This window comes from Diadema antillarum, unplaced genomic scaffold, assembly GCF_040938485.1.
Source record: "Diadema antillarum isolate AM-2024a unplaced genomic scaffold, OU_Dant_1.0 seq00000312_RagTag, whole genome shotgun sequence".
In the NCBI taxonomy this organism is placed as follows: domain Eukaryota; kingdom Metazoa; phylum Echinodermata; class Echinoidea; order Diadematoida; family Diadematidae; genus Diadema; species Diadema antillarum.
In genome coordinates this window covers 226,731-287,678 of record NW_027271332.1, presented here as the reverse complement: position 1 = coordinate 287,678, position 60,948 = coordinate 226,731, and the positions used below count along the sequence as shown (strand labels likewise).

Sequence of the window (60,948 nt, the reverse complement as noted above, 5' to 3'; positions counted from 1 at the left end):
GAAAGAAAGAAGAATGAAATATATACAGAAAGGTGTATACATATATAATTATATATATATATATATATATATATATATATATAAAGGGTCTTTTTTGCGATGAAGCAAAAGTCTGGTTACGCACACAACCTGCAAGCGTACACCACCTAATCAGCGACATAAAATGACGTTCTGGAATTCGGAAGATTCGTTTGCACGATGTACTGTGGACGATAAAACAAATATGGCAATGTGGATGCTACTAAGGAAATAGTTTTGCAAGTATATTGTGTCCTCTCATAAGGAAGAACATGAATGATGATACACATATATATCACTTCAACAGAAGCAATCAAAAGGGGAAAAAACACCAATTACTACCAAGTTCAATCTTTATAGATTTAGGCATCCTTGCTTATCATAGTACACTTTAATATCACAATCCCCATGCTATCCCGCATCAACCTTTTTTTATGTCCTTTGTTTACCATATTCATGACAATTTTACACGTTTGCCAAGTTATCACCACCTCTCTCTCTCTCTCTCTCTCTCTCTCTCTCTCATCCCCTCCCCTCTCCCGCCGACTTGGTCATATTCTATTCTTCCATCGCCCAGGAGGGACACATGGCGCTATCTTCACTATATTCGGGATTTTCCAGCCGTCTACTCTTTCGTCATCATCTCCAGATCTTCTTTGCTTGGCTCGTCACGGATCGGTGATACCGCGGGCTTTATCAAAAACGTCAGCCTCTGAAAAGCAAAGGGAAAAACAAACAAACAAACAAACAAATAATAAGACAAACAAATCAACAAATATTCGTAATCAGTAAATATCATGTTAAATGAATTTGTATCCAGTTGTTCAGTGATTGAGATTGAAATATTTCAGCATAAAAAATAGAAGAAAAAAAAAACAAGGCTAAGAAAAGGTCAACCTATTACAGATAGGTCAGTCCCACAGAATGTAACAGTGAGGATTATCGTACCGTTTGGTACAGTAATAGCTGTACATATTCGTACCTAACCCCTTTTACCATCAGCAGACTTTAAGAAAAGAAGCCTTTGGTCCGGATTTTGTGCTGAATAATCAGGAAATCAGCATCCTTATCATAGTATCGAACGATCAGTGTATAAATCATAGGACCTATTAGGTCAATAATAGTAATGTTATACCTACATTTGTATATCCCTCATCGTTGCAAGCAGACATGTTACTTATTTTTACACTTCTGGCTAGGTATGAAAACAAGGTAGATAAGCCGCATATAAAAAGAAAAAAAAATCTTCACAGTCGTTATGAATGTGCTTAGAACCTATGATTAGTATATGTATGGTTTCTCTTTTGTCTTTTTTAAAGCATTTGGCGGAAAAACAAGGGAAATTGTAATAAACAGGAAATCAGCTTACTTTAGTATCGAACGATCAATATCTACGCCTCAGCGCCCATTGGGTCAAATAGACATGTTGTCACCTTCACCTTCGCTATCCTGTGAATTGATCAATGTCTTTAATACTCAGAAGAATCCAACAGAGACATACATACTCGGGCAGGTTCTATAGCATGCAGCTGGTAGCTGCTGATTCAAACTGATGGAATTCTAACGTTAAAGGGATGGTACAGTATTGGTGGAGATGAGAATTGGGCTTTTAAGTTTTTGCAAGATACCAAGAAAACACTTATGAAATAGTACAGAGCATACCATTTTAAGAGGAATCTAAAGTTTATTTGATGAAAATCGGGTTTGCAATGACTGAAACATCCAAAAACAAAATAAAACAAAGCGATTGTAATAAAGTGTGGGTCCCACACTTTATTAGAATCGCTCTGTTTTTGGATATCTCAACCATTTCAAAACCAATTTTCATCGAATGAATGTTGAATTCCTCATGGAATTACATGCTCTTTCATATTTCATGAGAGGTTTCTCATTATCTCACCAAAAAATGTTAGAAAGCTGAAATTAGGTCTCAACCAAGACTAAACAATCCCTTTAAGTTGTCTCTATTGAAACAGCTTGACAAGCTGTCCTACTAGTACATCGCCGTAAATAAGCACTTTATTTACGTCGAGGTAGGACTGTCGGGCGGAAGCTCGGTGGTCTCGTGGATAAGTCGTCTGTCAGGTGATCACGAGATCGTATGTTCGAATCCTGCTCGAGTAAGTATGTCCAGGGATCTTTTATCAGGACTACTACTGAAACACTGATCAATGCAGCGCGTATTTACGTCGATGTACGACAATCTGTCAGTCAATTGCAATTATCATTATTAAAAACATCCTTGTCCTTTTCACGATGCACAACTTATTCTCGACACACTCCTGCAAGTCGTTATTTCTGTTGTACTACTCATCTCTTCTATTGTCCTGTTGTAGCGTCAGTCATGTCTATTTAGTGGGCTTCAGAACGAATGTTTGGACTGATGTATACCGAGCCCTCCATTCGGTTTGTGCTACCAAACTTCATATTTCTCCTTCTTTGATTTGTTCTATTTTGTTGTGTGTGTGTGTTTTTTTTTTTTTTTTTTGTTACTGTTTTAAAGACAAAGTCACATTACAAGTTACATTAACAGAGAACATGTACCTCTTTTATTGTCCCATCAGCACGGAGTATTTTGTACAGCATAACGATCGGTATCCCAAGCATCGAGGAGAGGGCGAGGCAGAAGCCGAAAGCTTCGGCGTACGGCGGGTACTCGTAGTCGTCATATGTCATAGGGCTCCATGTCGTAATGCTGAAGATCCAAATGGCCTGATGAGGAGGAAAAATAATCGTTATAATAAGACTAGCTACCATAAAGGTAACAATTAAGACGATAATGGAGCTTAAGATGATGATAACTGGGCTTCCAAACTCTGTAGATGAAATGAAAAGAACACAAACGTAGGCACAGCAAAAACATATTTTGACAACAAGACCCTGTTTTGATTAAAATAATAATTATGGGGGAAAATGCCACACTCCGCGTTTTAAATCTAATTTAGATAACAAAAACAAACATATCTTTAGTTAAAAAAACACATTTTTCTTACTCTTATGAGAATTTACATTATTTGTTGTAAAATATATCAGTTGGCACGACACTGATGATGAAAATGGTTATTTATATCAATTCATTTCGTGGTTATTCGATTATGTTGTTACCATTACTGTTACCGTTACAGTTACTCTTCTTTGAATCTTATTTTTGCCATGCATGCTGTCGTTTCTTAAACAGAGTTCATCCTCCTTGAACGCACACCTATCCACCCCCACACACAAAGTGCCGACAATATTGCCTACCAATGAGAGTCCAGGCAACGTGAACATCCAGCAGTACTTGAACCATGGTATAGGGCGAAATTGGACCATTTCTGTGATGTTGCGGTAAAACCTGTCTGCACCTGAATGTTATCAGAAAGAGATAGCATGTATAATTACTATTTTTTTTTTCAATTTCAATTTGATAAAGCAACCAGTAAATGTTTTATTCTTTTCCCCCTGCGATAAAGACTGGGAAAATAAAACTAGGCCCCATCTTGAAATCTGCATAGAATTAGAATTGGACTATTTGCCTAAAGAGCAGCACATTCTCAGACCTTTAAGAGAAAGTGTCAACATTACGTAAGAACATTTCCAAAGTAGTAGCTTATTCTTCACTAAACAGAATATTCGACAGCAATAATAGAACTGATTTTTCTCCTTTCGATATGCCAAACTCAACACCGTGTACGAGATGGTTTTAATGGTGCGCAGAGTATAATTTATATCGACAAAAAAAGAAGAAGCTAAAAGTTTCCATAGTATCGGACAAGATTTAAGATAGGTGTACATGTATAAAGTTTCACGTGTTTTCAAGACACAATGACACAGATCGCAACTACTATCTCGAAAAACAAGAAATATTAATGTCATCACCTTACAGGTTTCCCACTGACGAGCACGCAAATTTTTGTTTCCTATCGTGCACACACTAACACACACACACACACGAAACAGTGCTCTTAGCTCATATTTTTTTTTAAATAACTATAAGCAATTATGACTTTACTTATGGGACAGGGCTTGTTTAAATAAGTTTTTACCGCAAGCATGTTTTACATTAGCTATAATATTCATAATTTTACCCTTAATACAAACCAATACCAAGTTCAGAGGCAATGACATAATCACCTGAGCTGATTTGCTTGTGTGGCTGCGACGAATATGACTGCCTAGAATTATATTACTAACTGAATCTTTGTCCAATCTTAATGAAATTACTTTGACGACAAATGGAGCATAGAGTTGCTTTGTACTCAAGATTTTACTTCCTGTGCACATGTTTCCATCATAAATCTGTTCCCACGTCTATTAACCATATTAGAACAGTACCCAAACAACAATAACGCGGATAAGGTGCAGATAGCCCACAATTTTCACTTTCAGCTGGTTTATACGACACATACACACACACACACACACACACACACACGCACACACACACACACACACACACACACACACACACACACATACAGAGAGAGAGAGGGAGAGAGGGAGAGAAGGGAAGTAGCAATGGCATCTTACCATAGGTCCATCCTATTGCGACGGCTTCGAACAGAGCCAACCAAAGAAGCGCCATGCCACTAACGGCATAGGTATCAAATATCTGAAAGACGTACATCCCACCCTGTCAAGGGGAAAAAAAAAGAAAAGAAAATCAATCACAGACATGATGAGAGTGGGGATGAGATTGGTTCTACGGTCCATAAGTCCTAGAAGCATAGCAGTGACCTTACCATAGCGATACCGGTTATGGTGACAATTATCATGATAGAATGATTATCATTTCTATTATATAAGTTTTCCCACCCCATTTCACCAGATTTGCAACCCAGTTATTGAGCAGACTTTCAAATTCAAGCGATTTCCGTCAATGATGCATTCGAACGCTTCATTTCAATTCTTTGAGCATTTTTTGTATTTCGTTTAATATCGTTCCTTTTATTTTAGATTTCATCTAATTTATAGAGAAATTTATCTGATTTAATGATGCAAAGTTGGCATTCAATTTCACGTCAGCTTGATAGGCGTTTTATTTCATCCCAATTACCAATTTCAATTTCATTCATAAGCACACAACTTCACACTTATAACGTTCGAATTCAATCAGCATGTAACAAGTTTCATTATTCTATGTAATTCATATAGCATTTTACACGTTTAATCCACCTTTTTTCCACTGTTACATAATCAGATTGTATAGTTTCATTTTCAATTAAACGTTTCATTTAATCAGTTAATTTCAGTCGTATTTCATGTCTTTTATATCTATCTAATCTTTCCTCCTTATAACTTTAATCCCTGTAACAGTATGGTTATAACACCCACGGAATGGTCATTTCTCATAATTTCTAGGATAATGCCAACATCTATATTTACATTTTGGGCCCCGTCCCTTTATAGCCTTTGGACCTTCCCAGTGTCCATATTATAAGCTACAACAATAAGTCAGTTCGTAATTAGCTCATGTATACACATTGGTACAAATTTCTTTTTTCTCAGTTGATTAGGCACTTCACTCGTTTTCAAAGCGGCATAATGCATAAGCTTGCCCGATGTAACAATTTATGAAATTCATGTTCGAACAAAAAATTTTCAAACACGGCGAGGTCCGTACAGTCTTTTTTGAGCAACATTCATGTGGTTCATTAGTTCATTCCTTATGTTGATTTTTGTACTGGTATGATTTTAGTTGGTCAAGATAAACATATCCGTTCTCCGTATAATTCCATGCCTATGAATTCGGGAACCTACAGTTTTACAAGCGTTATAGCTTTTATATAGACCCCATCATATTTCTGATATTTACTTGTGACATCTTTATGTGATATGACCATGTACATTTGTGTTCAATATGTTTTTGGTGGGGTTGTTTTTCAATCAAAAGACATGTTTTTCTTTTTTACTGTCAATCATTTTGTAATCTCATCATTGAGAAAGTGGAAATGTGAAATAAATTTGAACTGAACTGAACTGAATTCGTCAATCGCTACTCAATTTTTTGAATGGTAATTCACAAACTTGCATTTGATTTCAAATTTGAAATACTGTTTTTTCTAGCGGGCATTTAATATTGAATAATACGCAATAAATGGTGGAAATCAATTTCAATTAAACACACTGGTCGCTAGACCTAAAAGATGTAAATCTCCTGAAACCCAGCAGAGTTCAGTTTAAAGCTGGATGTAAACAGGATCTTTATTGTCAAAGTTATCTTTCTTCCTTTGTCCTAATCTGTGATTCGCCTGTAAAGAACGCATCGTTCTACCGTTTTAATCGAGGTGGCTTAATGTGTGACGATTACAAAGCCCTAATGTGCCTCTTTATTACATATGATTAAAAGAACTTATGATAACATTAAGCTACTACATATCACTATGCCCTAGTCTTAGTTCGAATACACTTATTCAAAAACGACGCTCGCATATATATTTTATGTACGAAGAGACCCAACTCAGTAGCGGGGAAAATTGCAGCAGATCCATAGAAAGCGAACAGGTTGCAACCAGCTTGTTGTGAGCATTTTCGTGGTAGCTTAGTTATAGCTTTACCATGCATACTGCTGGAATTGCTAGTAGTGCAACAGGAGTGTCCATGTTTTTTTGTTTGTTTGTTTTTTTTTTAAAGAAATTTTGGTGTTGTTTGTTTGTTGTTGTTGTTGTTTTTTGCCTGAAAAAAAATAATGTCGATCCTGCCATGTGTGTAAATGTGTTGCATACCAAAGTGCAAACCGAAAGTGTGAATCATCTTCGGGGTCCATGGGGTTTTTACTGGAGGGCCCGAGAAGCTCTTGGATTCTAAGATGCTCTCTGGTGCTATCTCAGACTTATTAGAAGTTTTGACCACTGAGGTTAATATGAATGTTATTAATGAGCTGTAACCCGAGCACGAGTCCATGGTATTCCTTTTTGGCATAGTGCTTAAAATGCTACATGTTTTGGAAGGATGTTGGGCGAAATGTTTGGCTTTGGCTTGTTGCTGTGATTACTGAAACCCACATAGGACCGGGTTACCCCAGTACGACTTTACTCGCAAAACGTCCTAATGGACAACATTCTCGTCTGCGTATTCATGTAGAACGTTCTTTTTTTCTTCTTCTTCTTTTTTTTTTTGCCATTTTTTTTTTCTTCGTAGTATGAGCATTTTCGTAAGTGGAAAATATAATGATTCTGGGGTGTAACAGAACTTCTAAATCATGGCAAGCGATCTTAATAGAAGTATGATATGAAAAATGAAAAAAAGAACCGGTAGAAAGGCTGAAGATTGCATTGACTTTGTACCCTTGTCACCATGCTCAAGGCTAAGAGGTATGACGTCATGCACACGGCGATAACGAATAGCTCTCTGCGATAAGGCCGTCGTATCCAGTGAGGAAACAAATCGCTGATCGCTGTCACGAAACCCTCTGTGGTGACGAACTGACGAAAACGAAAAACAAAGAAACAAAGAAAAAAAACATTCACAATTTAAGCACTGACAAAACACATTCCGTTCATCTACAATAGTAGAAAGATTCTTTGGCTGTGTGCATGTGTGTTATGCCTGTATACGGACTGGACTATACATAGTTGAGCTTTACACTCATATACTATGTAATTAAACACCAACAAGACGTTTTCACTTGTGAATTAAATGTATGGATACCTACGAACAACGAACTATCCAATGCCTTTGTTCCTATCAGACACTTTTGTGTTACACCAATTGATGGTGAACAGCTTGAAAAGTCTCTATCAGTTAGCCCGATGTCTTTGACCACGCTGCTCAAGTTTCGGTCTTCATTGAGTTTTTCTTTTATGATGGTGTGACAATTTCAAAAAGTTCACACAAGATAGTTGTGTTTCATGATACTGGGGGGGGGGGGGGGGGGGGGAGGAAGTTGAATGATTGCCAGTGGCCCTCAATAACGCTGCAATCTGATGGTGAAGACTCATGTTTCCAGGTTAGCATGCCTGTACAATGACGGGGCAATCGTTAACGATTAACTGCACATTACTTGAATATGAGACCATTCTGAAGCAAATAATTTTCACACAACAATAGATATATAATATACTCTTAAATGAATCCCCCAGCATTCCCACTAATTCCCACTGATCAGTTACCAGCCATCCCCTATAAGGGGAGAGTGAGGGTGTTTCGGTAACAAAGTAACGTTCTCCTTTGCTATAAAACACAGTTCTAATAGTTTGTGACATCTCAAGTAGTTGAAGGGATCTTGACTTACTTGACTATCTAGTCCCACCATGAGGATCATGATAAAGAAGACCACTGCCCAGAAGGGAGCCAGGGGCATCAAGGCTATAGCACGAGGATATGCGATGAAGGCAAGGCCTGGTCCTGGAAGAAAAAACAAAAAAAAACAAAAAACTAGAAATGTCGCTATGGCGACTGGTATGCCTCCGCCAGAATGTATGGTTCTCGTAATAAGTCTGTAGTGTCTTGACAATGTGTGATGAGTTTCACATAATTGGTAAAATATTAAAATGTCAAGTTTGTCACAAATGTGTTGAATGGTCACTTTCCTCGAACTAGGTTTAATTAGATGGATGGTTATACCGCCTAGGGGTGCAGGCATTTAGGGATTTGAGGACTTTTACCTGACTTTTGATCCTTTTTTTTTGTAAGTCTATGCATTGAGTAACTTTCAAGGTATGTGAGAAAAAGTGTAATTTTACTATCAAATAGTAAAATGTTTGCATTTTAACTGGGCCTTTGATCCTGGACCTTTGACCCTATATGTCTAAAAGTCCCAAGAGAAGCACTGTCAGGTAGAACATGCATAGATATGTACTAAGTTTAATGATGATACACTGAGTCACTTTCAAGATATGGAGGAAGAATTTAAATTTAGCACTTTCACTTGAACTTTGACCTTTGGGCAAGAAACTTCCCAGAGAATCTTTATTGGGTTACACCTGTATCTATATCAAGTTTCAAGCAAAATACGGCAAGCATTGCATAATTGTGAGGGAAAAGTGAAATTATGAGGAGTTGACCTTGACCTTTGACCATGACCTTTGACCCATAACCCCCACATTCCCTAGATAATCACTGCTAGTCAGTACATGCATATGTACTAAGATACATGAAGACACCTTGAACCATTTCCAAGATATGGAGACAAAAGTTAAATCTTAACATTTTCACTTGACCTCTGACCTTTGACCTTCGACCTCATGACTCGAAACTCTCTCTGGAGAATATCTATATGGTATTACACGTATATACCAAGTTTCGAGAAAAAAACCCTCCAGGCATTGCTTAGATATGGGGGAAACAGTGACATTTTGAGCATTTGACCTTGACCTTTTGACCTTTAGCATGTGCTCCCAAAAGTTTATAGGCACAACTTCGTCCACTCTGACTCATGAATACATAAATATACATACCAAGTCTCATTAGGATACCTTAAACAGCCTTTTATTTGCGCTGTCCACAAAATTCATTACGGACGGACGGAAGGACGAACAACCAGAAAACATAATGGTACCACTAAATCACCTGGTCTTATCTTCTATCCGTTCTCCGTTTCTTTTTCACAAACACTGATTACTCGGGGCTTACAGCCAAACAAGCTAGCTTTCATGTAGGTCCCATCATACTTCTCTTTGTTCAACCCCATTTCGATTTTGAACAGTTATCATCACAATTACTGTGTTATCACCATGCATATTGTTTGCTTTCTGAACATTGTTTACAAGGTAAAAGAACTTGTATTATTATTTCTGTTGTAATGTTCATAAATGAGAAGTATGAAAATAAATGAATTGAATTGAATAATGCCTCCGGCGACACTTCGTGGCGGAGGCATAAAAAGGGGGGGGGGGGGTCGACGCACTATGCAAATCACATTCAAGTTTTCATCGGGCCATTAATTCCATATCTCCGTTTTCTGGTCATCAGATAGAAGTAAACCGCACCATGTCCATTAAGTGTTCTTTATTCAACACACCTGGGATGTTTATATGTATATATATATTTTTTTAATCGATTCCGCAAGGTCCCGTCACTATAGCGTATAAGCTAGCCAAAAGCCTATGTATTCGTATGTTTTTTTGTTCATCAAAATATTCATCAATTTCTGTACAAAATTTCCGCCAATGTTCACCAGTCTTTTAGTAGTGTTATCAAATAGAAAATCGATTTTCAGGACGTTTGAGTGTTTCCTAAAATATCAAATAGTGCTTGTTTGCTAGAAATTTTAAAGAGCGGACACTGGAACAAGGAAAGAAATTCACCACCAATAATTAAATGAATCAATGCACAGCAACCAATGCTATCAGTACAATGTTAAACAATTTGAAAGGACAAATCATTAAGTATAACACTAAATATATGTACAAATGATAATGTAGAGAGAGAAAAAAAAGAACTAAGCACACTGTGCAATTGTAAAAAAAAAGAAAGAATACAAACAAATATGGCGATGGAAAGGAGTGATCCACTAAAAGCAAACAGGAAGCAGATGTCACAACGAGTTATACATATATATATATATATATATATATATATATACATATATTTAATTCCACTTTATCAAGAGTGTACATTTTAGGTTCCATTAATACGATGATGATAATACTGTTAAAGAATCGTGACAATCGTTACTACAGTAGCATAAAAACCAACATGCTGGTAAAGGATCGTATTTCGCCTTGCACTCCATATACGCGCTCACCTTTAGACGCCACTTGATCTATGGGAACCCCTTGCTCGTGCGACATGTAGCCCAATACAGAGAAAATGGCGACTCCACCCAACAGGCTGGTGAAGGAGTTGGTTGCAGCCAGGATCATGCTATCCCTGTTGAAAGTCGACAGAGACAAAAAATGAAAGTGCGCCATCTTATTGATGTCTACCTTCTCTCAGCATTTGACATTGCTGCTGTTTTGCCTGATTATTCCTGTTAACTGTTGATTATGATATTCCTAATTTCAAGTATATAAGGAGAGTTTTTTTGTTTTTTATTGTTCCATATTCCACATTTCAACAAATACATAAAACATAGACATCACGATACAAAAGCCTGGATGAATTGTCACGTACAGCTTATAAGACAATAAAACATATGAAATATGAGGAATCTACATAGAAGCATTGCTTGTAGGGTGTAGATTCCCAGATGCGGATGTGAGATTATTTCTTACTTGGGTATGTAATTAAAGGAATGACAATTTCTGAATTGGAGAAATATAAACGCCAAAAAGTAAAAAGAAAAAGAAAAAAGAAAACAATGAAAACAATGTCCGCGGCACAGACTTCTTGAGTGTTGCGTGATCACCCGAGCGAGGTACAAGTCAGATGCAGTGTACAATAGCAGAGATACCAAATGTGTACAAAGGAAGTTCAGGAGATAATACAGAAATCACGAACGAGGCACATGTTACATAATCGATAATGTCAGTAATGTGAAGTATGAACAGAGAATATCGAGGAGGATTGAAGAATAGCTATAGATATGAATTCAGAAAAACTAGTTTAAGTTTAAGAGTCTTGAATTCCATTTTATCATTACTACGCAATTCATGCATTATCATGCGACTTCTGACTGGAAGGTTAGGAAAATAGCCCATGAGCACAACATAAATACATGTCCCGTGATTGATTAGGACAGTATGTCGAAGTCATACACACGGCTAATTTCTGTTGCCCTGCCTGTAACAATGTTGCGTAAACTGTTTGCGAGTTTCTCACACAAAGCGCACGAGATTTAATCGGTCTCATTCTTTAGCTTAAAGAGAAAATAATAAGATTGTGTAAAATGCAGATCAGATATTTTTGTATTATGGCTCCTCATACTGATATGTTTCAGTAACCCTTATATTGTAAAACATATACGAGTATTATACAAATTTGTATGCGAAGAATCACGATATCCCTGTGTTTATACCATGCATAAAATTATTATCAAAACACGTGTTTCGTGGTGTCACCGAATGTGAATCTTCTACAGTGTCGTGCAAAAATGTATATCCACCCAAGAGAAAACGTCTTTATCTTGTGCAGTGGCGAAATGTGATCAAAGTGAATAGAATGATATACAAGAAAGTACCTGTAAACGTTGTGGTGATATTTGTTGTAGCTTCCGAGTGAAATGCAAGCTCCAAGGCCAATGGCATATGAGTAGAATATCTGTGTGCCGCCATCCATCCACACCTATTGGGCCAGAGCAGGGGGGGGGGGGGGGGGAATTGGGAGCGAAAAGAAAGAAAAAAAAAAGATTACAGAAGACAATTGACACAATACATACCGAAGGTCGTGTAAAGAACATGAATATCATGATTTAGAATCAGAAGCCGGTGACTGGTGATGAATGCATGCCTTGCTTTGAATAATGGTCCCAAAGGTTTCATCCACAAATGCACTGCTGTTTACGTATAGGGAGCGGCGACATTTATGATCTATTCCAATATAGTTTGCTCTATGTTGCAAGTTTACTAGGCCATCTCCCTAACAATGCTCTACTTACAAAGACGGTCCCCTGCGTTCCCAATTACTATCACCTTTTTAAACTACGTTGGAAGGATTCCCTCTGCTAAGTGTACATTCCATTTGACAATGCTTTGTCATTCTCTTTTTACATTTACCTGATTGTTCACTGCATAACGTATATTGATGCAGAAAAATGATTCATGCATGCAATCATGCTGACACTTTAGGGCTTTTTACACTTGTGTTTCTTAACCCCGGACTTTCTCTGACCCAGGACTATCGTTAGTCCCGTACCAATTTTTTCAGCTTTTTACACTCGCCAATTAGTCCCGTACTATCTCTTGTCCGGGGCTAAGGAGAAAACTGACCTTTTTACACTCGTATTTCTTAGCCCCGGACTTTCCAAACCACATGAATATTCATAATTACGCTGTGTACTGTACACGTACACGCACGCACCGGCAACACGTGATTACCTCATTTCTGATTGGTCAGTGAGGGTCGGACTTCGTCTCCGTCGCTTAGCCCAGGATTATTTTTTCGTTCTGTTTACACTCACTTGCTTGGCACCGCAATTGCGGTGCTAACCCCTGCTATTTTGCAGGGCCAGATAGTACCGTACTATCGGTGGGGCTAGCCCACTTTGGCAAAAACGAGTGTAAACAGAAAGCGGGCTAAGGATAGTCCCGTACCAACGGTGGGGCTAAGGCCCCCCCTTAGCCCCACCGTTGGTCCGGGGCTAAGCAAAAATTTACAAGTGTAAAAAGCCCTTTCGTTCAATTTTGTCATTTCATTTCATTTCATTTCAATTTATTTTCATATTTCTCACATATATCACAATAAAGTATATAAATACGAAAATTATACAAAACATAATTTAGATGAGACTTCATCAGAATGTACAAAAGTTTGATTTGGTATAAACACGAGGTCTGTATGCATGCGAATTAAACTGTAGTCATCGAATGCGAAAAAATATGATGGGGCCTGCGTAAAAGCATTAGTTGTACAGCCGCAGGTCCCGTGAGTAATCAGATTAGGGGAAGTTTAAAGTACGGATGTTTTTTAAGACCAACTATATCTGAGGAAACCGATTTAAACAAACAAAACAAAAAATCAAATTAAATATATGTCACTAAATAAAAATACAGAAAACAGAAAACAGAAAGGTCACATGTTGCAGCAGTAAACAAAAACTGCAGAGATTCAAGGGGTGTGTTGCAGAGTATAGAAAATGGCGTAACTGTATGTCATAAATACATAAGTAGAAGGTGGAATAATGAGATTTGTCGTGAATGTAAACAATACCGAAAGCTCAGGAGTAACATTCCAGCTTGGGTCCTAAAACCAAGCATTCCGTGTGACCATAGTAACCGACAGCTGTCACGCGCGAGAATTTCGATAACCAAGTGGAACAATAGGTGTATGAACAGCGTAACAGGCAGACTGTTCAAATACAGTGTTCATGGTTAGGATCCCGCCGGACTAAGGTGGGATAGACAAGGGGTAACATGTAAAGAGCAACAAGAACTATACACTATGCATGCCGTACAATGTAGCTGCTAAGAAGATATTGCTTCAGTTTTCGTTTGAATGAGGTTACAGTGGTACAACTTACAAGTTCCATAGGGAGTTCGTTCCAATATTTGGGCCCAGCGAACATAATGGTTTTTTTTCGCGAAAATTTTTCGGGTACGTGGAAGGTGATATGCGTAACGTTGACGAGTTGGATAATCATGAACTGTATAATTTCTTGTAAACATTTGGGAAAATACGTCTGGTAATTGGCCAGTTGAAAATTGAAACATAAACAGGCCGACGTTGTAATAAAATAACTCGGGAATTTTCAAAATTTTATTACTAACAAAAAGTTCGTTCGTGTGGGATAAATATCCAGTGTGGTTAACAATTCTAACAGCGCGTTTTTGTTCAAGAAATAACGAATCGATAAGGTTTTTAGAAGCATTTCCCCACGCCAGAATCCCATAGTTGAGATAGGGAGATATCAAAGTTGAATATATGCTCTGTAGAATATTACTTGGAAAATAATAGCTAAGTTTGTTAAGAACCCCGTTATTTCTAGCAATAATTCTGCTTACATAATTAACATGGGTTCTCCAAGATAAATCACTATCGATATGAAGACCCAAAAATTTTGTACTGTTGACCTGTGACAGATCAATGTTGTTTATCTTGACAGAGAGAGGTAACACAGATAGCGAATTACTGAATAACATATACTGAGTTTTATCAATGTTTAAGGATAATAAAAATCCTAGATTGGACAGAAACAAGTTCGTTATTTATTATGTTTATAAGCGCATCAGGATTTTGATGAGAGAAGAACAAATTTGTATCATCTGCAAAACAAACGAAGGAGAGAATCTTAGAGGAGTTCTGGATATCATTAATATATAAAATAAAGAGAAGTGGGCCTAACAAGGAACCCTGTGGAACACCACAAGAAATCAGTTTTGGTTGGGAATCGCGACCGTGAATACTTACAAATTGTTTTCTATTCGTTAAATAATCAGTGAACCATTCTAGCGCCCTTCCCCGAATTCCGTAATGATTTAACTTATAAAGTAAAATGTCATGGTCTATTGTATCAAACGCCTTGGAGAAGTCAAGGAAAACACCGACAGTGTGAGAAACATCATCTATAGCATGAGCTATCTTATCAATAAACTTGAGTAATGCGTGAGTTGTACTATGTTTTTTCCGAAATCCAAATTGAGATTCAGTAAATATTTTTGCCTGAAGAAAAAAATTAAGGGTGCGTTTATACACAAGTCTTTCGAGTATCTTTGAAAACTAATAACTAATTGACTGGCTGATTAATCGGTTGAGTGACCAATATTGATCGATCGATTGATTGATTGAGAGAGTGAGTGAATTAGTGATTGTTGATTGTTGGTTAACTGGTCGTTGATTGATTTAATTGATTGATTGATTGATTGATTGGTTGATTGATTGATTGAGTGAGTGATAGATTGGTTGATTGGTTGATTGATTGGTTGATTGATTGGTTGGTTGGTTGGTTGGTTGACTGATAGGTTAATTAATTGATTGGTGGACTGATTGACTGATTGATTGATTGATGGATGGATTGATTGAGGTTAATATAACACTTCCGCAGAACAGACAACAAAAACAGACAGCAATACAAGTAACATGCACGCATATTATAGATAAAAGAAAGAATTACAACAACCGTTTTACATTCATAAAAATACGGATTGTTTTCCCCATTGGATGATTATCTGGTACCCTGCATGGAGCAAACTGCCATGGACAGGATTGCGAGTAGCTATTTGTTGGATACACAAATCCTGTTTTTAGTGGGATCACGTTCGTTATTCTTTCTCGACCTTGCAATGGGTGAACAAAGATCATCTCTTATCAGACGAGTTGAAGCATATATAAATGCATGACCCTGTTACATAACCTCGCTTTTGTTGACATAGACGTCAAGACATATTATGAACGTGATTTTAAGACTGAGTAACTGAAGGAGCACTTCAGGTGATTAATTGCAAGTGACTGAACTACAAAAAGAAATTTTAAACCAAATTTCCTATATAAACCCCAATGATAATCGTATTCCTTTTTTGTGAGTTCTTTTTTTGGTAAAAGAAATCACTTATGTAAATGTTTGGGTGTGGGTGCTACAAGCCCCCCCCCCCCCTCTCCAACTGTCCCCCTCCAATTTGTTATAAGTGCTCGACATCAGTTTCGCAATGGATGACCGTAGTTTTAGAAGTTCGAAACACTAGACAAGATGGCGCATTGGTAATGATGGAATATCAGCTCAATTTTGTGTTAAAGGTTTTCGTTCTCGAAAAGAGACTTAATAACTGTCATAGAGGAAAGTCACATCCTAGAGAGCTGGAAAGAAACTATATCTGCATGTTATTGTTTAAACAAAGGCGATGAAATAAAAAGAAGTACATCTACCGTTCTCGTGGCACTAGAATACTTTTCAAGTAGTAAGACTCGAATGACTAAAAAATCGACTGATTACTCCTTTGACATCGACAAATCTTCAATTTAATTCATTTAATTCAAGTGATTTTATTTCCACATAAAGTAATACAAAATGATAAACATAACGCTTACGTGAGTACATATCTTAAGTTTCAACAAAACATGGATATAATTATAATAATATCACTTCGTTTTTAGATAGATTAAGAAGTAAGCAATACAATTTAATTTTGTAACTCTATATGGAAAAGAAGAACTCACAAGAGAAACATAGCTTGTAAATTTTGTGAATTACTCTAGAATATTAGGGCATCTCAAGATCCGTCAAAGAATCCATGTAAGAAAATGTTGATATCATGACGTCAGGCCAAACACACAAACAAACAAAATCTTGACGTTATATAAAATGCTTTCGATTTAAAAAAAAAAATCCAAAAAGCAACTGTCATGTTTACATGCAGTGTCGATATCGAACATAAAAAAAGATAAACATATTTTCGTTGGGAAAAGTAAAATCCTTTCGCTTTACCTTTCCGTCTGTCAAGCGACGTAGGTCGGGTTTCACGTAGTACAATAAACCGTTCGCTGCTCCCGGCAGAGTGACCCCGCGAATTAACAAGGCAATGAGAACGATGTAGGGGAAGGTGGCAGTGAAATAGACCACCTTTGATGTGATGGAAATCAAAATGCAGAGATAATAATGATTAGAGACGCGTCGAGGGAATAAGTACATGTAAAACACCCTGAAAAGAGAAGAGTGTCTGAAATCCTTGCTTTTTTGTTAGCCTGAGACTAAGAGAAAGGGGGGGGGGGAATCCCTAATCATGGTCCAGTTCCACGTTGTTACTTTGCATATCTCAAGCAGGAACATATGCCTTTGTGGGACAACAAAGAGTTTCTGTTCGTAAAGTCCACTGTTTTGTTTGGAAAATATTATAAGCTGCAAGGTCTCAAACGTGCTACAGTATCTACGATATTATGTAAATGTGAATTGATGACAACAACAACAACAACAATTTTGTATTAAATTGAATTGAATTGAACATCAGCAAACATCACCAACAATAACAACAATTTAAGATTGAATACAAAATACTCAATGACTCAAAACAGAATTAATCAGAGCATTACTATATTTGCCGTACTCATAACTCCCAGAGACTTTTAAAAGAATGAATGATTCAGTAAAAGTTTTATGTAAGCATGGTGTTTTGTTCATGATCTCGACAGCAACAGTGTGACTTTAAGAAAGAAGTTGTGTGTACGTGTGCGTGCGTGTGTGCGTGTGTGTGTGCATGTGCATGTGCTTGAGTAATAGCGAAGTGTTTTCTAAAATCACTAAATGTCCAAAAGCATGTGAAACTTAGAAATGTCATAACTTTCTCATCTTTACACTATAATAATGAAACCTGATCCGTTTGTTAGATTTTACACTTTTTTTTAAGGTCAAAGTTAAATACTCACTTCGAGAAACAATTAAAAAATGCACACACAAACAAAAACACAACAATGTCAGTTGCATTTGGAAAGGATTTTACCGACTTTTTTTTCAGGTTTCTTTGTCTTTAGTATACTGCGACTCAACTGATTTCAATTCCTGGAAGATGCAGGACATGTTTTTACGGAGGATAATGATTGATTTTACCAGATAATCGTGATTTTGTTTTTGCTGTTATTCTTATTATGACTGCTCTTGGTTGCCAAGAAACACAGAATATTGATTAATATTCAGTTTTGTTTGCGACCCAGTTATATTTTTGTCTCTGGGTTTCAGATCCTATGTGTAAGACATATATCATTTACTGATTAGTAATTTCATGTTTGTTGTTGTTGGGGTTTTTTTTCTGGATGTTCACACTTTAATTCATGCTTCACATTACTTAATTCTATTCATGAATTTTGGCGCCTGATATGAGGTACATTGCACAGTTGTGTATGTAATACCACACACGGACTTCTCAGAGAAAGCGCTGGGTCATGGAGTCTCAGGGTAATGATGAAGTTAAAGTTTTGAAATTATTTTTATTTTTACTGCGTATCGAAGTTGGTTTGGGGTATGTTGATGATACCTGCTGGCATCATACACTTAATGTCTGACAGTGATTTCTCTTTTTTTGGGGGGGGGCGGAGGTTTTGGGCCATGGGATTGGGTTTGGGTGCAAAGAATACATTATCAATTAGTAGTGCAGTTAGAGGGGATATTTGTTGTTGTGAAGATGTACTCTGATAACACTTTTTTTGTGCACTGGATTTTTTTTTTTGGGGGGGGGGGGGGTGGAATGAATACCTATTTGCCACAATGATGTTTCTAGTTTGTATGTACAATAATCCACCTGGTGTACACGCTCAATTTGAAATTGCACTATTTCTTTTCTTTTATGTTCAACTACTCCCTGATGTGCTTCCCTAAGCTGGTTGGAGAGGCCCAAGGGTCAAAGTGATTTTGATTGCTTTTTTCCAACCCGGCTCCTTAGGGAAGCTCAACAGGGAAAGCCTGACACTTTGTTTCTTGTGTTTTACTTGTTTTAAGTTTGTTTCTCTGTTATCACTTGTATTGTTTTGCAAGTGCCGAATAAAGGATAATAATAATAATAATAATAATAATAACAATAATAATAATTACATTCATTATATAGTGTAGCATTGTACAGAAGCGGAGGTGGTTTTATTATTAACTAGGAGAGGTGTGCAAATCAAAACGTTGCAACATACAGTACATATATATATCAATATATATATCTTCACAACTTCACAGACGCACTCCCATTGTAGTACCTATACATAGAAGGTGTAAACACCAACCTTTCCTGTCCATTTGACCCCTTTCCAGATACAGAAGTAACAAAGAGTCCAAACCAGGAAAAGCGACAAGGCCAGGTGTGGGACGACACCTCCCATTTCATGCAGACCACTTGATATCTGAATGACTTTATTCCTGTGGGAGGAATGGATGAAGGATAATCGGTGTAATTTATGGTTGGACGGAAACACTTAAATAGCACGGAGACACACAAAACAAACACGCACACACACACACACACACACACAAGCGAACGGTAAGCAGATGAGCATTGACATACATTAAGTAATATTATGTGACCGTGCATCAAAAAGCCAACAACAAGGCAAGTGCCAAATTGTGTCTCTCCCATTCGCGTACAAAAAATTAATATTTTTCTAACTTCCAGAAGTTCATTGACCCGCCTATGACCTTTGACCTTGTGATGACCTTTAATTCCCCAAGGGACATCTCCCGTCCAAGTTTGGTCACAAACAGACTTAGGGATCAAAAGTTATGAGCCACAATCGAAACGTGCCATAAAAACTTAACATTGGGCCCTAAAAGTTTGTTGACCCTTTTCTGTGACCTTTGACCTTGTGATGACCTTCACCTCCCCAGGGACATCTACCATCCAAGTTTGGTCACAAACGGACAAAGAGATCAAAAGTTATGAACCATAATCAAAACGTGCTATAAAAACTTAACATTGGGCCCTAAAAGTTTGTTGACCCATTTCTGTGACCTTTGACCTTGTGATGACCTTCACCTCCCCAGGGACATCTACCATCCAAGTTTGGTCACAAACGGACAAAGAGATCAAAAGTTATGAACCATAATCAAAACGTGCTATAAAAACTTAACATTGGGCCCTAAAAGTTTGTTGACCCATTTCTGTGACCTTTGACCTTGTGATGACCTTCACCTCCCCAAGGGACATCTACCATCCAAGTTTGGTTACAAACGGACAAAGGGATCAAAAGTTATGAGCCATAATCAAAATGCGCCATAAAAGTTTGCTGACCCCTGTCTGTGACCTTTGACCTTGTGGTAACCTTCGACTTCCCAAGGGACATCTACCATCTAAGTTTGGTTACAAACAGACAGATACATCAAAAGTTACGAGCCATAAACAAAACGCGCCCTAAAAACTTAACATTGGGCCCTAAAGTTCATTGACCTCTGCCTGTGACCTTTGACCTTGAGGTGCCCTTCATGTTTGGTAAAATGTGTAACTTTTCATAACCACTCTTCCCTCCAAGTTTGATTGAAATTGAAATCCTCTGTAGAGAGTTATTCAAGTTTTTGTAGCGTTACGGACAGACGACGGACGGACGGACGGACGACGGACGGACAGACGCCGCCCACACCTCCGGTGGGCTCGACAAAAAGCAGCATGACCCAATTTTTACGTGAGAACTCTATGAGAAATGGGTAAACCTAGTCAATCTTAAGTTTTATATCTTCTGAAAAAACACTTCTTCCTCGACGTTAGTGCTAAAGTTTGGCATCATAAAGTTGGATTTTTTCCCCCCAAATAGAGATGACTTAGGCTGCGTTTATCAACTTTCCCCTGCTTGAACGGCTTTCGATAGCCCTTTCGATAGCCCTTTCGATAGCTCTTTCCATAGCCTTTTCCATAGCCCTTTCCAGAGCCCTTTCCAAAGCCCTAAATGCCTGTACTATTAATGTGCCGCTTGTTTTCTAAGAAGGGACGGCGAAAAGCAATTACCATCATAAAGACATATCTTCCTTTGAGAGTGACGAGTCATGATGCAATGCCGCATGAATCAATTGTCTTCCTATCTGTGAGGCAGCTCCAGTTTAGCACATACTTCAAATATTTCTGAGTGGCGGCATGAGACTTTGGCTGCGTTTATCAACTTTCCCCTGTCTAAACGGCTTTCGATAGCCCTTTCCAAAGCCCTTTAGAAACGGCTTTCAAAATAGTTGCGTTTATCAACTCTCTTCGCGAACACGATTTTTTAACTGGCCTGTCACTGCACAGCTGCATTGCGCTATTCGACCCGAGGAGAAGTACAAGTACTGAAGTACAAGACTACAAAGCCGTTTCAAAACAGCTTTGCGTTTATCAACTTCCAAAAGGCTTTTTACAAACAGGTTTCTGAAAACCTGTTTAGGGAACCTGTTTGGATAGCCACAAATTTTGGGGCTTTCGAAAAGGCTTTCCTAAAGGGCTTTCAAAACAGCTTTGCGTTTATCAACTCGTAAAAATTCCTTGAAAGCTGTTTGGATAACCTGTTTCTGCCGAGAAAAGGAGTTGATAAACGCACCCTTAGAGGTCTTTTGTCATATCTCAAAAACTCTTTATATAAATTCCCACTTTTAAATATAATTTTTAACAGATAATGTTACTGCATTCAAAGTTGGTATCTGTGATAAATACTATGTCCTTTATTAGTGTGATGATTTCCGATTAATCTGTAAATTCCTGCATTGTGGATATTATGCCGTTCCCAATCCATATTTTTTTCCCATTCGGTCATTGCACAGAGTACCGCTTGGTGAGATAAAGCCACTGAATAGACCCTGTGCCTCCACTCTCAGCAAACACTTTTGCAGAGGGTGCACTTAATATAATTTTTCATCATTAAGATGGGTTAGGAAAGTTCATTTGTATAGATTTACGTGTCATTCTAAAGATTTGAGTCTGTTCTGAAAGGATCTGCCTTTAACTATTAAAAAAAAAAATACGTCTGGCTGCTTTTTGTTGATTTTGTGATGGAGGGTCACATAATTAGGTCTACTTTCAGGAAAGCATCATGATTTTCGCTACGTACAAGAGCGGATGATTGGTCAAAACATGGGATATCGCCCAATCACATAGGACGAAATTCCTGAAAATACAGAAAGACGCAGTAGCATGCAAAAGATTTAACTCGTCTGTTCACACTATACAGTTGAAAACATAATAATTTAGTGGAGAATGCACGTATAGATTCAATTCAAGTGCATTATAGTTGGTTGCAGCCTCAAACACACATATGGAAAACAAACACACAGAATTGGCAATTCGCCATTGATGTCCACAAAACCCTCAAAGGGGAAACAAATGGGAGAGGAAGAAAAGAAGCTATATCCCCCCCCCCCTCTTCCCCAGGGGGAAAAAAAAAATCAGAGTTTAAACTGGTCATTGTATTATTTTATCTAATGTGTTTAGCAAATTCAATCGAGCAATAGCATGTAGGCCTATCCAGGGGATAAAGTGTTGTTTTACTCATTAATTTATCTTACCTCACATAGATTGTTGATCGATGATTTGGGGAAAGTGTTACAAAACAGACCTTCTCAAACTACAACAAACTCAGAACAGATATGCAAGACTGGTTCTAAATGTAGATTACTCAACTACCAAAGAAACTCTACAATTTATAGTCTTGGGCGGTAAAGTGTCGACAGTAGAATAAGCTTTTATCTCCCTTTTTTCCCTTTTTTTTCCTCTCTTTTTTTTTCCTCTTTTTTTTTTCCTTTCCTTTTCTCTGTTTTTCCTCTTCCCAATCATTTTGATGTCAGTTGACATCGGTTCGTTTATTGTGTTTTATATTGATGTTTTGTGTATTTTCTGAGGGTCCCATATCGTACAAGCTTTGCTTCTTAGTGGGACCCTCCACTTCCATCCTCATCCTTAGTTGACTTGCATTATACGCTTTATGTATTTAACAAATATGTAATCGCATCTACTTTTCATTTTCATAATTATCTTATGTACCTTTTCAAATTTTGTTCTGTATCACAAATATCCCGTGTATATGCAATGTACATAATTTCTTTGTTCATTTTGATGGAGGTGAAAATAAAGTTGAAAGTTGAAAAAGTTTATACCTTCTTGTATTGATACCAAAAGACTTACATGTGTAGCACCATTGTACTTGAATGATCTTGCCACAAAAAAAAAAAATCGTCCCAAATATTACGTCAACCGTCATTCTACTCTTAGTCTGTTTATTCTGTTTATTCCGAAGCTCAACACCGAATTAGAAAAAAAAAAGACGATCATTTTCTTTCATAGCACCCAGTATTTACAACAAACTCCCAACCTATATATTCGAACAGCGACAACTCTCATCTCCTGTAGACCCAAATACAATCGATTAACTTCTCAATGCAGATAGATTTATCGGAAATTCTATGGTTTATTATTTTATAATCTATACACCAACTGAAGGCAGAGCTGTTGAGTGTCACGTTGGTTACCTTTTCTTGTTATGTAATCCTGTTATGGGTTTAGTTTAATTGTTTCTGTTTGCTTAATTGTTTCTGTTTGTTTCTTTGTTTGTTTGGTTTTTTTTTTTTGTTTAGTTGGTTCTGTGTTTGATTTGGTATATTTTGGTTTTGTTGTAATTATGTTATCATATGTTATGTTACTATATCTCTATGCACTGTGCAAATAATAAGTTCCGATTTGTATATTGGATATACTATGTTAACAGGGCTTTTTCTTTTTTAAGCAGACCTTTGGCTCTGAAAAGACTACCCTGTTTTTAAATAAGACTGAACAAACAAATGAATAAACAAAAAACAAAACATCATTAAACGTGCCAATCATTGCTGTTCCCCATACCGTTAACTCGAGAACTCTGTCGCTAATAATCAGAACACTTGATTATACGCTCTTGGCATAAGCAATTCTCGAAAGTTGTGCTGGCTTTTTACTAACCAAAGTTCAGTACATGTAGAACCTATTTACTACATGGCCATCAGTTAACATTCCCTTTTTATGTTCACGAGTATAATGTCGATATACCCTTCGCCTCTTGCTTGGATACTATAAAACAATGTTATATATTCCGATCCACGATTAACTTACTCCCAGAACTCTTCCACCGGACTTTGGGCTTGGAATTCTTCGCAGGTGAAGTTCGTTCCGCTCATCATCTCCTGAACCACGATGATGCTGTCGTTGCTGAACAGCGTCTCGTTTACGCAAGTGATATTGGCCTAGAAATTAAAAAGTTATCACAGAGAAGAGAAAAGAAGACATTGTCAATTCCAGATACGGTTTGTGATTGACTGAACAGTAACGATTGGCTGAACGAAATAGCAATTTCAAACTGAAGGGGTGGGACTCTTATCACAATGCTCATACCAAAATCGCGAAATTCAAATCAAATGACTTTTTGCTTTGAAATCAGCCAACACGCCGAAATCTGGGGATGGTATACTGACCAAGCCAAACAGCTGTTTAGATGCAAGTTTTAAGAAGGGCCTCGACTTTGACTGGACTATTTGGAATGGCGTTTCAAACTGGTCTCGTATGCTTGATACATTGATGTGAATTATGTTACCATCTAAACCTTTCTGCTCCCCTTCCGTTTTTAACAACTACCGAGTACATGATGCCACTTGCAAAACTGAACCACGAGATCATACAAGTTCTCGCGGAAAGTTTGCAGCGGCTATAATGAACAACAGTTCAATGATCTCAGAATAACAATTTTTTTTTCAAAAAAGACATCCCTTATCGAGCAATTACGTTGTTAATTTGGAATGGGTGCCGTTTTGCCCTGTGCATAATACTTTCAAAAAAAGAAAGGATGTGGTGAAGTGGCGCCAAGTGAGGAAATACAAGAGCAGTTATGCCTTAATTTAGTCCATGGGCCAGGCCAGATGTTGGTACCACCTGAGGTGGCAAAACCTTTTTGGTGTCATTTTGTTTGTCTGGCATAGATATGCTTATCAAGCTATGATAGCATTTCCAAATGAGTAGCTTAGTCATAATAAATGAATTTTGAACCAATTTGGTCTCGTTGATATATCCCTATACTTCTGAATCGAAACTAACCGCTATACAAAGAAGAGCACTGTCTTCTATGTTCACAGGTGTTCTGTTGTAAACGCGGTGCACTCAGTCTTTATTCAAGGCAGCGAAGCGAATATCCAAAGGTTATGATGTCCACAGCGCTTAGTCTAATATTCAAGACGGCGAAGGGAATATCCAAAGCTTATAATACAGTGTATATCCCTTTCTCTAAAAACAACAACAACAAACAAGCAATTCCTAGTGAACTTTACCGTATTTTTCAATTATTTGTCATTTTCCGGTGAAAACGCGACGGTGAAAACGCTAATACCACGCCAATGTCGCTTTATTTCCATCCAACAATGAAAGATAATGCAAAAACAATGTACCGGTACACTACAATGCATTATGATAAATAATGTTGTAAATGGACAGAGGGGTTTTTGTTTAAAACTGATGTATTTGTTGAGAGGATAGTATAAAAACAGTACAGATAATCCCTTTTATTAGGAACTTTAGATATGATAACGGTACATTGTTCTGGATAAAGACTAAGCGCACCGCGTGACAGCTGTGGACATCATAACCTTTTGGATATTCCCTTCGCTGCCTTGAATAAAGACTAAGCGCACCGCGTTTACAACAGAACACCTGTGGACATACAGAAGACAGTGCTCTTCTTTGTTTAGCGGTTAGTTTCGATTCAGAAGTATAGGGATATAAAAACGAGACCAAATTGGTTAAAAATTCATTTATTATGACTAAGCTACTCATTTGGAAATGCTATCATAGCTTGATAAGCATATCTACGTCCGACAAACAAAATGACACCAAAAAGGTTTTGCCACCTCAGGTGGTACCAATAACCCATTTTTCGGGTCTTGGCCCATGGACTAATTTGGAATGGGTGCCGTTATGCCCTGTGCGTTTTTTTTTTCAAAAGACAAAAAAGAAAAAAAAAAAAAGATGTGATGAAATGGCGCCAAGTGAGAAAATACAAACAAGAGTCCCATGACTACGACTGACCTTGAAAAGAAGGCATCTCACTGAGCGGGGGACGTGGAGTATTTTTGGCTTCGTCAGGGTTCGTAAACAATTGCAATTACATTCGCATACAGTTTTCATTGTCGCATTAAACAGTTTTTTTTTGTTTTTTTTTTTTGTTTCGTGCTGCAAAGGCATTGTAAACATTATATTCAAAATGTCTTTCCGACAAGAAAAAACTGTTTGCAATAATGAAAACCGCTTACGAACTTGATTACAAATGGTTACGAACCCTGGCAAAACCTATAATTCGCTACGTCGGCAAACATTCGCCGCTCAGTGATAAGGCAGCCATCAGGGTTAACCAATGCTCACGTCATAATCAACGCAGAACTCCGTATTCCAGCTGTGTCCACAGTGCGCCCACGGTAGCACTCTGGTGAACGAGCTGTACAGGTAGTAAAGCGCCCACGCCAATATGACGATGTAGTAGGTGTTACACCAAAGAGCAATCATGGTGGTAGAAAGACCGATGCCTGCAGCAACCAATTGGTCGGATGGTGGATGGGAGAAGGAGGAAAGACATTGAAAACATACCCAAATATATATATAAACACAAAAATTGGCATCACATGGTAAGATGAACAGTGTTGTGAACATTCTTATATACTCTGTAATATATGGTGTTTGTTTGTTTGTTTGTTTGTTCATTTCCATCTGAGAAGATGGCTGGATAGCCCATATTCAGCTACGTTAAGCTGGTCTTCCGTGGGGTCCAGTTGGATGTGAGGTGGGACCACTTCACCGGGTTAACCATCCTGCTCTTTGCGATGAATGAATGAAGCGGGATCTTTTACGTGCATGAGTTGCGTACTACTCTCTCATACACGGGACCTCCATTTTATGTCCTATCCGAGGGACAGAGTGTTTTGCCTCTTGCTGGAGGGGACGGTAAGATTACACACAACATCGCTCATATCAGTCCAGACTCGGGTTCGAACCCGGACCCTTAGGATCTTGAGGCAGACGCGCTACCAACTGAACCAACTCACCGCCCTCTGTCAGGTCGCTCGCTCAGTGAAATCACCGTTTCACGGCGAATAAAGCATGAAATCTGGAGAGATTTATCCTCATGACCAATCAACTCATTGATCTCAGAGTAAGAGCCCTCTGAATTTTTCATTTTATTTTATTTTCATGATATAAATGCTGGATTTCATTTGCAGAAAATTTCGCATGCATACTGCCAGAATGCATCTGGTAGTATGAAAGGCAATTTACAAGTGGGGATTCATCAAGCGGAAGGAAAAGATGAGCGCTGGGATATCATATTCAAAAGTATACATACAGTACTTTTCACACCGCCGTTCCACAATATTCATGAAAAAAGACACGGCAGGTGTACTTATAACCATCTAAATAAGGTGTTTGGAAGAATTTTCTTAAAAGGGAAATTTCGTTCTGATTCTATGTTGCTTTGTATGAAAACAAACAAATCCGATAAGTAGATAAGTAATCGCATAGTATATATATTGTAAGCTTTCTTGGGAAAAGCCATTTAGAAACCATCGACCTTTATGAAACCACCCTGTTTTCTCCAAAAAACAGATTTGAATATGTTTTAACCTTTGTTTATCTTCTCAGTAATTCCATCTGTACTATTTTCTTTAATTTTTGTTTGTGTTTATCAAACAAATATGAAATACATAGGAACTTGAACATACAGTAAGTGAACAGTTTGGAAGAAACTCAGACGCACAAAGAAAATTACGAACTGTTCGATTTTAGAGAGTAAAGCAAGTTGGCAACTTTTCGTGACCTAACATGGTTGAAACAGTGTGTACAAAGAAATTCACCAATTTTCTCTTTGTCCTTTGAAAATGTTTCTTCAGACCCGTGTTTTGGTACAAGAGAATATACGTCTTTGCATGTTCTTTCCAACGGGTACTGAAATTTGATGCCCCCATGCACTCAGATAGCGCATGTCAGCTTGTCAAATGTTAGGTTTGTTGTATAAAGCAGGGGCCGCGGAAGCGGGGGGGGGGGGGGGGGCTGGGGGGCTACAGCCCCCCACATTTTTTGATCGTGAAAAAAAAGATAAGAAATAAAAAGAAAGAAAGGGGGAAAATCGGGGGAATAGTCACACTACCCGAAATTCTCACAAAAAGTGTGCTTCAGATCACTTTATCTTGATTTCAAAAACGCAAAAGCTCCGTAGAGTGGGAGGGGGCATCCCCCTCCCACACCCTCCCCTTCTACCTCTAGACTTTGTACATACACACACATGATGAACACGCGGAATAAGAGCTAAATGTCGTGATTTTGCCATTAACACTTTCCTGAAAAAAGTCCAAATTATTTCCATAAATATTTTTTTTTTGGGGGGGGGGGGGGTGGGGGAGCTAGAAAAATATCAAAGTATTGCACCAAAAGTTTGCACCAGATCGCTGAATGTCAGGTCTGAAAATGTAAAATCACCTTCGTGTGGGAGGAGAAATATCCCTTTTGTATCCTATATACACCCTCGTGAGCATTCCTTTTCTGTTTGATTGCTTAATAGACAACGTTCACGAAATTAATTGTAACAATAAATCAATACAAGAGGTTTATGCTACCACTTTATAGGCAAATTGTTCAATAATAATCCCCGTCAAAATATCCTGCTACCTTAAACAAGTGTGGCCGTTTCAAGTCGATAAAAGACGGAAAAACATGCAGCAAATTGCACCATTTACAACATCAAAATGCAAAAAGTTCTCCCCGTGGGAGGGGGGAACATCCCCCTCCCCCTCGCATCGTAACCACCGCCCTCCCATCCTCCCAAGATCACAAGATCATTATCCAGGCTACGCCAGTGCGTATAAGCGGGGGGGGGGGGGGGGGTTGGGTTAACCTTGATACCCCCCCCCCCCCCCCCGGCTGCGCAGCCCCCCCCCCCCCCCCCCCACTGAAAAACGTTCCGCGGCCCCTGCATAGGGTGAAGAGAAACTAAAACAATGCAACCAGACTGCTGAAGTTTCTACCAGAGGAAACAAGAAGTGCGATAATAATGGCTCTATTCCTTCCGCTGATGAGCTGTGTTCTATACAAGTCTGCAATCTGCGATCATGCCAAAGACGGTTCCATGACATTTGCTCCAGAGACAATTACTCCAGTGAAATATCTGCACGCTAAGCCAAACATAAATTCTACCCACGAGCATGACCCTAACCATTCCTTAATTTAATCCTTACATTAAACTAAACCCAAAACCTTATCACAACCATAACCCTAACCCGAAGTCCTTGGAGAAAATAAGACGGAGAAATTGTCGCAGGAGTAATGTTGAGTTATTGTCTTCAACGTGTGGAAGACAATCACTTGATGTATACATACATTACCCCAAGTCACCTTATATTTCACAAGGACGCGAGGTTAGTTGTTTCTCAGTTCAATCTGAGATACATCTTTGAACTGATCTTGTAAAAGCGGTTTTTGTTTATCAGGGAACTAAATTAGGGATATACTAAGGGAACATCATAATCATCGATATCGTTATTGTTTATGGTGGTTGTAGTCAATTTGGGTCATTAGGAATCAAGTGAGGGAATTGAGTAGTCTCTATTATCATATTTGAACACGTGGAAGATAACATCGAACAAGAAACAGTACTAATTTCTTAGATTTCGTTTTTGGAGTCTTTTTGGTCAAAACTGTGGTGTGCACATAATTTAAAAGAAATATCAATGGACATGACTGTATTAGTTAATTTACGGTAAAAATCTAGCATTTTGCTGGAACTTCATTGGAGACATGACTTACTAGATTAACAAGGAAAAGTAGAATTTACGCGGTGCGTAATATATGTCCCCGCCGGAAGTAGCATTTTGTAGCAAAATGTACAATACAGGTCACAAATCAAGGTCAAAGGTCAAAGAAATCAAAGGTCAAAATTCTGTGAAGAAGGTTTGAAGCCCTCACCTGCTGCCATCACATAAAGCAAACGGAATCGAAATCGGGTTAGAAATGACGAAGGAGTAGCATTTTGTAGCCATTGTACAATATAGGTCAAAAATCAAGGTCAAAGGTCAAAGAAGTCAAAGGTCAAAATTCCGTGTAGAAATTTTGAAGCCCTCACCTAGTGCCATCACATAAAACAAACGGAATCGAAATCGGGTTAGAAATGGCGAAGGAGTAGCATTTTGTAGCAAAATGTACAATACAGGTCAAAAATCAAGGTCAAAGGTCAAAGAAATCAAAGGTCGAAATTCTGTGAAGAAGTTTTGAAGCCCTTACCTATTGCCATCACATAAAGCAAACAGAATCAAAATCGGGTTAGAAATGGTGAAGGAGTAGCATTTTGTAGCCATTGTACAATATAGGTCAAAAATCAAGGTCAAAGGTCAAAGAAGTCAAAGGTCAAAATTCTGTGTAGAAGTTTTGAAGCCCTCACCAAGTGCCATCACATAAAGCAAACGGAATCGAAATCGGGTTAGAAATGGCGAAGGAGTAGCATTTTGTAGCAAAATGTACAATATAGGTCAAAGGTCAAGGTCAAAGGTCACAACTGAAATTCTGTGTAGAAGTTTCAAAGCTCCCACATAGTGCTATCATATAAAGCAAACATAATCAAAATTGGCTCATAAATGACAGAGAAGTAGCGAATTGAAGATTTTGATCACACACGGACGCACACACGGACGGACACACGGACGGACACACACACGGACACACACACGTACGGAGCCCGTTTCATAGTCCCCTGCTCGAACTCGTTCGGCGGGGACAACAAGTGTAATACATCCTTGGGGAACTTTCAGGTGTTCATATTGTGCAGTTTTGATCTCAGGAACAAAAAGACCCCCGAAGTGTCAATTCGCCTTTTTTTTATATATATTAGTCAACATTCTACGTTTCGTTGACGTACAGGGCATACTATATTTCTGTAATGCACTATGTGAATAAACTTTCCATTCTACCGATATTGCTCAATTTCATGTAAATAAAATGTATACCAACAAGAATATGATTATACATACATGTATATATATATATATATATATATATATATATATATATATATATTATACTGAATGCTATATTGTATATGCTATATATCATATACTTTATACTATACTATATTACTATATACTATTAATATGAAGGATAATTATCTCGAGTTCAAAAGTCAAATGGCTTCAGGTGGGTCTTATCCTTGTGCATACCTCACGTAACGGAAGAAAGCTATAACAATGGCTACAATAATAAAATGAATTGGCAATAATGTTGAAAATGCCGCACATTGCGTGGAATTTATCGAGGAAATCATGTACGCAGTCATGATCTCGTGATATAAGAGCTCGTAAAAACTGAGTAGTAATGATAAAATATTATAATAAAGATATCTCACAATTCCTTTATCAAAATTTATGGAACAATGAGTCAACGAACTGTGTTCCGTCAATAAGCCAATGGTGTTTACCTCTGCAGACCCATAATCAAACACAAAGTAAAAGAACACTCGGAGAGCAATAAACCTGAATAGTCCATAGGGTGCCTATCGAACGCCATGAATGTGTACGGACCTGCCTTTAAAGATGCAAAATTAAAATCGGTTCAAGATATGGATGACCACCATAATCTGTTCACTTGTTAGTCTTTTAATACCACAACGGACTAATCCCCTAACAATGTCAAAAATTTGTTCATAGTATAGACACAATTCCACATGCGGATAGCCTCCTTGGCAGAGGTAACAAATCATCTGAGGAAAAGATTTCACAGTATATAGCTGATGCTATAAACTACAGATTTATTTGGATGCAGAATACTCATACAAATTCCGAAGGAAATTCCGTACAACAGAAGCTTAACCTGTTGAACCCGAATACCACCATATATAGAGCCTACATGCACTAATGGAAATTTCCCTGATTCTGGTATTGTTCGTAGGGATGTATCTTATAATGTTATGCTATTTATATGTGCTCTTAATTCTTTTAATTTAAAGACAAAAGAAAATACAAAATTCTGAATGAAACCTAAATTCTCAACTGAAAATATGAGTGCACATTACGAGTTCGACACCAACGAATCATACAGCTCACGAGTCATACAGCAAACAAGGCCCATGAGACCGACACTAAGTCCTGTGTTGTAATGTCGAACTCGTGGGCTATTTTTACCTGTTGTCGAACTCATGGGCCTTATATGCCTAGTGTCGAACTCATGAGCTGTATGACTCATGGACTTTTTCCAATGTCAAACTCGCGGGCTGCATGACTCCTGGGTGTCGGTCTTGTGGGCTAACCCCGAAAATATAGCCCGGTTCACGTGTCCGTATAATGGAAATTCATTCACTGGTCTGAAATATAATCCTGCAATGTATAAACGTATGAATTACTAGTAATAGATGAAATTGTCACTGCGTTTAATACTTATATTCCATTAGTCAGAATAAAGTCGCACATTATAGACGAAATCCAAAACTCCGGTGGGTTTCAAATTTTTCATAAATACGTTTATAAAGATTTACAAATGAAACGACCACATTAAAAAGCACAACATGATATGAAAATACTTTCACTAAAATAATTTATGTGCGGAGAAAAATAATTATCTAAAAAGAATCACTTTATCTAAAATGGTATGCGTAATGCTTGGAGATCGAAATATACAATAAGCATCCGTAAAGAAATGTACATTTGTTAAATCAAGCATAACACTTCTGAAAAAAAAAATACGTAAGATAGTAGAAATTTTTGATTCACGTTTTTCCACTATTGGTCAAAAATTTTCTCACACGATCTCTTTGTGTCTTCAAAAATTTAATGATTACTCCTAGATGACCGTAACCAGCAATAATCTTGTTTTTCTCCCCTGTATGAGATCCTCAATATTGTTTACACTTTACCTTCTAAAAAAAAAAAAAACAGTTTGTGCCATGATGCTATTGACGGGTACCATAATATGAACATACCATGAATATCCAAAAATAATTCAAATCTAAAACAAAAAGCATAACAAGAGTTTCATGATTATAGACCCGTTTCACTTTTGCATACCATGTCTGAAATAAGAAAAAAAAATAACGAGTAATATTTTCTTTTAAAGAATGATATTTTGTCGAAGAATCAATTGTGTTTTTGCGAAAACATAGTACATCACATTCAATTATCTTTGACTGAAAGAGTATCTCTTGCCATCGATAAGTTCCAACATACTGCCGGTGTCTTCCTAAGGGTCTCCAATGCCTTCTAGACACGACATTTTTCTTTATAAGCTGAACTATATGTGGGAAGGCCTTGAAGAGGTTGAAAAAATATCTTTAATGGGAGGAAAATAATTTGGTTCTTTTTGTTTTTTAAACGATGAAGAATCTTCTTTGAGGCCAGTTGATTGTGGAGTGCCACAGCCAGGGAAGTATAAACATAGACTGGTACGTCTATCACATGATTTTCCCCATTCCTAAAATGTTGCAATCTCCTCAATGTAATTTACTGACGATTATAATATCTTTTTCTCTCATTCAATCCCAATACATTAGTTAAATGCCCTGGATGTAAACTAAAGAACTGCAAAGTTAAAGGCAAACAGATTATAGTGTTTAATGCACAGAAAATAGATGTGATCTCGATAAATGGCCACTTGTTATAGCTCTTGAAAATGAAATTCTAAAACAAGTTTAGGCCCCCTATTCATTCGAATTTTTCAGTTTAACAGTAGATAATTCGATTAAGTTCTCTTGGAAACAACACACAACTTGTATATGTCGTATAATTTCTAGAAAATGATAGGCGAATGGGCGTAATCAATGAAGTTTTGTTATCCTGTGTAATAAGTTATTGATGCTACTGTCAACATTAACTTTTCCGTACAAAAGTTTGCCGTATTGTGTAGGGTAGTTAACTTGCTTAAATAGAATATTTCTCTCCATTGAAAAAGGCATTTCGCAAAATAATATATGCAGCTCCTAATATTCTCAAGTTGTATGATGAGTTATTTTCAGAATATATATATATATATAATATATACATATATTTTTTTTTTCTTTAAGTCGTGGATTTGCATTGTAATCACTTGGGTCAATTCATCTAAGCTAACATGATAATACGCTTTCTTCAATTTTCTTTTTTGAATAATCATTTATGTTAAGCAAATCTTTTAGCAAAACGTTTATCAAAGTATTCATAGATAACCCTCTCGTCAAACAGATCAAAATCAACATTCATTGTCGTCTTGAATTATTCAATTCAATTCAATTCAATTCAATTTATTTCACATCTTTAAGAAAAAAACACACACAATGATAGACATACATATATGTATAAAATGTACAGAACAGAACACAGAAATATACACAAAACAAAGCATAAGCAGTACAAGGACAGTTACAATGAAGTATAAACGTAGTAAAAACAGTAAGATCTGCAGCAGATGTGTGGGAATGACAAAAGGCCATTGGCCTGTCAAAGGTCAAACCCTTGATGGACTGCATCTTACAAGTTTGCATTTTAAAAATTGTGTTTAAATCACAGAACATAAACGGAGACAAAAAGAGAGAACATTGCAAGAATAAGATAGAGAGAAGCAATGACAAGATTTACATGAACTAAACTCAAAAGACAAATACAAACAAGCTAATGAGCTACAACAATAACAAACAATATATGAACAAACAACAGGCAATCAATAAAACATAAAGATACCTCATAATATATTACGTATTATTTTTTCTCTAATAAATAAAATTTATACTTCCTTTTAAAATCACTTAAAGTGGAACACTGTTTGAACTTATCTAACATATTATTCCATAGTACAGGACCTTTATAAGAAATCACTGTTCTTGAGAATTTATATCTATAAAAAGGAATATACATTTTATGGGAATTTCTAGTAACATACATATTCACATCAAAATTATAAATGAAATAATCATTAAAGGCAGAAGGTAATAACTCTTTGGTGAAGGAATACATAAAAGAAGCAGTCTGAAATTCATTAATACTATAAATATCCAATAATTGCAACTTTAAAAATAACTCTTTAGTGTGTGCCAAATAATGTGTTTTAGTTATTGTACGTATTGCACGTTTTTGGAGTTTCAAAAGTTTCTGCGTTAAATACGTTGCACAATTACCCCATACAATATTACAATATGATAAATGTGATAAAATCATACTATTATATATATTCACTAAAATTTTCAGAGGCAATATATGCTTCAAATTATGCAGTACTCCAATTACTCTTGATATTTTAAAAGAAATATGATTAATATGATCTTTCCAACTTAAGCATTCATCAATAATAACACCCAAAAATTTAATACTTTTGACTCTCTCAATCTCAACATTATTAATCATAATATTGATTGAATTCGCATCAATACAACATCTTTTCCAGGTATTATAAAATCATGTTGACAAAATAACAGTAAAAAAAAACCGTTTTCTCAGTTTCTTGTTTTGCATACAGATATGAAAACATTTTTCATCATCTTAAATATAACCCACCAATAATCTGACTCGGATATGATCGTATTTTGCCCTTGGGTACCGAGAATGTACTGACCTCCCTTAAGATTGCACCTGTTCTATTCCTCCTCCGCCCCCCCCCCCCCCCCTCTCTCTCTCTCTCTCCCTCTCTCTCTCTTTCTCTCACTTTCTATTCGCTTCTACACTCTTTACTCTTCTTTACCGGGTGACCGCGCACATTGTGTCTTTCTTTTGTTGTCATTGTTCCGCGCTTGTATGTGTTTGTGCGTGTGTGTGCGTGTGTGCGTGAGTTATTTTGTTACAAGAGGAATGTCCAGTGGTTAGCACAAAAAAAAAAACAGAAAGAAAGAAAGAAAGAAAAGAGAAAGAAAAAAAATGGGATAGCCAAAAATTTTTGAGACCCCAGTCATTCATTGAAAGATTAGAAAGTATTCATCTTTGGCGGGGGATACATACAGCTGAAGACAATGCATGGAAGTGGGCATATGATTATTGCGATCCATTGTTCGGGGCCTCAGTTCCGAAAAAGGCATGACCAAAAGATCTTTCCTGGCTCAGCCCAAACACATTCTTCCGATAATCCATCCGTCTTGCTACAGCTATTAACATCCTACTTTCACCCTTAGAAGCTGTCATACAATGATTACACTGGGCAACGTACAAAGGGCCTGTCAGGTTTGGCATGTTACTATAATAACTCATGTATGATATACAATGTACCATTTTCCTCACCCCCTTCCTTCTTTTTCATTTTCTTTCTTTCTTTCTTACTGGGGCAGAGACGTGAAAAAGATGCTCACATCCGGCGGAGAGTATGAAATTTTTGCACAATTATGATAGAGGTATTTCGGGGCGCTGATTTAAAAAAAAATTACCGGATCCAAGAGTTCTGACCACTCGGTCGGCCGCCATCACAAAACATTTCACTTCAGTTCTGAATGATTTAGGTCACTGAAATTTGATACATGAATGCATGGTAATAATGAATTGAATAACAAATTAATCAAAGTTTCCTACTCTGCCGAATTATTAATGAATTGGAAATCCATCTTTTAAAGTGTTGGATTCACCATTTCAAAGAAGGTTGGAGGAGTGACAACGCTTAAAATGTTGTTTCGCCATTTTATTTTCATACATACATATATATATATATATGAATTATAGGCATATAACTATCATTTGAAGATGTCATAAAACGGTTACATATCGTTATTCCGAAGGTTTTTTTAGTCCGAAGGTTCATTATTCCTAAGGTTCGTTAATCCGAAAATGAAACAAAGCTCGTTATTACCAAGGTTCTTTACGGACCCTATTTCATTGAAGGATCAACGAACCTTCGGAATAACGAACCCTATTTTATTTTCGTATAAACGAGCCGAATGTACATACTACATGAATCTTTTGCAAATGTTTGAACAATATTATTTCATGACATGTATACTTTGTACTATGTCTTGATTTTTGTTGATTGGAAATAAACTATGATTGAATTGAATTGAAAAAACAAATTCGTATAAACCAGCCTTTATAATAGCGAACCCTATTTCATTTTCCGATTATCGAACCTTCGGAAAAACGCCTCAAATGTTAGGATTAACGAACCCTTTTTTTATTTTCGAATTAACGAACATCTAGGTATAGGGAATTTGTGTGTTTCGGATTAACGAACTTTCGAAATAACGAACCTTCGGATTAATGAACAGCGCCCTCGTAAAACAATGCTCTTTCGTTTTACCTTCACAATCAAGCAGACAATGCAAGAGATTCTTGACTGTATGCCCTTCGCCTTTCAAAGGCAATTATCGCTTGCTCAGGTGGTTGCTTCACAAAGTGTATTTTTAGAGTGCACAGAACAGATCAAGAAAACTAGTTATAGCATCATGATGTTCCGCCATTTGCAAATGGAAAGCAGCTAGCAAGTATATCGTATCACTTTTGAATGATATCACTATAGTTCCTCAAGGCAGACATTAAAGGGATCGTATAGTTTTGCTTGAGACTTAATTTCAGATTTCTAACATTTCTTTTTTTTTTGGTGAGATAATGAGAAACATCTTATGAAATATGAAAGAGCATGTAATTCCATGAGGAATTCAACGTCATTGATGAAAATTGGTTTTGAAATGGATGAAAATTTAATATCTAAAACAGAGCGATTATAACAAAGTGTGGGACCCACCTTTTATTACAATCGCTTTGTTTTACTTTGTGTGTGGATGTTTCAGTCATTCCAACCCGATTTTATCAAATAAACTTTGAATTCCTCTTAAAATGGTATGCTCTTTACTATTTCATAGGTATTTTCTTGGTATCTCGCAAAAAGTTAAAAGCCCAATTCTTATCTCCACCAATACTGTACCATCCCTTTAATTTTCGATTGATGCGGAATCGTTGATCATGCATATTGACCTCTTACCTTGAAAGAGAGGGCAGATTTTCCACGCTTTGATGCCACCGAGTGAGGTGTACTGTCCCAATGATGCCTCGAGGAAGAAGAGAGGTACTCCACCAAAGATCGCACAGATGAAGTACGGGATGAGAAAAGCTCCTGCGGGGGTGGGGGGTTGGGCGTGGCCGAGCAGGGGTGGTTGGGCGAACAAGGGATGTTACAAAAATGCAGAAATTTTATCTCAGTATTACGCATCTACATCGCTTCATTAAGCAGGTGCTATGGGGCAAATGACTATACGACAGCCTCACCATGTTTTGTAGGCCTAGATATCTGGGCGGCTACCTTACCTCGAGTCTTTCTGTAACATGAAAGTGTCGTGTAATTTGTAGAACATGACCTTTTCAGTACATTAGGGACGGTAAAATAAGCTTTTGTAAGGAAAACTTAATTAGAAGCGAATATCTCGCATAACCAAAATAGGGAAGGCCTTTAGAAATCACACATTAATCTTACTATGCAGTGAAATTCATGCGTATATATACACTATAAAGAGAAATGACGACAACTTTACTTTCGAGTCTTGTTTGGCTTTTTTCCCTTTTCTTTTACGAGAGTGAGGGTATACTCTGATATTATTGTACCATAATAATACATTCAAGCTAACACCAGAAAATATTGATTCTGGTCCCTTATTCAATTTTATTTTTACAAAACTGCCAAAATTGCACTGTCAAAATTTGAATATGTTGATAAGCTGATCTACTGGATGTTTTCATAACATTATCTTTAGAAAGCGTAACTTACCTCCACCATTTTTGTAGCACAGGTAGGGAAAGCGCCACACGTTCCCCAACCCAACAGCAAAGCCGATGCACGATAGAAGGAAATCCAGTCGCCCGCTCCACCGTTCCCGATTCACGGCTGCACGGTCGGGCTGGCAGTCGCTGTCCGACGTGAAGCCAGCCTTCGTCGTCCCGTTAAATTCCGACTTCAGTGGCTCTAAGACCGATGCACCTCTTTCACCATCCATTTCTTGTTCTTTAGACGTCATCTTTTAGCGCCACCTCTAATATTTCTGTCCTCAAACTCTGTTCCGTATATCCGTTTGCCAAGATTCTCGCGTATCCTACCTTGGTTGAATTATGTCTGTGCACCCTTTGGATAGTCTACTATACTTGTTACAGATGTATCATCACGTGCAGTTTAATTATATGGACCTATCTATCATCTCTACCGATTATGGAGTGCTATTGTTTGCACTTTGTCTAGAGCACACTGCAGAGATTGCACTGTCCAGTTTTGTGAAGTTTAATTGTCGTTTGTTTGAGAATGGCGCACTTGCCTTCTGCGTCCACCGACAATAAGCGTCCTCAGAGTATAGATAGAGCATACAGCAAGGATTTCCAATCAGGCTGTGATGGAGTCTGAACACAGCACTAAAGTGAAGATGAAACAAATAATTGCACACAGCAAGGTTATCGCACTGGGGGGGGGGGGGGGGGGGGTGTTCAGCCGCTTTATGCACTGACACATGAAAAGGAAGAAAGGTCGGGGGGGGGGGGAACAGAATGGGGCGGAAGTCTCAGTGCGCGTAATAATATGTCAGGGGAACACATTATTTGCAACAATAATGTGCCGCTCAAACACTCCAAATCAATGCATTTTGATACTGGGATTTGGAGCAACACGAGCGGTGCGGACACGCTCACAGTGTCATACATGTACGAAAAATCGTCAGTTATCGCTATCTGTAAACAAACCTTGGTCACTGTTGATTTATTTTTTAGTCTTTTTCCCCAACATGGCGATGAATGTCCTGTGCAGCGTGTGTGAACATTGGTAAATGAGATTAAATATTATTAGTGCCATTCACACCATCTGAAGTAATGCATTATAAAAGTCGAGTTTTGCAACGTGATCAAAAACCAATACTATTACAATAGTAACTCTTGTGCATACGTCTAACATGGAGTAGATCTGATAGATCAATCATGTTGAGTAGACCGAGCTTCGATTCATTATGTAGCATATGGTCACTCACGGAAAAGCCAGCATTTTGCTCGTAACTAAAATGTGAAATAAAAGAGAACTGATACCTTTAATTATAGATATCAAATCCTGATTACAATTCTGTTCATAAAAGTTACCGGCAGTGAGGGACTTTGTTTGCTTTTTTTTTTTCTATATTTGCAGATACACCACTCATAAACATCACAATTTATATCAGATTTCTTCGTATGTCTAAAGCTTGTAGTTGTAACGATTCCATAAATTTTAAAGGGCGTCTGGAAACATATTACAATCCTTTGCCGGATTGACTCTCTATAACGGCATATCACTCGCTGCAACGGATTTAACGTATTAAGATTGCTCGTAAAGATGGAATAGGATATTTAGTTTCAGTTTCAGGTTCTTTTTTTTCAGTTTGATTTTATTTGTCCACATTTATAAATATACAAAACTACAACACAAATACACAATGAAAATGACAAAATCGGGAACCTCTAATCTTACTCGTAACATAGACATGCAAGTCCACAAAATGATATAACATACGCGTGAAGATACAATACACTGTACTTCGCGGTACAACAAGTGGAGAAGACCGTCATCAATGATAATTATGTGCTTGGTCGGGATGGATAATACTGTATGTGTGTTGTGTACATTATGCGTGTTTGTGTATCATATTATGGGATGAAATGAAAACATGATGTTGTGCAGCTGGTATCGTTCTGCTAACATTAAGGGGAAAAAAATCGCAGAACAAAAAGGAATGTGAAGTGCGGCTTTCTAATCGGAGTTTTGTATAGAGCGGTTTTTGTCGTCTTCTTGCTCGGGAAGACCCAAATAGCAGCACAGAACGCCGTTATAATGACGGTCGGGCACTTCTATATACCCCTTTGCATAGATGTCAATACCGATGCGGTATAGTGACAATGTATAGCCTAGAGGTTGAACGAGGTACAGCGTTTACCAGACTGCCGTGTACCGAATGCATGGTTGCCATATGGAAAAGGAATGCAGTGTTTGTTTGCGGGGTTTTTTTCAGCTGGCATGAAAAGGGGAATACAAAATGATTATGTGAGTTGATTTTGTCTACTCTTTGAATGAGTCTTTGTACCTCCCACCAACCTCCACCTTTAGGCAACCCTTGTAGTTGAGAGCATAAAGTTTCCCTCCTCACTGTCATGCCCGTAACTCCCACAACCATAACGGTCGCATACACCATTATTATGCTTGCACCACGTTCCCATTAGAGATACCCTCTTTTATACGGAGGGAGGAAGAGTCATGATTTTGACCCCCCATATCACGAGCTTTTAGAAGGGGAGTCACCAAAATTATCCCCTATTTAAGGGTTTTGGAAGGGAGGATACCAAACTTACCCCCATCACACGTTTTTGGAAGAGAACCTTAACAAAATTAACCCCCTAAATGACAGATTAAGAGTGTTGACGTGATGAGTGTCCACTATTTCAGCACCTGCATGGACAGGAATATATTTAGAGACGTTCTCATGCTGAAAGTACCAGAGAAGATGCTTCCTGCAGCGCTATCCTTCACTCGGGGTCCAGATTGAGATTTAACAGATCGACATGTCTGATAAAGAAAACAAGAGCTATCACACACATGCACTGAAATTAGTCATGTGTGTAATGATGATTTAATATGTACTTCAGAAAGAATTTGATCTGTTTTGTCTTGTCTTCTAGTATATTTACAAATATCTGATAATTTTCATAACAAAATTTTTGACTTTCTTCCAGACTAAAATGCTGAACAACCGTCCAAAGATCCTTTGTAGGTATGTACTGAGGAAGCTGCAAATACCCCTATACACAACCACAATTCAATTCCATTCATTTTAATTATTTTCATACTTCTCATTTATGAATATTACATCAGAAATAATAATACAAGTTCTTATACTTTGTAAACAATGTGCAAAAACAAGCAATATAAATGGTAATAAAACAGCAACTGTAATGATAACTGGTCGAAATCGAAATGGGGTTGAACAAAGAGAAGTATGACCGGACCTACATGAAAGCAAGCTTGTTTGGCTGCAAGCCCCAAGTAATCAGTGTTTGTGAAAAAGAAACGGAGAACGGATAGAGGATAAGACCAGACGATTTAATGGTACCAAATAAGAAAGCGGGGTATGCCTATTGATATGTGATAAAAAAGTATTATTGTAGGTGGTCATTAATATGCATAATGACTGCAATGTATAGCCCATGCACATAGAGAATCATGCATAATGGACCACATACCTGTACACAGATCGTATAAGACAGTATCAGTCACACATGGTTCATATTCGGTCAATATACTGTGCAAAGACGTTGTCATCATTTTTGTACCTGCCGTAATAGACTATAGATTGTGTTTAAAGGGATGTTATAGTATTGGTGGAGATGAGGATTAGGCTTTAAGAAACCACTCATGAAATAATACAGAGAATAACATTCTACGAGGAAATCAATGTTTATTAGATGAAAATCGGCTTTTGATTGGCTGAGACATCAAAAAACAAAGTAAAAACAAAGTAAAACAAAGCGATCCTAAAAAGTGGATCAACCTTTTGTAATGATTTTTTTCTTTTTTTTTAAATTGGATATCTCATCCTTTTCAAAAACCGATTTCCATCAACTAAACGTTGAATTCCTCTTGGAACTACATGCTCTTTCATATTTCATAAGAGGTTTCTCTCTCACAAGAAAAAAAAATGTTAGAAATCTGAAGTTAGGTCTCAACCAAACTACTGTATATGATCCCTTTAACTGTCACGTATGGAAACAGGACAGTGACGTAGGACAGATTTTGTCCAACAACGTGACAAGGAACCCTCTGACCAAGACTTATCTTCAAATATTCATTTTCTATGTATTGGTTTTTATTAACATTATGAGCAACAGGAGACACACACACACACACACACACACACACACACACGTGTGAGACTAAGTTCTACTGGCGTACGAAAATAAGTTAGAAATTCTGATTCACATTGCTTGATTTAAAAAAAAAAACTAAACAAGCTACTCACCTGAATATATACCACCATGAGAAATTCCACTATCACAACTAGTCTTTATTCATTCTGAAATGTGATGGTGTATGCAAGCATATGAAAACATGTGCTTATTTTTTTCATGTGTATGCATTTTACCCTTTGCCATGAATTCAGACTAGCAGTGCTCAGGTCAATCCATCACGAATTATTAATAAAGCATTCATGGGCCTGGGAGCGACAGAAGCCTATAGTCAGCAGAGCTCTGAAAAGGTATTCATGACATTCATGCTTGTTCAGGGTCATTAATAGTAAGCACAGTATATCTCTCTTTGAGATAGACTTTTCTCTTCCTGTCGCCCACAAACTACCTTGTAGATAGGAAATACATATCACGATGCTTTTAACGTTATGGAATTTTCATGTAACACCTCACCTTTTGCCCGCGAATGGATGAATTACCAGCAACTTTTCAACACCGTGTGTACATGTTTAAAAGAACCCATTTGGTACATACGAATTATTTTACTCGGTTCATACTCATTTTACTCGGCAAAATGTTTTATCACCTTCCACGTGCAGTTTTCGCAAACATACGATTATGTTCATAGGAGACTGCAAACAGCAGAAAGATTTGTCCCCTGAAACAACTTTGACTACATCCCTTCTAAGGTCTTTAGACGTAAATCAAAGTGTTTCTTATCAAATGATTGATCTTTTGTAGGCCTATAACATGGCTCGACACTAACTTTTTTGTTTGGTGGCCCGATGGGGCCACCAAAATCCTAAATTTCAAATTTTTGGTGGCCCGAGAGAAAATTTGGTGTCCCGAAAAAAGAAACAATAAAAAACATTAAAAGTCCTTTTTTTTAGTGAGTCAAATATTTAAGTTTTATGATAGTAAGAATGAAGTTGGACATATCTACTTAAAAATAAACCTCAACAAACTCGCAACACTCACTCTCGGGCACTCAATCAGTCCTTTTCATCCATCCTTCAAAAACAAATTTAACTGCTAATTTCCGGCGCAAAAAGTGACGAATTTATTGACATACTTTTCAAAAAAATTTTGTGGCCCGAGGCGGGCCACCAAATTTGCCCTTTTTTGAAATTTTGTGGCCCGACTTTCATTTTTGGTGGCCCCGGGCCACCGTTAGTGTCAAGCCCTGCCTATAATTATGTAGAGATCCATTCTGACTTAATGATAATCACTCAAGAGACGTGTATTGTGAGGATAATTTAGTTATGCCTGATATTTGCTGAAGTTTACTGAAGCTAAGATGCTTATTCATGCTTTGATTTCTTCTCAGTTGGATTTTTCGAATTCCTGGTGTAATCTTCCAAAAATAGTTGTCACAAAACTTCAACAATTGTGAAATTCTGCCGCTTTGTTGTTAACTTTAGCAAATAAGTTTGATTTCATATCACCAATTCTCCGTTCTTTACATTGACTGCCTGTAGAAAAAAAAAAACGGATTTTAGGATTCTATTATTAGTATACATCATTTCCTTCATTCTTTTTTCCCAAAATACAATCTGACAGGAAGTTCACCATCAGATGCATTGTTACTCCTAACACCCAGAGCAAAACATGGATGGGGTGATCGTACTTTCTCCGTTATGGGACAACATTTGTGGAAATACTTTCCTATTCAGTTAAGGCAACTATTTTCTACAGAAACAGTCAAATCCAAACTTATAACGTATCTTTTCCTCTCACACTGAGGACTATAACTGCAGTCTATAGTGTTCGGAATATTGTGTTCTTTATCTGGTATGTGTTTCTTGTTTACAATATTTTCTTTTTCTTTATTTTTTTGTCATGTGTGAACATGTAAATTAATGTATCTTTTCCTTTTTTGAAGCGTCATGAGCACCGAAAAGTGCATCTGCATGTGCATGCCCTATACAAGTAGCCACTATTATCATCATCGTTATCATTTTCATTGCTGGTTGCCATGGCAACTGTAAACTGACAACGATGTCAGTCACATTTTACATGTTTTCCTGTTTCAGTTTACAATGATAGTGGTTGAAATAAGGGTTTCTTGGCTGTAATATGCCAAAGAACCAAAATATGAAGTAATCATACGTGTAGTTGTTAAATACCCTCGAGAGTGGTGTTCTTATTATTTCCTTCATTTTTTTCATATTGTGACATTGGCACACAATAGAATAGTGCTGAGTAAAAACTTGTATTTTCCAAAGATTGCCCTACTATTTTGTGTCATTCTAAACCTTTCACATTTTATTTTTCCTGACGTATCGCTTGTTCATAATAATCAATCTGCAGATTTCATGTACCTATCCCAGGCAATAGGTATTGCATTTCTTTTGAGGCAAACATGAAAATTATTGATCTAAAACAAACACATAAATACCGGGGATAAAGAATTGTAACACGTTACTGAGAGAATCATGACTTAAGCATAACATCATAGGAAATGTACATGTACCATATTTCCGGTGTTTTTCTTTATATTTTGGCAAATAGTGCCTTTTGTGGATGACATTAAGAAATTTCAAAGCTGGGGTCATGTAAAGTTTGAGTTGTTCAACTCATGTACCAAATATGACCGTGATACATGCATAGGGGCGCAATGTGCCCCCCTCCCCCCCCCCCCCCCCCCCCCCCCCCGGCCGCCGGGCCTATCAGGGTCCAAAATAGCTTGGGCTTAATTAGATCTATATAGGGTTGAGAGGCGTCTAGCTTCTTTGCAGAGATTCCAACTCTCCCGTTTTCGACTGGAGATCTCCCGCCGAAAGCCCATTTCTGCTATTCCGCACAATCTCCTGTTCTCCCGCTTGAGATTCAATTTCTCCCGCTTGAAATGATTTCTTATTTAGTGTCATCGTATTTTGAAAAATAAGCCTTAGATAGCATGAGATAACATCTAGAACACTAGAGCTGGACCCCGGCCGCAAGGGACTTCGCGCTTCACGCACATCAAGTTGGAGTCTCCCGTTTGCTAGGGGTTTCAGGCGGGAGAATCTCCTGATCAGAAGGTGCTTGGGGTTGGAGTCTCTGTCTTTGCGAAACGCCCCTGATGCAAAATCCCAATGTCATTCTGCTTACCTGTTATAGGTAATATAGGCCATTTAACCTACAGGCCTACGGTAGTCAGTAATCCGCACCTGGACTCAGCAACGCTTTGTAGAATCCATTCCGACGTACAATGTACATTTGCCATAGCCCGGTGAACCACTGGGATTTTAGGCTGCTCTTTGGCCGGCCGTATTCACTAAAGCTCACCACCCCATGCATCCAGGGTTGTTGGCACTACTACTACTATTACTAGGCTGCTGTATACAGCTCCCGGATCTATCGGATTTTAGAAGCAGACCACGTCGACGTCCCTGATTCAACGACCGCCCGTCAGCATGCAAGAGATAGGGTGGATGCCCTTGCATCTTTTTTGTCTTTCATGATAAACTTTGCCTATTTCCAGCCAACTATTATAAAGCTCTGTATACGCAGTCACGTTCGTGGGACCCTGTTGTATTGATTTGTGTGCTTAGCAATCGTTTGTTTCGTCGGAACTGCGTCATAACTAAAAAGGCGCATACTACTTTTACCAGTGCGCTTTGAATTACTGCGCGCGTAGCTACATTTTGGCTACTTACTATACATGTGGATATAATACTAGTACTTGATACGTAGGAAACGCTGGAGAGGGGAAATTTGCGCATCTCTACCTCCGCCAAAGGAGGAGGTTATGTTTTCATTTTTACAGTTGGTTTGTTTGTCCGTGTGCAAAATAACTCAAAAAGTAGTCAACGGATTTGAATGAAACTTACAGGAAAGGTTGAGAATGACACAAGTAACAAATTATTAAATTTTGGTAGTGATCCAAGATTTTGGGGGGAATTTATGAAAGATTATTGATATTTTAACAGGTAGAGTCAATGAACTTGGGAGTTCAAGCTGCGCATTTTGGTGGTTTTTAAACGCGCACTAAAGTGCGTGCTCTAGTTTCTGCTAGGGCGAGGCGCGCCGCGCAGATGAGGGTTTATGACATAACAAAGGCTTCGATGTTGGGGAATCAGGCGATTTTTCATCATATAGACCTATGCTATGGGTGGAATTCACTGATCTCTCTGGGTAAGAGGTGGGTAAGAGCCCAAAGAGCTTTTCCCCAGTGGTGGAGAGGAGAAATACTGTATCTCTTTGGGAAGAGCAAGATCATCGGTGGAAAGTAGCTGCTTGGCGGAGGTCTGCGCTCTCAGAGTGCTTTTCTAGTTTGTATTTACTGTTCCTCGATAGAAACATCTCTCCAGTATAATTATACCTACGAAAAGGGAGGAGTTTATGTTTTCATTGCCGTTGGTTTGCTAGTTTGTTTGTTTGTCTGTCCGTGTGCAAAATAAAAAGATGAGAATGTATTGAATGAAACTTACAGGAAAGGCTTAGAATGACGCAAGGAGCAAATGATTAAATTTTGGTAGTGATCCGAGTTTTATGGATTTTATGAAGGATTTTGATATTTTGGATGAATATACATACACATAATATATATATATCGGAAAAATTGGACAATCCATCCAAAAGTTATGAATATGTAAAGTTTCTGCGCAGTCACTTCTCGATCAGAAGACTATACGACAGTGTATGATTTCGCATGCGTAGAACGACGTAAGGAAAACGTGTATTGTGAAGAAATGTTTTTACAAGATTTCATTTTTACTTTAAAGGGCTTTTATAGTTTTGGTTCAGACCTTACTTCAGGTTTCTAACTTTGTTTTGGTGAGATAATGACAAATCTCATATGAAATGTAATTCCAAAAGGAATTCAAAGTTTGTTTGAGGAATATGGGTTTTGAAATGGCCAAAATATCTAAAAAGAGCGACCATAATGAAAGGTGGGACCCACCTTTTATCACGATAACTGCGTTTGTCTTAGCCTTTCCAGAACCGACTTTCATCAAAATAGACTTCGAATCCCTCCTAGCACGGGCCTAGAATGGTATGATCTGTACTATTCTAAAAGTGGTTCCTTGATATCTAGGAAAACGTTAAAAGCCCAAACCTCATCTCCACCAAAAACCATCCCTTTAAAGTACACGTTCCCTCTACTTGTCACTGACGTGTGTTATGGCTGATATGATTCCCCTGCCTTCTGAAGGAGAATGTCAGGTGTTTTTTTTTTATCATGCAAGAAAAGTGAAATATTGTTTAGATTATATACTTTGTTTATGACTCTCAGTCAAATTTCTCTCATAAAGTTGTGTAGATTTTCGTTCTTGGAATCACAAAATGCCTATAACAAATATCGTAAAAGGAAGGTTCATATGACCATTGAGTGACAGAAACGGTTGTGTAACTCTGTATAACCTGCATGTCATACACACTCTATGAGCCCAATTAATGGATCATGGCTGCGACGCTGGTTTCAGCGTCATAATTCTTCGGATACTTCATCACTTAATTCTAGATTGTTTGTTCCGTCAAAGGTTCCTTCTCGAAGACTTATATTGTTAACGCAAACGCACAGATTTAATTGTTTTCTCAAGGGCTCGTTAATCCGTGGATGAAAAAGAGTTTATTCATCCGAATATCTGTTGCATAAGTCTAAAGGTTAAATCGAACATCCGAATGTTCACATTCTTACTGTGGTGGAATTAAAGTTCTTTTCTCCGGAAAGGACAATCGTTTCTTATCGTTAATCCAAAAGTTTTGTTGATGCCGTGAATTAATCATTGTTCTCTTCTTTTTTTATGAAACATAATCTTCGCTTATCAGAAATAACCTAACCTGTGTGTGGGGGTGGGGGTGGGGACAGTGTCGCTCTGGAGTTGTCATTAGGAGTAAGAGGGGTTAAATGTTATAAGTCATATCGTGTTCCAAACAGTCATCAGCAAAGGAAGGAAGTGACAGAGAGGAGTTTGGACTTTTGGAAGTTTTACCTAATGAATACTGCTTTTCCACACCGGATGGTATGGTCAGTCACTACTTGATAAAATGAATGTCGGCGGGCATAATCTCATGGTTGCAGTGTGGTCATTGCAAATTTCCCGTGAACCCTGTCCAGGGTCCGGTCCGGATCGATTTTACTTCAAACACAATCGCACACAGACGTATATAGCCCGACCAGACGCTGTTACTACGCTATGCGAAAACAGCCCTGTACAGCGACTGGGCTGTGTATAGTTAACACAGACGCAGACCCAGGTCCGAACCCCCGACAAGATTTTCAGGATACAGTGCACTTAGAAGCTGTGGTATGGTTATTCACCTTAAAAAAAATGAAAACTGTAGGTGAATGATAGTCAAATTTGTTGAAAACAAACAAACAAACAAACAAACAAACACTTGAAACCATACAATAAATCAAGCCTTCCGCGGATTTAAGATAATATGGCACAATGCATTTCCCAGCATATAAAAGTGATATTTTCTTTGATGATCATATGGATAGATCGTCTTTCCAAACAACATGCACAGATATTTCATACTTTTCAGTTATCAATAGGCAAGTGTATATCAGCTATAGGGTCCAGGGTCCGCTCCCCTGTATATACTCTAAACTAATTGGTTATAGTGTGATCATGAGATTTCAGGGATTCGTGTGAATATTTTGTGTCGTTTTTCGCACCGTTGGTTCAGTTGATAATAAACTCCTCAAATAAAGTTCTGCAATTAAAGTTTGATGTACCATATTTCTCTCATACCCGGATTATCTCCATTAAATATGGCATTATAAGAAAGCCTGATAAATTACCTTTAAAATGACACCTCACTTGCTATGATTGGGTGTTCCTGGAATGCACAGTATTATATGAGTAGACTGAGAAGATGAGGAAAGGTCAGTGAAATGTTGCAAAATAGAGCAAACGTGTTATGTCAAACAGTATAATTCCCATTTGCTTTGTCGTTTCAGGGTAGGAATGTGCTTGAAAAGAATGCATTGTGAGATTATCATTAAATTCCAGGCTTTATCCATGAATTAAAAACTGCAGTATATGTGCAGATTAAAATCAAACATAAAGGTTGACCAAACAGTCATCTTACGTCTAGGAAATGGGAGTTTTTGAAAGTTCTGTCATGTCAGCAGTGCTTATTACAGTGGCCTTTTTTTCATCAAAACTGTATAGTACATTATCAATAGCAGAATTTTTGCGACTTTTTACTTTTGATCTGCCCCCATACTCAGCTGTTTTGCACTTTACAAGAGCTCCCAGTCATAGGAAGTGAGGTGTAATTCTAAAGATGATTAATCAGGCTTTACGATGTCGTAATTAATGAAGATAATGCGGGCATAAGAGAAATATGATATACTAAACTTCAAGTGCGAAACTTATTTCAAGGAGTTTAGATATATCATACTTAGCATATTAGATATAATTCATGTTGAAATGTGTGTGTCTGTATCTTTTGTTTGTTTGTTTGTTTGTTTGTTGTTTTGCGCTTTTGCTGTTGGTACTCTTTTTGCCTTAGAATGAGCTCTTTGAATCTTGTCTGCGTCATGCATGCGTGCATGATGGGGCTAAGGAGAACCTGGTAAGGCGATAAAAGGGGCAAGGGGAAAAAGAGTGAAGGGTGGAGGATAAACCACTTCTAATCATACTGATTTATTTATATTCTGCGTACTTCGTGGGAGTACGTCAAAAACTTATCAAATTTCTTCATGTTTGTTAGTTTGTTCGTTCGTTCGTTTGTTTGTTTGTTGTTTTTTTTTACAGCCATATCTAACTGTCCTCACCAAACGGTAAAACGTGTACATATTCTGAAATCAGTCGGGGATCGTTTGACTTTCCCCATCTCTTTCGTCCGGTTTTCCAAAAGACCATTGATTCTAGAATTTCTGGCAGAGGAAGGTCGCATTTTTCTTCCAAACACTGACGGCGCGAAATGCGATGCGTTCTTTCCGAGTGGGCATTGTACTGCGAATCAAAACATTTACACGGGACGCTGCCTACCGTTGGCTGTGGAATCAATTCCCATAGTCCAATGTTTAAACGTTCGCACCTGTTTTGTTTTTTGTATTCCCTGGGTAGCACGTCTGGCTTTATTGATAACACGATAAAACTGGTTCAGCTGAAAACAAAAGCAGACACTCAAGAAATAGAAGCAGTCTATTCATCTCAAGAGACTGTATCAAAATGGGGACCATCAAAATGTTTACTATTAAAGCAACATAGTCAGTTACTGTGAGATGAGCCTCTGTATCGTTCACTGGCTTTACCTGAATAGGTGCAATATTTTCATTCTAGTCGCTTTGCATTCGCTGGAAAAGAAACGTCTTGCATTTGAGCATGCAGAAGTAAATTCTACTGGCTCCTTTTTGATACATTTCTTTTAATACATGTATACTTTTTAAATACTGAAACGTACATCATCAATCAAATCACAACCACCCGTGGGGATAAAAAAAAACAAAAAACATGGCGGCTGCAAAACAACTGAGCTCATCACCACAGTGGGACAAGCTCATTGGACGCCACTCTCCATAATATGCGCCACCATCCAGCACCAAAAATACTGAGGTATCCTACTTGATACAACTATGATGCAACATTGGATCTGGGTTAGGTATACTTGCGGATATCTTTGTCTATACTGAAAATAAAAAAAGCACTGTACTTCGCAGAAGGTTCCAGAGGCATGTCGTTCAGATCTCCAGGTACTGGGCCTGCATGCAAACTCTTTGCAAAGGGTCTTGCCAAGGCGCTGCAAGGTATACGACCCACTTACATCATACACCTGAATTAGAGAAAGTTTAAGGTTACTTAACAAATAAAAAAAAAACTCTATCAAAAGTTTCTTCGAACAAAGTTCGAACGATGTACACACACGTACACACACCCACTCAAGCACACTCACACTGCTGATATTTTGTAGGGTTGATGGACTATAATCCTGTATGGGTTGTCCTCCCTATATCAATATATCGATGGGTTTTATAATAATAATGATGATGATGATGATAATAATAATAATGATAATAATAGTAATAATAGTAATACTAATAATAATGATAACAATAAAAATAATAATTATTATCATAATAATTATACCATACTCGTACTACTAATAGCAGCCTCTTACATTATTGTGTATACTGACTGAGGGAAAATCCAATTACCTAGGAATGAAAACAAACAAACAAACAAACAAACAAAAACAAAACATCATGGGTAGAAATTGGCAATAGCTACCTCAACAACGTCCGGGCAACATTTTCCATGGAGAGTCTTAACAGGTCGAGAAAATGGAAAAAAAAATATGAAAAAAATCATAATAATTTGAAGGAAAAAAAATGTACGCCTAAATGGTTCAAAGGGCTCTGTTAAGATGGGGCCTTATTCCCTCTGATCTCATGTTTGATGCTACCACTTTAGAATATTCTGAAGGTGCCAAACAGGAGATGCCTCACAGATAGGGAAACTATTGATTCATGTGTCAATTTGATTGCATTATGACCAGCCACTCTCTTAAGAAAGATAAGTCTTTATGCTGGTACTTTTCGCCGCCTCTCCTTATAAAAGATGAGCGGTACAATATTGGTACAGACGTGGGGATGCACGAATAAAAATTGTGCAGATTGATATGAAGATCTAATTACTTGAGTTTACATGTCTTCACACTAATCTGACATAATTATCAGTGAACAAAGAAAAATATACTTGAATCCGGGGTAATAATAATGGCAGGACCCTCTTCCGGTAGAGCAGTGACAACACTGAAGATGCTACCATGGATAAATAAGACCTTATTGTGTTGCCAATCATTAGTTTTATTCATCGGAAGTGATCGGAAAATGATAAAAATTGGCTTTCCAGTGAGGGTCCAGTTTTCAATACTTTCACGACATACTGTACAGCTCAGATTTACACTTTTGCATTATTTGTTTACGGCAGTGGCGTATGGGGGGGGGGGGGGGGCACGTGCCCCGGGCGCCACTCCTTGGGGGCGCCAAAAACGAAAAACAAACAAACAAATAAACGAAGAAGAAGAAGAAGAAGAAGAAAAAAAAAAAACTCGCCCGAACGGTGTGAGGGAGGAAGGGGGGGGGGGGGGGCAGAAAACCAAATCAAACAAGATTAAAAAATATATATATATATGATGATTACGCGGACAAAATGACAATGTTTATTGTGTTCACACAAGAACTCCATGTTTTGTAAGCTGAAATACAAAAATTTTCGGCTCACTCGCGCGTACTAATTTAGAGCATTCTTTTAAGTCCTCAATTTGTTGGTATAATCGTTATCTATAAGGTCGACACTTTATCTTGATTAGAATTGAAGACCTGAATATAAGAACGACCCAAGTCCAATTTTTGGCCAAATTCAGTTTGACATGAGAAATTGTAGCTTATACATGGACTCATCTTGTGTATAAATGATAAGTCCTAATTACCCGCGGAAGTGCCTGAAATGAATGAGTAAAATCTTATATGAATGTAAGAATGACCCAAGTCCAGGACTTGGGTCATCTATACATTCATATTATAGCGCCCTCTCTCATCGCTTCTCTCATCTCATATAACAGCCTATCCTGTATATGATTCAAAGAACGACCCAAGTCCATCACACAAAATGGCCTCTCCACAATTAATGTAAATGTTAATTGTCATAATGATATATGTTCTAATTTGCATATACAATGTTGCCTTCCCATCACAGTTAAATAGAATATTATTGCACAAATAAAAAAGATATGAAGTTTTTTTATGTTTACTCGAAATGGCCCTCCATGGACTTGGGTCGTTCTTATATTCAGATACTCAATTGTAAGATTTAATAAGCAAAAAAATGACAAGAATTCCATGTATGATTCTCCCAATAGGTGTATAGTATAATGTCTTCACAATGTGAGATAACAGTTTCACATAACTGGCAAGATATTGAAATGACAGGTTTGTCAGAAATATATTGAATGTTCATTTTCCTTGAACTACGTTTGCTATAATTGTCTATCAAAGAGTGCAAGTACATGTATTTGAGGAATTGAGGATTTTTACTTGACTTCTGACTGACCCTTTCATAAGTATATGCATTTAGTAATTTTCAAGGTATAAAGAAAGAGTGTAATTACAGTATAAACTAGATTTTTTTGCATTTAAACCTGGCCTTGACCCTTAACCTTTGACCTTTGACCTTCTGGCAGGAAATTTCCAAGAGAATCTCCATTAGGTAATATGTATATTAAGTTTTAAAAATAATAATGCGACCATTGCATGTACTAGTATATGAGGGAAATAGTAAAATTTTGACGAGTTGACCTTGACCTTTGACCCCCTGACTATTGACCCATGACCCCTAAATTCCCTAGATAATCCCTGCCAGTCAGTACATGTGTATGTACCAAGTTCCATGAAGATACATTGAACCATTTGTGAGAAAAGTGAAATTGTAACATTTTCACCTAATCTTTGACCTTTTGACCTTTGACCTTATGACATGAAACTCTCTCTGGAGAATCTTTATGCAGTAGTACATGTCTTCACTAAGTTTCAAGAAAATACCTTTGGGCATTGCATGGATATGGGAAAATAGCAACATTTTTAGCATTTGACCTTGACCTTTGACCTCTTGCCAATGTCACTAAAATCTACTCAACTAAATGCCGTATCATACATCATCCTTGGACGAAGTTTGGTGAAAGCTGCTTCATCCAGTTTTGAGTTATCACGTAAAAGATAAATTTTAGGATTTGACCTTGATCTTTGACCTTTGACCTCTGTCCGATTTAACTAAAAAATCAATCAAGTAATTGTCCCACTATACATCATCCTTGGACAAAGTTTGGTGAAATTTGCTTGATCCAGTCTTGAGTTATCGCGTAAATCATAGGCGCCGGAAGTGGGGGGCAGGGGGGGGCGGCCGCCCCCCCCCCCCCCCATCCAAAAAGTGGGGGGGGGGGGGGCAAAACGCATTTTTGCCCCCCCCCTAAAAAGCCCCCCCCAAAAAAAAAAATAATAATAATAATAATAAATAAATAAATAATAATAATAATGATAATAAAGATAAATGAATAAACAAAGAAAATAAAATAAATATGTATATATATGAATAAAAGGGGAAAAATATGGCTACAAACGGCAGCTTTTGGACTGTAAAATGTCACAATTTTCAACTTCGCTCGCATCCAGCAGTTGAGCCCGGTGCGCCTCCCCCTTAATTTCTAAAGCGAAAAACATAGCTACGACGGCAGTTGTTGGACTCTATAGAATGTCAAAATTTTCAAGCTCGCTCGCTCGCATTGAATCGTTATGCCATTCTCCTAATGTTACTGACAGTAATTGCCAGTAGTTGCGCCCGATGCCCCCACCCCTTAATTTCCAAAGCGAAAGATAAATATAGCTACAAACGGGAGTTTTGGGACTGTAAAATGTCAAAATTTTCAAGCTCGCTCGCTTCGCTCGCTCGCATTGAATCGTATGCCACTCTCTTAATGTTGCTGCCAGTAATTGCCAGCAGTTGCGTCCAATGCCCCCCCCCCCTTAATTTCCAAAGCGAAAGATATAGCTACAAACGGGAGTTTTGGGACTGTAAAATGTCAAAATTCTCAAGCTCGCTCGCTTTGCTCGCTCGCATTGAATCGTTATGCCATTCTCCTAATGTTGCTGCCAGTAATTGCCAGCAGTTGCGCCCGATGCGCCGCCCCATTCATTTCGAAAGTGAAAGATAAAGCTACAAACCCCAGTTTTGGGTCTGTAGAATGTCAAAATTTTCAAGCTTGCTCGCTTCGCTCGCTCGCATTGAATCGTTATGCCATTCTCCTAATGTTGCTGCCAAGAATTGCCAGCAGTTGCGCCCGATGCGCCCCCATTTATTTCAAAGCGAAATATGTTGAAGCTTGATAGTATATGTTTGTGGGCTCAGAAGTGGAGGATCGAATGTAATACTTTAAAAACTCAAATTTTACATTTCAGGAGAAAAGCCCAAGCGAAAACCACATCTTTATTTCATTGTAATGGTCAAAAGCTTGATATTGTTGACTCATATAAATATCTTGGATTGTGGTTTGATGAATTTTTAAGTTTACAAAAAGGAACCAAGATATTGGCTCAATCTGCAACTAGAGCCCTTGGAGTGGTTATTAGTAAATTTAAATTGATCGGTGGTTCTCTGTTTATGACGTATAACAAATTGTATGATGCTATGATTTTGCCCATATTGCAATATGCAAGCGGTATTTGGGGCTTAGAAGAATATTCAGCCATTAATAGTGTTTTTTATAGAGCATGTCGTTTCTACCTTGGAGTGGGGAAATATACCCCTAATGATGCAGTTATGGGTGATATGGGTTGGGATCCCCCTTTTTATTATCAGTGTCAATCAATTGCTAGGCTTTGGTGTAACCTGAGTAAGTATACTAGTGACCGTTACCCTGGAAAATTTTTCTTGTGGTCAAAGTCCCTGGCAAATAATGGTATTAAGAATTGGTGTTATAAGGTTAAACAATTATTTGCAAAATTGCAGTGTATGCATGTTGAACCATTGGCTGAGCTTGTTAGTACACATAATTTTGTGAGCACCGTATCCAAAGCATGTAAATTATTTGTTGAAAATAAGTGGAAATGTTCACTAGCTGTTTGATGATAAAAGGAGACTTCCCCAATCCAGAAACAAACTCAGAACATATCGTAATTTTAAACATTCTATGAATACTTCTAATTATGTTATGCAGTGTCAGAATAGATCTAACAGGCGAGCATTAGCTCTGTTTAGAAGTGGTTGTGCCCCTATTGCCCTTGAAACCGGACGTTATAAAAATGTCCCACACGATGAAAGATTTTGTATAATCTGTAATTCTGGTGATGTAGAAGATGAGTTTCATTGTTTTATGATTTGTTCGGCATATGATGATTTCAGATCACAATTATTCAGTATCATATCAGAAAGAGATCCCACCTTCCCTCAGTTACCTATTTACCAACAATTCCTTTTTTTTAATGTCATCAGAGTCACTGTGCTGTCAAGTAGCCAGTTTTGCCAACCTTATTTTAACGTGCCGTAACAATTTATCATATTCCCACAACTGAATATCTCTCTTATGTATTATTTAGCCCACCATATTCTCTCTTTTGTTATGTTAAATTATTTTTTATTGTCTGTATGTCCTACATGATTCATTTATGTATTTTGTATTATTTATAATGTTTGATGTACACATGTATCACTCATAGGCCTTTTCAGGCCGGCCGTCCGTGTGACGGGTGTGATTTTTAAAGAATAAACTACTACTACTACTACTACTACTACTATGTAGCTACAATTAAAACTCCAGTTTTGGGACTGTAGAATATCAAAATTTTCAAGCTCGCTCGCTTCGCTCGCTCGCATTTTATTGCTATGCCATTCACCTTATGTTGCTGACAGTATATAATTTGTCGATCGTTTCACACCGTCATTCCATAATCCATGTAAGGAAAACTTACAATGTTCTTCAATGACTGCCTTGTTGAATGTATCACATTCCGTAATGTATTGTAGTACCATTATTGCTCACGCACACACGCACAAGCATACAGACCGTCAAAATTACTTTATGGTTCCCCCCATGTTTCGACCCACCCTACGCCATTTTACATATATATATATATATATATATATATATATATATATATATATATAATGGATGTGTGTGTGTGTGTGTGTGTGTGTGTTATGTAACATATGCATGGTCTAATCTTGAGCCCCCTCCAATGTTTGCCCCCCCCCCCCCCCCCCCCCCAATCCAAAACTGCTTCCGGCGCGCCTGGCGTAAACAGATACAATTTCATGATTTGACCTTGACTTTTGACCTTTGACCTTTGGCCGATTTCACCCAAAATCTAATTAAGTAATTGTCCCATCATACTTTATACTTGGATCAAGTTTGGTAAAATTCCAGTCGATATTACTCAAGCTATTGCGTAAACAAATGGGGACGGACGTACGGACGGACGGACAACCCGAAAACATAATGCCTCCGGCACCACTTCGTGGCGGAGGCATAAAAAAGGTAAGAACAAAACGTGTTGATGAGGCAGAAATATACAAATTTCCGCTCACTCGCGCATACTAATTAAGTGTTTTTTTTTTTCATCGAAGTCCTCAGTTTGTTGCTACAATCGTTATTTATAAGGCCCTCACTATAATCGTGATTAGAATTGTAAGATTTGATAGGCAAAAAAGGACAAAAATTCCATGTTTTAGCTGAAATACAAAAATTTATCAAAATTTACAACATATAAATCACCCTCAAAAGACCCCTTTTAAGTGCTTGAATGGACTTTTTTTAGAGTTCCTACCGGGATGGGATTGGGGTTGAACACAGGGTCGCAATTTTCGCGCTTGCACCGGGCGCCGCACTGGACTTGACGGGATTGACTTTTGTTTCATATGCGTTATCATTAAGCGAAATTTTATTTCATTAAAATGGTGACACGACATTTTTGCTCAGACGACAATATGATTCCGGTCTTATTTTCTCCAAGGACTTAGCGTTAATGTTAAGGTTGGGATAGAATTTTAGGTTTAGCTCGATGTGAGGATTAGGATTAGGATTGGGTTATGTTTGTGGGTAGTTGGTTTAGTGTGCAGAATGATATTTCATGGGAGCAACTATCGCAGGAGGGCGAATGCCATTGAACCCATTAAACATAATAGAGGATGTAATGTTAGTGTTAAAAAAAACAATCTTCAGATTGCTCAGAAAGACGGTAGCATCAAACCACGATCATCAAACGAACAAATGCATCTGTGTCATTCTTTTATCCATCCATAGAAAACGGACAGCCGTTTGAATAATTACAGCCTGTTGGAACTCCATCTCGACATTTCGCGCCACGATTTGGCAACGCGCAAAAAATTTACCGCGTCCTTTCATGACTTTTTTCATTGAAGTCTCCCGCATATTTTGAGACCAAATTTGCGACGTCCGGGTACACCGTCCTGAAGTTACGCAATGTTTTGCATATGCATGTCAACCCGAAAACAGCTGAAATCCATGATTTCGTGTGCAAATCCAATGCAAATTGTGGTGGTTTTTTTTTTTTTTTGTTTAATTGATATAAATTAGATTATTTCAACTTTTGAACATTGATATTAATCAATTCTAATGTAGATAAGCTTGAAAAAGTGTCTGCAAAAAAATTTTGGCAAAAACAAAAGAAAACAAAGGGTCGAAAAAACAATAAAATACATAAGAAATTAACATAACAAAAAACAAAAGAAACTGACTTTGATTGCGCTATTTTTTTAATAAGAAAATTGTTTGATGTGTCTTGAGGAACTCTGACACAAAAATTTAGCAATCCTTCATTCTTTTTGGTGGAGTTATAGGTGAAAATATGATTTCATGTGTAAATTTGCATAATTAATTTATTAAAAAATATAAAATCAACATTTTTTTATTGTACGGCCATGTAATTTTGTAGTTGACACCCGGCTCTATGTTCAGGCAAAATTTTGCGGCGATCGCGCGATCGGCGGCCGAGATCTGAAAGGGGGGGGGGGGGGGGATCAAAATGACGCCCCCCCCCCCCCCCCCCCCCCCCCCAGTAAAAACTTGGTCTCAAATAGGCGACAAGACCTTACTTGGCTGCGTCGTTTTGAAATTTTCTTCGTGTTCGCAACTCTCGTAAATTATGCCAAGTACATCGTACATGTATTTTCTTCCACATGAATAAGCCAGAAAGCAATAGCCAACCTCGTCTGCATCGCAATTTGGTCTACTCACCCCTCGTCACGGCCATCAAGACTGCTTATAGTGGATAAGGGAGTTCACAGTTGTGATTTGCACTTGTGCAGAACAAAGGTCAAATGAGAATGTCTGTGTAATTGCCACTGACTTTAATATTGGTCATTGACAGAAGTTGTCTTATTTGACTGTGCAAAGGAGTGACCTTTATGCAGGGCCCCACACTAACTTTTATTTTTGGTGGCCCAAAGGCAAACATCCTACCTTTTTTGGTGGCCCGATCAGGCCACCAAATGCTTCTTTTCTGAAATTTTGGTGGCCCGACGTGCGTTTTTGGTGGCCCCGGGTCACCATTAGTGTCAAGCCCTGCTTTATGATATGAGCAAACAAAGGTAATTACATACTGCAGAGTCAGTAGGCGTTTTCACATCGGCCCGATAAAAATCCAAGCTCGAGATATCTTTTAATGTCCCAAGTCAGAAAAATAGCGCGCTATTTCGAAACATCGGGCTGATGTGAAAACGCCTAATGTGAGACACAAGCATCAGTGATCACGAGGAAAATTTTTGTTGCTGTTGTTTTTTCTGCTTGCACTCCAGTCCAGACCATTTCTTACCACTTCCAGTACATTGATGATGTAGATAATCCTATGTAATTTGCAAATGCAACTGTAGCAGCGCTGTACTGCGTTACCATGGTGACCACAGTGCACTGCTCTGTCCTGAAAGTGAAAAATGTGCAAAAACCTTCTTGCAGCTTGTATTTACATTGCTTTAGGAAAAGAGAAGGAAAGTCTGTTTAAAACTCGGACGGGTGACTGATATTGTATTTGTACAGTTTCTTATTATGATATAGGCAGTAGAAGTGGGCACTGCAAAATGTCACACTGCAGCACAGCACCACAGCTGACAGTTGACCGCTCTGCCTGACCTTTTGATAAAGTACCCCTTGGCCCAAAGCCTCATTATCACTGACCATAACAAATAACCACCCCTTAGGGAAGAATACCGCCACTGACCCCTCACTCTTTAGTGTTTCCGGGGTCGTTTTTCTTCCAAGTTCAGGGCAAATAGATCTCGTTGTGTGTGTATGAATGAAAACAGATAAGATGACAGGGGAATATACCAGTTGCTGTCTGATTGACGCGTCCTAATGCCAGGCAGCTAAAAACAAAATCTGACCCCAGACTGGACGGAAACTTCGTGTGCATCTTTGACCCCTGAAGAGGAAGTGAGTTTGACCATGACCTCCACTTCGCTGTCATGATCGAACCATATAAAAACCCTGAAAACTCGGAATTAGGACTTCGGAAATTGCCATTGACTGCTGATTATGCTGCCGGAGACCAGCTCTTCTAGCTGATATTTTCTCCTCAACTTCATGACTTTTGGCTGAAAACTGTGAGAGGACTTCGTTTCGTCAGGCAGTCCTTAGCTCTTCTAGCTGATATTTTCTCCTCAACTTCATGACTTTTGGCT

The 60,948-nt window shown here is 37.9% G+C and overlaps 1 protein-coding gene across 1 annotated transcript; it reads right to left on the bottom strand.

The window, feature by feature from the left end:
- Positions 1–643: 643 nt before the first annotated feature.
- LOC139730441 (sodium- and chloride-dependent GABA transporter 2-like) lies at positions 644–38,871 on the bottom strand. Its single transcript, XM_071641281.1, has 14 exons — positions 38,625–38,871; positions 37,845–37,976; positions 26,325–26,485; positions 24,033–24,163; positions 19,228–19,360; positions 16,955–17,089; positions 12,059–12,162; positions 10,685–10,809; positions 8,231–8,343; positions 7,284–7,421; positions 4,528–4,630; positions 3,262–3,362; positions 2,563–2,730; positions 644–730 (listed from the first exon to the last, which is right to left on the bottom strand). Exons 1-14 carry the CDS (start codon positions 38,869–38,871, stop codon positions 644–646), a joined length of 1,878 nt encoding a protein of 625 aa, XP_071497382.1.
- Between the last annotated feature and the right edge of the window lie 22,077 nt (positions 38,872–60,948).

Coding starts and splice junctions, on each gene's coding strand:
- LOC139730441 (XM_071641281.1), bottom strand. CDS start 38,871: ATGACGTCTAAAGAACAAGAAATGGATGGTGAAAGAGGTGCATCGGTC. Junction 12,163..16,954: donor GTCGCTTGACAGACGGAAAG/GTAAAGCGAAAG, acceptor CTGGCCCAATAG/GTGTGGATGGATGGCGGCAC. Junction 3,363..4,527: donor CGCAATAGGATGGACCTATG/GTAAGATGCCAT, acceptor GATAACATTCAG/GTGCAGACAGGTTTTACCGC.